Below are 72,089 nucleotides of genomic sequence, written 5' to 3' on the forward strand. Positions count from 1 at the left end.
GAAACGTATATTTACTTACAGTATACTGTGGTACAGTATATAGTATGTCATACAGTAATTGCTGTCAACATTTACATACTGTACTATAATGTCAAAAAAAGGTAATTACCTGTTCTCTTCTCTAAATCTTCGGATTATGGTGGACACAGTGAATCTACTGATGTTTGGTTGTACCCTTTGTCCAGCCTCCCTCATGCTCATACCATGGACAAGAACATGGTCAATCACAGTAGCTCTGATTTCATCAGATATTACTGTTCTTTGTCTTCGCTGACCACCTCGACCACCTCGACCTCCTCTCACACGAACTCTTCCTCTCAGATTTCTATCCATTGTAGGGCCTCACAAACCAGTGCTCTCTGAACTGGCTTACTGTATATGTTCCCTCACATCATTAGCCACAAGTGTGATCAATTTTGAGTTGTTGTGTTCAAGTGGTGACACCTGTGCTCTAATTGTGTTTGACTTTTGTCACCTGTGCTCACCATTATGCAGCACGGGTGCATCACAGTGAAAATGTGTTGGCAAGTTATGTCTAAACAGGTGAAAAGTGCTTATGGTTTTGCCAAAAGAGTGATTGATTCAATCAGTGGGTTCAGGCAACTGAGCATTTGGTTCAGACAATAGGGTTTAGTGTTTTAGCAATTGAGAAAAACTGTAATATGTGTTTCTGTTTTTGTGAATAACAAGCTGCATAATAAAACGTTCATTTCTATGTTAATGTTAATGGTCCATTATTAGAGTTCCATAAAGTTCCTGACAGAATGTACATCATAGTGCTGATTTCTCTTACTGTAACCAGTCTCAGAGAACAAAGCCTTGTCCAATTTAACAGATAGAGACACTGCGAGTGTCAGACAGACAGAGGGAGGGAGGTGAGAGAGAGAGACAGAGAGAGAGAGAGAGAGAGAGAGAGAGAGAGAGAGAGAGAGAGAGAGAGAGAGAGAGAGAGAGAGTAAGAAAGAGAGAGAGAGAGAGAGAGAGAGAGAGAGTAAGAAAGAGAGAGAGAGAGAGAGAGAGAGAGAGAGAGAGAGAGAGAGAGAGAGAGAGAGAGAGAGAGAGAGAGAGAGAGAGACACAGAGAGAGAGAGAGAGTAAGAAAGAGAGAGAGAGAGAGAGAGAGAGAGAGAGAGAGAGAGAGAGAGAGAGAGAGAGAGAGAGAGAGAGAGAGAGAGAGAGAGAGAGAGAGAGAGAGAGAGAGAGGTAGAGGGAGATAATAGAAGTAAACAAAGAAACAGAGGGATGTGAGAGAATAGAAATGCTGTGGGAAGGGATGCGGTTTCCCTCAGTAGCAAAACAAATGTGTTCCTATGCTAGAATGGCACAATTCAGCGGCAGAATATTAAAGATGTTGACAGAGAAAGTCACACATTTGAGACATAACTGCTTGAGAAAGCAGAGTTCCATCTGTCGCCGAGACTGTTACAACAAACATATTTTTGGGGGGCAGGCATCGCATTGGTAAATATTCTAATTTCTACATATTTCTCTTCTCTTGTGGTTCCTGCGTGATTGGCCTATCTAATTATGCAGTTATTATCATTCCTTCTCAGATCTTCCAGACAGAAACAGCGAAGACTTCTTATGAGCACATTGGCTCTTCACTGAGTCTTCATCAGAGCAAGGCCAAATGAATAAGCATGCCTGTTTTGATATGTATGTCTCTTCTCCCCTAGTTTGTCCCTCTCTGTTTTTCTCCAACTCTTCAATTTATTTCTCTTACAATATTTTCTCTATTCCCACATGAAAAATAATATATTATACTATGGTCTAAATACTGTAGTATTACTATATTTATATACTATAATATTCACTGTAGTGTTTTTGCGGACATGACTGTAGTATACTATAGTATTCACTATACAGTTTTTGCGGAATATAAATATATACAGTGTATATACACTGAGTGTACAAAACATTAGGAACACCTTCATAATATTGAGTTAAACCCCCTTTTGCCCTCAGACCAGACTCAATTTGTCGGGCATGGACTCTACAAGGTGTTGAAAGCATTCCACAGGGATGCTGGCCAATGTTGACTCCAATGCTTCCCACAGTTGTGTCAAGTTGGCTGCATGTCTTTTGGGTGGTGGACCATTCTTGATGCACACGGGAAACGGTTGAGTGTGAAAACTCAGCAGTTTTACAGTTCTTGACACACTCAAACCGGTGCGCCTGGCACCTACTACCATATCGATTTCAAAGGCACTTAAATCTTGTGTCTTGCCCATTCACCCTCTGAATGGCATACATACACAATCCATGTCTCAATTGTCTCTAGGCTTAAAAATCCTTCTTTAACCCGTCTCTTCCCCTTCATCTACACATTGAAGTGGATTTAACAAGTGACAATAAGGGATCATAGCTTTCACCTGGATTCACCTGGTAAGTCTATGTCATGGGAAGAGCAGGTGTTCCTAATATTTTGTACACTCTGTGTATATATTTATGTATATAATGGATTAAATAGACAGTATGTACAGTATATTAATAGAAAAGGTGTGTGCAGCAGTAGTTATATAGGATGAGCCTTGACTAGAACACAGTATATACATATGAAGAGTGTAAAACAGTATGTAAACATTATTAAAGTGATCAGTGTTCAATTACTATGTACCTAGGACAGCAGTTTCTAAGGTGCAGGGTTGAGTACCGGGTGGTAGCCGGCTAGTAACAGTGACTAAGTTTCAGGGCAGGGTACTGGATGGAGGCCGGCTAGTGGTGACTATTTAACAATCTGATGGCCTGGAAATTGAAATTGTTTTTCAGTCTCTCGGTCCCAGATTTGATGCACCTGTACTGTCTCCACCTTCTAGATGGTAGCGGGGTGAACAGGCCACTGCTCGGGTGGCTGAGATCCTTGATGATCTTCTTGGCCTTCCTGTGACACCAGGTGCTGTAGATGTCCTGGAGGGCAGGAAATGTGCCCCCGGTGATGCGTTGGACTGACCGCACCACCCTCTGGAGAGCCCTGTGGCTGCGGGCGGTGCAATTGCCATACCAGGCGGTGATACAGCCCGACAGGATGCTCTCAATGGTGCATCTGTAAAAGTTATTGAGGGTCTTAGGGGCCAAGCCAAATTTCTTGACATTGAAGAGGCGCTGTTGCGCCTTCTTCACCACACTGTCCGTGTGAATGGACCATTTCAGGTTGTTATTGATGTGCACACCGAGGAACTTGAAGCTTTCACCTTCTCCATTGCGGCCCCGTCGATGTCCTCTCTGCTGTCTACTGAAGTCTACTATCAGTTCCTTAGTTTTGTTTACGTTGAGGGAGAGGTTATTTTCCTGGCACCACTCCGCCAGGGCCCTCACTTCCTCCCTGTTGGCTGCCTCGTCATCGTTGGTAATCAGGCCTACCACTGTTGTGTCATCAGCAAACTTGATGATTGAGTTGGAGATGTGCGTGGCCATGCAGTCATGGGTGAACAGGGAGTACAGGAGGGGGTTGAGCACGCACCCTTGTGGGGCCCCCGTGTTGAGGATCAGCGTGGCAGAGGTGTTGTTGCCTACCTTCACCACCTGGGGTCGGACCGTCAGGAAGTCCAGGACCCAGTTGCACAGGGAGGGGTTCAGACCCAGGGCCCTGAGCTTTATGATGAGCTTGGAGGGCACTATTGTGTTGAAGGCTGAGCTGTAGTCGATGAACAGCGTTCTTACATAGGTATTTCTCTTGTCCAGATGGGATACGGCAGTGTGATGGCGATTGCGTCTTTCGTGGATCTGATGGGGCGGTATGCAAATTGTAGTGTGTCTAGGGTGTCGGATAAGGTGGAGGTGATATGATCCTTAACTAGCCTCTCAAAGCACTTCATGATGACAGAAGTGAGTGCTATGGGGCAATAGTAATTTAATTCAGTTACCTTCGCTTTCTTGGGTACAGGAAAAATGGTGGACATCTTAAAGCAAGTGGGGACAACAGACTGGGATAGGGAAAGATTTAATATGTCCGTAAACACTCCAGCCAGCTGGTCTGCACATGCTCTGAGGACACAACTTGGGATGCCGTCTGGGCTGGCAGCCTTGGGAGGGTTAACATGCTTAAATGTCTTACGTCGGCCACAGAGAACGAGAGCTCACAGTCCTTGTGGGCTGCGGTGGTGGCTCTGTGTTTTCCACGAAGTGGGGGGAAGGTGTTTAGCTTGTCCGGAAGCAGGGTGTCAGTGTCTGCGTCGTGGCTGGCTTTCCTTTTATAATCTGTGATTACTGTAGTATACACTGTTGTGTTTTTGCGGACTTTCCTGTAGTATTCACTGTAGTGTTTTTGTAGACATGACTGTTGTATACTGTATTATTTACTGTAGTGTTTTTGCGAACATGACTGTAGTATATTGTTATAACTACTGCCGACTAGGGTTAGCTAAAATGGGACAACTACCAGACTACGCCAGTTACTGTTTAATGAGGAGAACACCTCAAACAGAACAAAAGACACAGGTTCATGACAGGCCACCTATTGAATTGGGTCAACCGTGCTGAACAATGCAACAGACCATTTGTATTACAATTATAAATGTTAAACAAGTTCTAGGCCCATTAAAGGCAGTAGAGGCTGATATAAAGAACAACCAAAGTTTATTAAAGATTAGAGAATTAGGTTTGCCTGTTTGACACATAAATAACGCACATTACCAAGAGTACACAAAAATGACTTCTTAAATCTGTTACTTCCACTAGATAGCTTTCTGAAATACAACAGTGCTTTCACAAAGATTCAGCTGACCAAGTTCACAAGATGGCCAAAACATTGACAAACAATACTGTTCTTCTGATGGTAGAAAATAAAGAACTGTCAACCACTTAATTTACATAAACAATAGATATTTTAGAAATACAAATGACTTTAGTTAAAGCCAGTCACCTTTTTGGAGGGCGCTGCCAACAAACTGCCTGGACTTCAAACCAGCAAAGCCTCTCCAAACAAACCAACTGAAAACAAAAGGACATTATTGCAGTGGCTTTACATAATACATATCTTGAATATTGTCACACATTAATAAACTCACTGGTGTGTCTAAAATAAATTACTTGAGGCTTTGATCAAAATAGTGTACACTAGTGGCAGCTGCTGGTCAAAATAATTTAGAACTACCGTAGCGCGTGCGCAGTGTAGCCATTTTGTTCGACGTCACTGATCACGTGCTTCTGATAAAGTGATACAAGCATTGGCACACTGCTTCATAGTAAACTGCTTAACAATTTCAATGCATGCCTCGGAGCTCCGGTATCACTATGAACAACTGCAATCTTTTCCGGAAAACTGACATTTTTATCCTCATGCTAGGTAGCAGAAGCCACACAGCAGCTCCTTTGATGTTCAACGCGACATGCCATTCTATCAGGCTGCTGTTGTTACTGCTTGCTAGCATGAGGACGAAAACGGCAGTTTACTCAAAAACTAGTAGTCGTTCAATCTTCTCGATGTAACAGTTGAGATAATGGGACAATTCAGAGTACAATGCATTTCTCACCCCTGGATTGAGGTACGTTTTCCAAGCCATATCTCCCGTCGGCTCCGTGGTGCTTAATATACAAGGAATTCTGTCCTACCCTAGTGCACCTTTAAGCAAGCAGGTTGATCTGTGGGCTAGTGGAGGCAGAGATGCAGTTCGGTTTAAGGGCTCTATTTTAACAAACCTAACACAATGGTAAATCTAAGCACAGGCGGTAGCGCTATAGGTTCAGGGGTGTGTCAGAAATATTTGTGTTATTTTCACTATCATAATAATCGGCACACTTTCTGGCGTTAGCACTAAATGGCTGGGTTTTGATGAATAAACAAGTTGTGGGTGTGTCAAGGCTTGACCCCTCACTGGTCAATCAGAACATGCTCCATGGCAAAATATGTGGTTGCTTCAAGTTGTGTATTTACGGTCTTTTATGTATTGCCTTGGAATCAACTACAGTTTGTTAAATGGTTTACAGAAACAAAATAACTAAATGTAGACCTATCTTTGCTAAATATTTTAACTTGAACCCATTTGCAGTTCTCATTGTTCTAAGTAATTGCATGGCTTCAATAGCATTCACACTGATATATGGGCTAGGCCTACTGTAAATTGCATTATGGCTGAGCATGTACATGCCAAACATTATCAATAAGCAAGATTAAATGTATTATTGATAAGGCCTAAAAAGAGAACAAATAATTTGAATCAAATTCTAAACAAAACAACAACTTGTTTTAAATAGGCTATGTGTCACGCCCTGGCTCTGGGGACACTGTTATGTTGAGCCAGGGTGTGTAATTCTATGTTTGTATTTCTATGTTGGCCTGAGTGACTCCCAATCAGAGGCAACGAGTGTCAGCTGGTTGTCTCTGATTGGGAGCCATATTTAACTGTCTGTCTTTCACTTTGTGTTTGTGGTTTCTTGTTCTTATTTGGTTTGTGTTCAACCGTAGACATCACGTTTTCGTCTGTTGTTTTTGTGATCATTCTCGAAATAAATATGTTCACCTTCGACGCTGCGCATTGGTCTCTCCCTGACGATCGTGACAGAAGAAACCACCAAAACCGGACCAAGCAGCGTGTCCAGGAGCCATCGCTAGCAGATCTCCGTGGCAACCTCGACTGGGTCAAGCCTAGTGAGGAGCAGAGAGGGTGGACTTGGGAACAGTTGAGGAAGAGCTTCGACTGGGTCAAGCCCATTGAGGAGCTGAATAGCGGGAGTTGGAGACAGAAGAGCGAGAGTTGGGCGAGAACGATAGAGGCCTGGCCCACGGGGAGGAGAGACCCCCAGAAAATGTTTAGGGGGGGGCTCACGACGTCGGGGCAGCAGGAGGCCGCGATAGAGTGGTCCAGCGGGTTGGCAGAGGAGGCCGCCAGGTTACGGGGGCCACTGGTCGAAGAGGGGATGGAAGGTGGAGAGGCACGGCGAGAGGTACTGGGGTGTGTTACCAGTCCGGTCCGGCCCGTTCCAGATCCCGATGTAGGGCCAGTGGTGTGTGTCCCCAGTACGGTCCGGTCTGTTCCTGCTCCCCGCACCAAGGCAGTGGTGCGCTTCGTCAGCCCGGCTCGGCCCGTTCCTGCTCCCCGCACCAAGTCAGTGGTGCGCTTCGTCAGCCCGGCTCGGTCCGTTCCTGCTCCCCGCACCAAGTCAGTGGTGCGCTTCGTCAGCCCGGCTCGGCCCATTCCTGCTCCCCGCACCAAGTCTGTGGTGCGTTTCGTCAGCCCTGTCCGGCCCGTTCCTGCTCTCCGCACCAAGTCTGTGGTGCGCGTCGCCAGCCCAGTCCGGCCCATTCCTGCTCCCCGCACCAAGTCTACGGTGCGTGTCGCCAGCTCGGCCCGGCCTGCTCCCCGCACCAAGTCTGTGGTCCGTTTCGTCAGCCCTGTCCGGCCCGCTCCTGCTCCCCACACCAAGCCAGTGGTGTGCGTCGTCAGTCCAGCACGGCCCGTGCCTGTTCCCCACACCAAGCCAGTGGTGTGCGTCGTTGGTCCGGCATGGCCCGTGCCTGGTCCACTGATGCCTGGTCCGGCACCGGTCAGATGCGTTACGCCGGAGCAAGAGCAATCCGCTCCATCAGTGTGCAGTCCAGCTCCGGCCAGCGGGGCCAGACCGGACCAGGGGTACTTTGGGGGGTTGGAGAGGGAGTGGGGATCAGGCCCGGAGACGGATCCGCCGCCAAGGCGGAGTGCCCACCCGGTCCCTCCCCTGTGGTATTTAGTTGGCGCGGTCGGAGTCCGCGCCTTTAGGGGGGGGTACTATCACGCCCTGGCTCTGGGGACACTGTTATGTTGAGCCAGGGTGTGTAATTCTATGTTTGTATTTCTATGTTGGCCTGAGTGACTCCCAATCAGAGGCAACGAGTGTCAGCTGGTTGTCTCTGATTGGGAGCCATATTTAACTGTCTGTCTTTCACTTTGTGTTTGTGGTTTCTTGTTCTTATTTGGTTTGTGTTCAACCGTAGACATCACGTTTTCGTCTGTTGTTTTTGTGATCATTCTCGAAATAAATATGTTCACCTTCGACGCTGCGCATTGGTCTCTCCCTGACGATCATGACACTATGTCACTGTCAGGGGCTGATGTGGATGCGGTGTTGGAGTCAGGCGCAGGACACAGAAGCTTAGTTGATCCGACTTTAATAGTCACAGGAGCAAAATACAAATCCAACGGGCCTCAAACAAACAGGAGGCGAGCGAATACGCAAAACAGTGCGTAAAGTGCGAAAAGCACTAACAACAAGAAAACAAATAACCTACACCAACGGACAGGCGTACAACAACACACAACTACAAACAAAACCAAAGGAAACTTATAGGTGACATAATCAATATGAGATATGGAACAGGTGCACTAATCAGACAAGACCAAACAAACATAGATAACATCAAACGGTAGCAGCTAGTACTCCGGGGACGACGAACGCCGAAGCCTGCCCGAACAAGGAGGAGGAGCAGTCTCGGCGGAATTCGTGACAGTACCCCCCCCCCTTGACGCGTGGCTCCAGCTGTGCGCAGACCCCGGCCTCGGGGACGGCCAGGAGGACGTGGAGCAGGGCGCGTAGGATGACTACGATGGAACTGAGTCAGGAGGGATGGATCTAAAATGTCCCTCCTAGGCACCCAGCACCGTTCCTCCGGACCGTACCCCTCCCACTCCACGAGATATTGTAGACCCCACATCCGACGTCTCGAATCCACGATGGACCGGACTGAGTACGCCGGAGCCCCCTCTATGTCCAGTGGGGGCGGAGGGGTCTCTCTTATCTCACTCTCCTGGAGTGGACCAGCTACCACCGGCCTGAGGAGAGACACATGGAATGAGGGGTTAATGTGATAGTCATTAGGCAGTTGCAACCTGTAACACACCTCATTCAATCTCCTCAGGACTTTAAATGGCCCCACAAACCGCCGGCCAAGCTTCCGGCAGGGCAGGCGAAGGGGCAGGTTTCGAGTCGAGAGCCAGACTCGATCTCCAGGGGCGTAGACTGGACCCTCACTGCGGTGGAGGTCGGCGCTCGCCTTCTGCCTGCGGATGGCCCGCTGCAGATGTACTTGGGCAGCGTTCCACGTCTCCTCCGAGCGCCGAAACCACTCATCCACCGCAGGAGCCTCGATCTGGCTCTGATGCCATGGTGCCAGAACCGGCTGATAACCTAACACACACTGAAAAGGGGTCAGGTTAGTAGAGGAGTGGCGGAGAGAGTTCTGAGCCATCTCTGCCCAGGGGATATACCCCGACCACTCCTCCGGCCGGCCCTGGCAATAGGATCTCAGAAGCCTACCCACATCCTGGTTCACTCTCTCCACCTGCCCATTACTCTCCGGATGGTAACCCAAGCGTTCCATGAACGCCCTCCAGACTCTAGAGGTGAATTGGGGACCCCGATCAGACACTATATCCTCGGGAACCCCGTAGTGCCGGACGACGTGGGTGAACAAAGCCTCAGCGGTCTGTAGGGCAGTAGGGAGACCCGGCATTGGAATGAGACGACAGGCCTTAGAGAACCGATCCACAACGACCAGAATAGTGGTATTCCCCTGAGAGGGGGGAAGGTCCGTGACAAAGTCCACCGAGAGGTGAGACCACGGCCGTTGTGGAACGGCGCCTTACACTGAGCGCACACCGAGCAGGAGGAGACATAAACCCTCACGTCCCTAGCCAATGTTGGCCACCAGTATTTAACACTAAGGCAGTGCACTGTCAGGCCAATACCTGGATGTCCAGAGGAGGGTGACGTATGAGCCCAATAGATGAGACGATCACGGACCTCGAGCGGCACGTACGTCCGACCCACTGGACACTCTGGGGGAGTAGGGTCGGTGCGTAACGCCCGCTCAATTTCCGCATCGACCTCCCATACCACCGGTGCCACTAGACAAGACTCCGGCAGCATGGGAGTGGGCTCAATGGACCTCTCCTCTGCGTCATACCGCCGGGACAGGGCGTCTGCCTTACCGTTCTGGGACCCTGGGATGTAAGTGATCTTAAAAACGAACCGGGTCAGGAACATGTTCCACCTAGCCTGACGAGGACTCCAGGTTACGATGGTCAGTCAGAATGAGAAAAGGGTGTTGAGCCCCCTCAAGCCAATGCCTCCACACCTTTAGGGCTTGAACCACGGCTAACAGCTCCCTGTCCCCTACGTCATAATTACGCTCCGCCGGGCTGAGCTTTTTAGAATAAAAAGCGCAGGGACGGAGCTTAGGAGGCGTGCCGGAGCGTTGCGACAGTACTGCCCCACTCCCGGCCTCTGACGCGTCCACCTCTACCTGGAACGCTAATGTGGGGTCCGGGTGCGCCAGCACCGGAGCCGAAGTGAACAGGTCCTTCAGTTTACGAAACGCCCTGTCCGCTTCAACCGACCACTGCAAACGCACCAGGCCCCCCTTCAGCAGGGAAGTAATGGGAGCTGCTACCTGTCCAAAACCCCGGATAAACCTCCGGTAGTAATTGGCAAAACCCAAAAACTGCTGCACCTCTTTAACAGTGGTTGGGGTTTGCCAGTTACGCACGGCTGACACCCGGTCAATCTCCATCTTCACCCCTGACGCGGACAACCGATGACCCAAGAAGGAGATGGACTCCTGGAAAAACAGACATTTCTCTGCCTTGACATACAAGTCATGCTCCAACAGCCTACCCAACACTCGGCGCACCAGGGCTACATGCTCGGCTCGTGTAGCAGAGTACACTAGGATGTCGTCAATGTACACTACCACTCCCTGCCCATGCAGGTCCCGGAAGATCTCGTCCACAAATGATTGGAAGACTGAAGGAGCATTCATTAACCCGTATGGCATGACAAGATACTCATAATGACCTGAGGTGGTACTAAATGCCGTCTTCCATTCATCTCCCTCCCTAATGCGCACCAAGTTTTAAGCGCTCCTGAGATCCAGTTTTGTGAAGAAACGCGCTCCGCGTAATGATTCAGTCATACTCGCAATCAGAGGTAGAGGGTAACTGTATTTCACAGTGATCTGATTGAGACTACGATAATCAATACACGGGCGCAAACCTCCATCCTTCTTCTTCACAAAAAAGAAACTCGAGGACGCAGGGGAAGTGGAGGGCCGTATGTATCCTTGTCTCAGGGACTCAGCTATGTATGTTTCCATAGCCGCCGTCTCCTCTTGAGACAGAGGATACACATGGCTCCGCGGAAGTGCCGCACCTGTCTGGAGGTTTATCGCACAATCTCCCTGTCTATGAGGTGGCAATCGCGTCGCCCTCGTCTTGCTGAACACGAGTGCCAAATCCTCATACTCAGGGGGAATGTGCATTGCGGGCACTTGGTTCGGACTCTCCACCGTGGTCGCCCCCACGGAAACACCTAGACATCGCCCAACACACTGGCCAGACCATTCCTTGAGAGCCCTCTGTTGCCACGAAATGGTGGAGTCATGGGTGACTAACCAAGGAAGCCCCAGCACCACGGGATACGCAGGAGAGTCAATTAGGTACAACTGAATAATCTCCTCATGACCCCCCTGCGTCTTCATCTTTAGTGGCGCTGTGACTTCCCTAATCAACCCAGACCCCAACGGGCGGCTATCTAGGGCATGGACAGGAAAGGGTGTATCAACGGGCAGGAGGGGAATCCCTAACCTAGAACAAAATTTCCGATCAATAAAATTCCCAGCTGCGCCTGAATCGACTAGCGCCTTATGCTGGGAATGAGATGCAACCTGAGGAAATACTACAGGTATACAAAAGTGAACAACAGAGAGCTCTGGGTGAGTGGGGCGCCTACTCACCTGAAATGACTCCCCAGTGCGCGACCTGTTGCCTCGATTCCTTGGAGACCCTCCCCAGCACCTAGCCACAGTGTGTCCTCTACGGCCACAGCTGGTGCAGAGGACGGCCCCCCTCGGGTTCTCTCTCCTACTCTCTCTAGCGCCAGCACCCCCGAGCTCCATTGGGCTCGGCTCGGAGGTGCTGGGGGATGGAATGGACGGTCCCATCTCGGGACGTCCGCGGGTGGCCAGCAGGGTATCCAGACGGATGGACATGTCCACTAGCTGGTCGAAGGACAGATTGGTGTCCCTGCAGGCCAGCTCTAGACGAACATCCTCATGCAGGCTACACCAATAGTGATCGATGAGGGCCCTCTCATTCCACCCCGCATCCGCCGCTAGAGTCCGGAAATCCAGGGCGAACTCCTGTGCGCTCCTCTTCCCCTGTCGGAGGTGGAACAGACGCTCCCCCGCCGCTTTACCCTCAGGAGGGTGATCGAAAACTGCCCTGAAGCGGCGGGAGAACTCTGCGTAGCTGATGGTGGCGGCGTCTATTCCCCTCCATTCGGCGTTGGCCCACTCCAATGCCTTGCCGGAGAGACAGGAGATGAGGGCGGACACGCTCTCGTATCCCGAGGGCGCCGGGTGTATGGTGGCCAGGTAGAGTTCCACCTGAAGGAGGAACCCCTGACACCCGGCTGCGGTGCCATCATACTCCCTCGGGAGCGAGAGCCGAATCCCACTGGATTCCGGAGCTGGTCTGGTGGGGCTGGCCGATGGTGGTGGTAATGTAGGAGGAGGTGTGGGCACGCCTCCCCTTTCCCATCGGCGCAGGGTGTTCATTACTACCTGCATGGCGGAGCCGAGTTGCTGGATCATGGCGTCCTGGCAGCTGACCCGATCCTCCTGGCAGCTGACCCGATCCTCCAGCGACTCGGTCGCCGCCGCTGCTCCTGCTGACTCCATTGTATGGTGTGTTGTTCTATCAGGGGCTGATGTGGATGCGGTGTTGGAGTCAGGCGCAGGACACAGAAGCTTAGTTGATCCGACTTTAATAGTCACAGGAGCAAAATCCAAATCCAACGGGCCTCAAACAAACAGGAGGCGAGCGAATACGCAAAACAGTGCGTAAAGTGCGAAAAGCACTAACAACAAGAAAACAAATAACCTACACCAAAGGACAGGCGTACAACAACACACAACTACAAACAAAACCAAAGGAAACTTATAGGTGACATAATCAATATGAGATATGGAACAGGTGCACTAATCAGACAAGACCAAACAAACATAGATAACATCAAACGGTAGCAGCTAGTACTCCGGGGACGACGAACGCCGAAGCCTGCCCGAACAAGGAGGAGGAGCAGTCTCGGCGGAATTCGTGACAGTCACACTTACAGGCACCATCATTTCTCCCTGTGGGCATATAATATTAAAACAATGCAGACTATGGAGGGATTTAAGCACATCCAAACTTTTCACAGTAGCTGGACAAAGATAAAATATAAATAGAAAGGGAAAATGTCCACTCACCGTTATACTGCTCCCAAATAGGCCTATGTTTTATGAACATAATCGGAACCATCTTACAGATCAGATCACATTCATACATCTCCAGAAGTTGCATTGCAAGTGTGTCACGGACATTGTCACCATAAAACCAGGAATGTGAATCATTCTAATAAGTTTAGTTGTAATAAAATGTAATGAAAAACAAGCAGTTTTTTAAAAACAACAATAAATACATGTCAAATGTAATGATATCATAAAATCACAAGGGAAAAAAAAGACACGCATTGCTGTTGAACCAGCCTTCATTATAGTAGGCCCAAGGGAGGGCTTGTTGTTGAACCAGCCTTCATTATAGTAGGCCTAAGGGAGGGCTTGGGTTTTGAACATATGAAACAGAAAACAAGCCATTTTTACAGGTTACAGATAACTTCTAAACACGAGGTTCACCGGTATTCACTGAGGTACTCATCTCTCATTTCATGATGGGCATGGATACGTAGCCTACAACATGGAGGGGGTTTTACGCTAGTCCTAAACAGGACCTGCATGGCAAAAAAGTATGTGGGCCTGCCTACAATGCATAGATAAAAAGGGAACGTCAGCTCACTGTTTGACTCCTCTCAAACTTCTTATTATAATAAAGCTTTGGTGAATAGGTTTTATTTCCAAGCGGTCTCATGAGCCAAACCCTTTATCCCTTTATCGACAGTCTTGTACTTCGGGTTGCATTGGGCAGACAAAAAAAAGCCTTAATTGAGAGGAGGGGAGGCTATGCTTGGGTTTTAATCAAATAAAACGAAATGGGAAAAAATATGAGTTTTTTTATTTCTAAATACGAAGTATACAGGCACAAAAAGCACATTAGGCTACTCTTGTTCCATGTGCATATGGGCAATGTGCATTGCTGCTGGATAGGCTGCGTTTCCGCTGTCAAAATTCATGCCATAACCAACTGTTTTACCCCTAAAACCAGATTTTGGTTGGTCTTAAATATCCCCATCAGTGCTGCCTGAAATTAGCACTTTGGATGTTTTTAAGGACACAACTCAAATACAGTATTTCCACCCTGCCCATCTGAGCGCAAGCGAGCTGATACAGCGCATTCGGAAAGTATTCAGACCCATTTACTTTTTCCACATTTTGTTACGTTACAGCCTTATTCTAAAATTGATTAAAATGTTTTCTTCCCCCTCATCAATTTAAACACAATACCCCATAATGACAAAGCAAAAACTGGTTTTTAGAAATTTTAGTATTCAGACCCTTTGCTATGAGACTCGAAATTGAGTTCAGGTGCGTCCTGTTTCCTTGGATCATCCTTGAGATGTTTTTACAACTTGATTGGAGTCCACCTGTGGTAAATTCAATTGATTGGACATGATTTGGAAAGGCACACACATGTCTATAGAAGGTCCCACAGTTGACTGTGCATTTCAGAGCAAAAACCAAGCCATTAGGTCGAAGGAATTGTACATAGAGCTCTGAGACAGGATTGTGTCGAGGCACAGATCTGGGGAAGGGTACCAAAAAATTTATTCAGCATTGAAGGTCCCCAAGAACACAGTGGCCTCAATCATTCTTAAATGGAAGAAGTTTGGAACCACGAAGACTCTTCCTAAAGCTAACCAAGATTGAACTCTTTGGCCTGAATGCCAAGCGTCACATCTGGAGGAAACATGGCACCATCCCTACAGTGAAGCATGGTGGTGGCAGCATCATGATGTGGGGATGTTTTTCAGCGGCAAGGAGACTAGTCAGGATCGAGGGAAAGATGAACGGAGCAAAGTACAGAGAGATCCTTGATGACAACCTGCTGCAGAGCGCTCAGGACCTGAGACTAGGACGAAGGTTCAGCTTCCAACAGGAAAACAACCGTAAGCACACAGCCAAGACAACGCAGGAGTGGCTTTGGGACAAGTCCTTGAGTGGCCCAGCCAGAGAAGAATGGTAGAAACTCCCCAAATACAGTTGTGCCAAGCTTGTAGTGTCATACCCAAGAAGACTCAAAGCTGTAATCGCTCCAAAGGCGCTTCAACAAAGTACTGAGTAAATGGTCTGAATACTTATGTAAATGTCATATAAAAAATAGTATTGTGTGTAGATTGATGAGGGAAAAAAACAATTAATCAGTTTTAGAATAAAGCTGTAACGTAACAAAATGTGGAAAAAGTCAAGGGGTCTGAATACTTTCTGAATGCACAGTAGGTGTAGGGTTAGTTGGTGGTGCAATTTTTATTTTTGTATCACAAAATGTAACGTGATCGACCACACACTACCGCACAGTAGGTGGCGGCATGCCCAAACACGATACCAAAAGAAGTCGAAGGCGCCTCCTTTCAATCCGGGTCATTCACCCAGACAGAGCAGAGTAGTTTCCATGAAAAACAACCTCAACTAGTAAGCGTAATTAAAATGTGAGTACAAACCTTTCCTCTTATAAAAGAGGATAAGAAGAGGACTCCCTCAACATTGTTTGTTTTGTATAGTTTATATTGGCCGCTAATGGCTGAGAAATGCTAACTGCTCAGTCAAACAGCCATTTTGAGTCTATTGATTTGTTCTCTTTGGTACTTGTAGTGTTAACGGACACATGTTAATAATTGTTGCACTTTTTGTGCATTGCCTTTGTTATGCCAAGTAGGCCTGATTCATGCCTATGCTTGCTACTTTTGTTAGCTTTATATTGCTTGTTTGCTTGCCATGCTATGCTATGTAGCCATTGAGCAATTAGCCTGCTATAGCTTCGGCCTACCATGCTGCATACTATAGTAGCCCCTTTCTGGCCATTCATTATTAACTGCTACTATATTTATGCATAGGTTTACCAATTTATATGCTTGTTACATTGTCATTGATTATTTACATTAACAGACAATTAATTATGTATGTTAATTGCTGTTATTGCCGTTATTATTCGCACCTTTCGGTTTCCCTTTGGATAAACCATACTCCATACAATTCATTTTCTCCTTTCCCCCTTCTGATAACCAGGTGGCGAATCGCATCTCTGCATCTCTGTCTGGCAGACATATCAGTGTGGATGTCGGATCACCACCTCAAGCTGAACCTCAGCAAGATGGAGCTGCTCTTCCTCCCGGGGAACGACTGCCCGCTCCATGATCTCGCCATCACGGTTGACAACTCCATTGTGTCCTCCTCCCAGAGTGCAAAGAACCTTGGCGTGACCCTGGACAACACCCTGTCGTTCTCCGCTAACATCAAAGCGGTGACCCGATCCTGCAGGTTCATGCTCTACAACATTCGCAGAGTACGACCCTACCTTACACAGAAAGCGGCACAGGTCCTAATCCAGGCACTTGTCATCTCCCGTCTGGATTACTGCAACTCGCTGTTGGCTGGGCTCCCTGCCTGTGCCATTAAACCCCTTCAACTTATCCAGAACGCTGCAGCCTGTCGGGTGTTCAACCTTCCCAAGTTCTCTCATGTCACCCCGCTCCTCCGCACACTCCACTGGCTTCCAGTTGAAGCTCGCATCTACTACAAGACCATGGTGCTTGCCTACGGAGCTGTGAGGGGAACGGCACCTCCTTACCTTCAGGCTCTGATCAGACCCTACACCCAAATGAGGGCACTACGTTCATCCACCTCTGGCCTGCTAGCTCCCCTACCTCTACGGAAGCACAATTCCCGCTCAGCCCAGTCAAAGCTATTCGCTGCTCTGGCACCCCAATGGTGGAACAAACTCCCCCATGATGCCAGGACAGCGGAGTCACTGACCACCTTCCGGAGACACTTGAAACCCTACCTCTTTAAGGAATAGTATAAAGTAATCCTTCTTCCCCCACCCCCCATAAAATTTTTTTAAAAAATAGGTGGTTATCCCACTGGCTATCATAAGTTGAATGCACCAATTTGTAAGTCGCTCTGGATTACAGCGTCTGCTAAATGATGTAAATGTAAATGTAGTACAAAGCCAACCAAGTCTCAATTCAAGACAAGAGTCTCATGTCAACAACTGTCAATCATTCTCTGCCATGCATCATCTCCATTACCTGAATCTATAAAGACTCTTAAACTGAACTGCATCTCTGCCTCCACCTGCTTTTTAACTGGAGTCCCACAGTAGATTGCCATCACCATAACCCTCACCTAAACCTCAATCAGTTACAATCTTGTAACGCAATAATATTGTGACAGGCTAGGAAACAAAGTTTTGGTCAGTGTTTCCTTGGGCACCCTTATTAGGGGATGACATGCAGGAAATGTATAAAAGCACCCCTTGGTCATGTTCAGGTGAGAGTTTGGTACTTGGAAGGGGCTTAGTGTGTATAGGCTTTATGGTGTCATTGCTGTTGCTTTATTTCTGTGAACAACCATTTTGTGACCATGCTGTCTTAAATAAATGTTTGCTGTGTGGTCGATTGTTTCTGTTATGGCATGTGTTGTTTGACCATCAGTGAGTTAATGTGTAACAATTTTCAAGATGTTCGTTATGTAAAGCCACTGCAATAATGTCCTTTCAGTTGGTTTGTTTGGAGAGGCTTTGCTGGTTTGAGGTCCAGGCAATTTATTGGCAGCGCTCTCCAATAAGGTGGCTGTCTTTAAGTAAAGTCATTTGTATTTCTAAAATATCTATTGCAGTGGTTAATTGTACTTTCTTTTCTACCATCAGAAGAACAGTATTGTTTGTCACTGTTTTTGGTCATCTTGTGAACTTGGTCAGCTGAGACTTTGAAAGCACTGCTGTAGTTCAGAAAGTTATCTTGTGGAAGTAACAGATCTAAGAAGTCATGTTGGTGTACTTTTGTTAATGTGTGTTATGTGTCAAACAAGCTAATCCTCTGTCACGCCCTGACTCAGGGGACGGTTATTTGTTGAGTCAGGGTGTGTATATTTCGTGTTGTGTTTATATATATGTTTAGTTTCTAGATCGTTTAGATCTATGTTGGCCAGGGTGGTTCCCAATCAGAGGCAGCTGTAGCTCGTTGTCTCTGATTGGGAACCATACTTAGGCAGCCTTTTGGCACCAGTCAGTTGTGGGATCTTGTTCCGTGTGAGGTATGTTATTTTGTCTCCCTTGGACTTCACGTTTCGTTTGTTGTTTTGTCGTGTGTTCAGTACGTAAATAAATATGAATACATATCACGCTGCGCCTTGGTCCTTCTCGTTAATGAGCGATCGTGACATCCTCTAAGCTTTAATAAACTTTACTTGTTCTTTAGATCAGTGAATAGGTCCCGTGTAGCTCAGTTGGTAGAGCATGGCGTTTGCAACGGCAGGGTTGTGGGTTCGATTCCCACTGGGGGCCAGTATGAAAAAATATAAAAATGTATGCACTCACTAACTGTAAGTTGCTCTGGAAAAGAGTGCTAAAATGACTAACATGTAAAAATCTGCCTCTGTACTGGTTCCCTTTAATGGGCTCTGGAACTGGTCTAACGTTTAGACGTTACAATTGTAATACATTAATTTTAATTTTTTGTTAAGGTGTTGTCTGGTCTGATGCATTGCTCAGAACTGTTGACCCAACTCAATAGGTGGCCTGTCATGAACCTGTTTGTCTTATGTTCTGGTTGAGGTGTTCCCCTCATTAAACAGTAACTGGCATAGTCCGGTAGTTGCATATGGGTCCTGTAAATTTCACAAATGTCCAGTAAATAAAAATGCTGCCGGTCAAATGTCCGGAGACACATTTTCCTAATGGAAACCCTGCTACGGTGAATAATATAGTATACTACAGTCATGTCCACAAAAACACCACAGTGAATGCTGTAGCGACCCAGTGGAAAGACATTGCCCCAACCTGGTAAAACCATTCACGTTCATTGTTTATGGGGTTGTCATGGTAAGGGTGGGGGGAGCTGCACATAGGTTTGTGGGGATATACAGTAACTAGTGGAGTGAGCCTCATTTTACATTTACATTTACGCCATTTAGCAGATGCTCTTATCCAGAGCGACTTACAAATGTTCTCTCTCGTGTGTTTGTTTCTTTGGGGAGATACCTCCTGCTGGACTGGGATTGATGGCTAGCTAGTTCAGGCTAGGTTTGTTGTTTTGTACAGCTCCCCTTTACCCCGTACAGTGTAACATTAAAACGGCAGTTGGCATTCACCGTATTTCCCTCTCTGTCCGTTTGTTATTTAAGCTAATAAAGTTTTAAGATCGGGAAAGCTAGCTGCTAGCTTTGTCAATGATGTTTTGATTTGAACATGCTGTCCTTGGGGAGCTCATGCCAGTGATTTCCTCTGAGGTTCTTCCTCGATCGTGTAGTGCTTACTATAGAATTTTGTAGCATACTATACTCCACACTGTAGTATCCGTTGATTGATTTTATTTGACTATTTCAAAACACAATAGAACCACAAATGTGGATACAATGCATTTAGAAATCTGTCGAGAATAACACACAAAAGTTTAAACATCAAACATATGACACATTTAAAGCTAACCCACATGAAAAAATACTATAGTATACTATGGTCTAAATACTGTAGTATTTCTATATTTATATACTATATATGTTTTTGCGGACTTTACTGTAGTATTCACTGTAGTATTTTTGCGGACATGACTGTAGTGTTTACTGTAGTGTTTTTACGGACATGACTGTTGTATACTATAGTATTCAGTGTAGTGTTTTTGCGGACATGACTGTTGTATACTATAGTATTGTGGCGTTACAAATGTTCTCTCTCGTGTGTTTGTTTCTTTGGGGAGATACCTCCTGCTGGACTGGGATTGATGGCTAGCTAGTTCAGGCTAGGTTTGTTGTTTTGTACAGCTCCCCTTTACCCCGTACAGTGTAACATTAAAACGGCAGTTGGCATTCACCGTATTTCCCTCTCTGTCCGTTTGTTATTTAAGCTAATAAAGTTTTAAGATCGGGAAAGCTAGCTGCTAGCTTTGTCAATGATGTTTTGATTTGAACCTATGTGCAGCTCCCCCCACCCTTACCATGACAACCCCATAAAGCTAGCTCACAGTCCATTCGATCCTAAAATTATAAAGTAAGCACTACAGTGCATGATCAAGGGATAGTACAGTGTGTAGTATATAATTCTTCAGTATACTACAAAATTCTGTAGTAAGCACTACACCATCGAGGGATACTACAGTGTGTTATATAGTATTCTACAGTATACCACCAAATTCTAAAGTAAGCACTACACACGATCAAGGGATACTACAGTGTCTAGTATAGGATTCTACGGTTTACTACAGAATTCTATAGAATTCTATAGTAAGTACTACAGTATTCAATAGTAAAATTTTATTTTTTATGGGGGTTTTAATAGCCATCCATCTGTCTTGATGTCTTCTCTTATACCACACTCATCATCTCTCCATGCCAACACCTCTCTTTTTACACTCCTCTCACATTCTATTTATCTCCTTTTAAACTTTCCCATTTAATTTACCTTTTTATGACACCCTTTTCTCTCTCTCTCTTTGTGTATTTCTCGCTCTGTCTCTTCTCAGCATGTTCTCAATGCAAAAATCGAACATTACACAAGCTGCCTCCATAACATCCTCATCTATTGACATCACTGAGTCTGTGTCATCCAGCCAACAGGAAATATTTCCCCCTCGCTAACCACGTTTCCATCCATAGTTTTTAGGCGAGTAAAGTCATACCATATATTTAAAGAAAATCACGACAACTGTGATGGAAACAGGTAGCAGAGCATCTAATCACAAGGTCAGTGCGGACTGAGAGGGGTTCAGGCCATGTGAGCTGTCCAGGTGCCACAGCAGTGTTCTACACCGTTAAGGATCTATTTTCTGGCTTCAGGATCGTAAGGCTGTAGATTTAGGCGAGTAAAGTCATACCATATATTTAAAGAAAATCACGACAACTGTGATGGAAACAGGAAGTTTCGGTACAATTTTATAAATGCAGACAGATCATTTGTTCGTTTGACATGGTGGGATCTTTTAGTGTCTGTAAAATTAATGATGCGAGAAATGGCGGTGGAAACGCATTTTTGTGCAAATATTGATATAATAACCATCTTATCGAAGTAAACTTGGAGTCAAGCGATGATATGGTGTGTGGTCCTCCCACGACTCGGGAAATATGGAGCCAGATAGCTGCCAAAAGGTTGAACGTAGGTATCATTAGGATCGTAAGAAAAGCCATGCTTGAAACATGAAACGTAAATGTGAAATTTAATCTGTGAACATACAAACACAATGTTACGATTACGGACTAACATTTTATTCTTGAACAAATCTTGTGTTGCAATTCTGACGTACAATAATACCTTTCATAGTTTTGGCAGTTTCATCTCACCAACAAAAAATACTTACATCAAACGGCTTGTCAGGAGTGCTACGAGAACAAGCATAACACAGTACAAAAAAATTAGAAGTCAGGGAAACCGGAAAGAGGTGTCCTGCACATTTTCAAGTTAAGTCTCCTCAGTTGAGTTTACTTCACATTTAGGTAGCTATTGTAATGGATTTGTTTGCCAGCGCAGGTCTAGATAGCACTAGCTGTATTATGCCTACAACAGTGAAGTTTCAGTCCGCTAGGTGTATCTCTACAGCATGGGCATATCTCTGGGTGACGTGGACATCCCCATGCATGCACCTTATCAAAATATGACATTCAATATTGCACCATCACATTCTCTGGGCTCTGTCTGCAATCATAACCAGTAGTATATACCAGGAATAATTAAACATAGAATAATAGATGTTTGGTGAATCTATTAATTATCTATGACCACTGGAGTCTTTGCCACTCAAAATATATTTTTTTATTGAATATTTTGAAATGTATTTCGTCATTCAAAATCTTGCCAAAGCATATTATGTAGGAGGGGTTAATATGAATTTTAAATAATTTGACATGATTTATATGAATCGTCTCATGAACATATGGACTTTGAAATTAACAAGGGAGAGGTTAAACGTAGGCTAAATCTGGCATAAGCTTATTCCCACACTTTACAATAACTCTGTTGCAGTGGTCTTAGGTAGTCTCCGTTTAGGCTATTCCCTCCAGTTGAAGAGCTTGTGATCTCCATGCAGCACCACAGCACCATGCGCCTTTGGAAAAGCACCCCTCAGCCTCAGAAGATGCCCTTCTGGAGGCATGCAGCCATAGTCATTATACCCTAATGTAGGCCTATTTGCCTACTAGCCAAATAAAGTGCAGAGCATGCATGATGCGCGCAACTCATCATTCCAACATATTTCAACATTTAATTCATCCTTCATTCAGTTCAGTCAGTCAGTATGTCATCCATTCTGTCATTTGTCTGAGTTGCAATAGGAACTAAATCAAAGAGAATAGTCTTATCTATTTGTTTATTGAAATCCATGTGTGTATTCAAAATGATCTAAATTCTCAACTTCGTTAGCCTATCACTTTAATAATTAAATGTTTAATTTAGGCCTATCCACAAAAAAAATAGGCCTTCAACTTGTAGGCATTGCAATTTAGGCTATCATTTTGGGTACTGGTGTCTTGCGGAATAATTTTAGAACTCTATTTGTGTTTTATAACTGTTTTTATTATAGGCCACCCCTTAAAAAGAGACCCTAGCTCACAGGCCTCTAAATATAGCCTCTAAATACATTTTAAACAAAATAGTTGAAGAAGCACATGCAGTGGCTGATAGGGAAAACAGATCTGGCAATAAGAATAGGTTATAGATAGTCTTGACCATTTGTTTTGTTTCATTTATTGATATGGATATAGCCTCTGCGTGCTGGGGTTGTGCAACGCAAATGGCTATAACATCCTACATACAGAGTGGAATCTGCAAATACAACAGTCAAAATTCCTAATATAAGGCCTACAGTCCGTGCTCCCAAATACTGGAAAAAGTGTGATTCATTAGGTTACATGATCACAACAGTAGCCCCCACACGGCGATAAAAAATAAATTATGCAATTATATGGCCATTAAATAACACACAACAGTATGGTATATTTAGATAGTGGAATAGGCCTAGCCTAAATCATATTTACTTTCTATTTTGCAGCTCAGGCGGTTATTCTAGACAAGGCTCTTCTGTGTCTTTATAGTATAATTCTCACACAAGTCATTTGCTGAATGCCCAAGCCTATACTACGCCATCTACTGGTAAACGTCGTTATCGAATGCCGTTCTAAAACAAGCTCTAGACTTTTATTTTGGAAATGAAACCGGAAGTTGCAAAGCAACTATAAAGTCTGGGCTAGAGTTGCTTGATTGAGTAGCTAACTGTGACTAGCTGCGTTCGGTTCATGTCTTTTGCAGATGCCACATTCCTGACAAAAGTTTGTAAGTATAAAACAGATCTGTAACTGAGTAAAGGGTGACGTAAAGTAAGAATTGAACGTGTAAATGTTCATTCATAGTCGTAACATAGAGTTTGTACGTTTACAGATCTAATTTAACGGTTACGTTTTATGTTTCACGCATGGCTTTTCTTATGATCCTAACAATTTACGTATGGATTTTCTTACGATCCTAACTATACCTATATTCAAACTTTTGGCAGCTATCTGGCTCCATGCAGTTTATTAGGCTACAGATGAAATAAATGATGATGAACTTCACAGGGTGGTGAAAGTGCAATGTGGTCTTGATGCTCCTTTCCAATAAATATTGATGGTCTTATTCCGGTGACATGATGATTAATACTTGACTGTCATTTGACAAATAAACATATTCTTGTTCTTATTCATAATAATCCCATCCTGTAGACTAGCCTACCCGCACAGTCTACCCGCACAGTATCTGCGAGCTGTTGGCTAGAGCGCAAGTGCCAAGACCAGAGTAGGCACATTTGCTTTTTAACGCAACAGCTTTTGTGACAAAACATTGAACTTTAGATTTTTATTCGGTACATGAAAACGTAAGCGAAAAAGTACATTCTGTGTGCACTACGTCAAAACACGCACAGATCTTTATTTGCAAAAAGTCTGTTTGGTGGAAACAGACCACTGGTGGGAAAATGCGCATATTTTCTTTATGCGGATTTTCGAATATTCGCATGAACATCTGTCGGCAATTGGATGGAAACTTAGCTACTGACGTTTCTTCCTCCAGCCGTGATGCAAGGACAGACGGGGGAACTATAATTCAGCAAATTGATGCTATTAGGAAACAAAGTGGTAGAGAGAACGGAATTCTAGTGGTAGCAGCGATGTGATCAAAGTGGCCGTGCAGTAGAGAGTAATTTCCTCTCAGACTGTAAGAGATTTAAATGTGCATCTTATTCTCAGGAGACCTCCGCCTGGGCGGACAGATCAAAGTCATTATTTTGCATGTTCTAACACAGCCATTGTCATCCATTTGGAGTGCTGCTAAAGCCTTGACTCAAAGTGTGGATGATGGCACCCGGTAGAGGCAGATTTTCAAACAGGACACGTCTTTCCTTACCAAAACAAACTCTCTCCCTCACTCTGAATAGGGCTTTGTTTCTGTAAAACCAATATTATGATTTCTGTTATTATGTCATGCTCTTGGCTGGACTCCCTGGTCATTTTTGTAGTTTGTAGACCTCAGAATACAGCATATCAATTTTCACACACTGTGTGTTATTGGAGATATTGCCTCTGCACTAAAAAGCCTTCTCATCTTTATTCAAGACACATTATCCTCACCCCGGTTCCACCTCACTGTTGATTTCCATCAATAAATGTTTTGGGCTACAATTTAGATGCCAGTCAGAATATCTTATATGAATTTAATGTGATAAATCAGAATAGACAAAGGGCCAGGCGGAATCAAGCAAAGATGCACTCATTAAAGCCTACCAGACCGAGGTGTGGACTTAGTCATCTCCAAGCTTTCACAACTGTGTTTAGAAATGGCCCTCGCTCTCCTCCACCACCCCAGTCTGAGCCTCAGAGCTGAATCAGAGCATTACTGGAGTGCAGGGGCGTCTGGACACATTTTTCCTTCTCCACTGAGCGGAATGCCAGACCATCACAAGGCCCATTACCCAATCTGTGTGAGTGTCACTAAGGTCTGGAGAGAGAGGCAGCTGCCTCTGCTATGATTACAGGCTACTAAACCCACTATCTTTCAATTCTAGGTAGCAGAGCATCTAATCACAAGGTCAGTGCGGACTGAGAGGGGTTCAGGCCATGTGAGCTGTCCAGGTGCCACAGCAGTGTTCTACACCGTTAAGGATCTATTTTCTGGCTTTAGGATCGTAAGGCTGTAGGGTTAATTCCAGGGGTTCAGAGGTACCTCCAGGGTTCCTCACGGATGGTCTGGTGCACATTGATTTGAAATAAGTGTTTCGTAAACCTTTCATCTTATTGAAGGGATACATACAAGGTCTTATCAGATGTTGTTTGAAGTACGAACACGGAGTGGAATTCTTTCTTTACAGTAGATGTCTTAAAGGGGCAGTGCAGTTAAAAAAGTGATTTTCCATTTATTAATTTTTTTCCACACTGAGGTCGAAATAACACTCTACACTGAAATTTATAAAATTATGATAAGAGCTGTCAGAAGGAATGTCAGCCTGTTCAGGTGGGAAGGATTTTTTGGCCCAGATCATGATATCACAATCTGACCTGTTTATTCTGAACAATGACCAGCTGTCTTTTGCATAATGTATCCTCCTACTTTAAAGAGGTAAGCGGGGTAGGCTCTAGAGTCTAGATGATCTTATCCGCCAATCAGGGCTGTGTATGTAAACATATAAACATTTGTATCGACACACCAACACGATTAGACTGAGCATCTCCCCCCCAAGATGGCATAGCAGTGCGGTCGTGTTTTTTTCTGTGTCCTTGTGTAAATAGGCAGGTTTTTTAGTTTTTTGTCTATTTTGTATATATTTCTCAATTTTATTTTTCATTCTTTAACTAAATATACTTTCCTGCAACCCGCCTCACCCAACGTGGAAAGGATTATATTATTTCTTTATAACTTTTATCAAGAACCTTAAGCTGAAACTAGTCGAGCTGCAACCGAATGGCTACTTGCTATTAGCCACCGTTAGCATCTTCACCATTGTCCGTGGCCTGCACTACCCACCAGCCAGCTCTAGCTCTAGCCTGTACAATTTGTCGGCCAGTCTGCACAGCGTGCTATCGACCCAGAGCATATCGGATTTTCTGCCGGAATCACTGGACCCTAGCGCCGGATCATCGCAACCAGCTAGCTGCAACCAAATGGCTGTTGTCATTGGCTAATTACCATTGCCCATTAGCAAGCACCAGTTAGTCTTGAGCTAGCCTCGAGCCAAGCCCATCTCCCGGCTATCTACCTCTCTGTCAACCGGCTTCCCATTACGACATCGACCACGAAGATCCATCTGCTAGCCCCGGCCCGCTAGCACACGCAAGCAGGCCTCTTGCTCGCCAGTGCTGTAGCAGCCCCTGAACTACCTATTGCTGTTCACCGGACCTTATGATATCTCAGCTATACAGCTGATGCCTGCTGGACTGTTCCTTTATACGGTACCGCATCCTGTTTATGTTTAGCCTCAGCCCAAACTTTGTCGCCATTACCAGCTGTTGTCTTAGCTCTCTCGAATAACACCTGTGATTGCTTTATGCCTCTCTCCCATGTCAATATGCCTTGCTATTGCTGTTTTTGGTTATTTCTTATTGTACTATTTCACTGTAGAGCCCCCAGCCCAGCTCAACCTGCCTTAGACAGCTCCTTTGTCCCACCCCCCATACACGCGGAGACCGACTCAATTGGTGCCTCCAGTGATGCTATCTCTTTCATTGTTACCCAACGCTTAGGTTTACCTCCACTGTACTCATATCCTTCCATATCCTTGTCTGTACATAATGCCATGAATCTATTCTACAACGCCCGGAAATCTGCCCCTTTTTTTCTCTGTACCCAACACACTAGAAGACCAGTTCTTAACCCCTTTAGCCGTATCTTTATTCTACTCCTCCTCTGTTCCTCTGGTGATGTAGAGATTAACCCAGGCCCTGTAGCCCCCAGTATCACTCCTACTCCCCAGGCGTTATCTTTTGTTGACTTTTGTAACGTAAAAGCCTAGGTTTCTTGCACGTTAACATCCGAAGCCTCCTTCCTAAGTTTGAGTTATTCACTGCGTTAGCACACTCCACCAATCCTGATGTCCTAGCAGTGTCTGAATCCTGGCTTAGGACGGCCACCAAAAATTCTGAAATTTCCATCCCCAACTACAAAATTTTCTGTCTCAATAGAACTTCCAAAGGGGGTGGGGTTGCAATCTACTGTAGAGATAGCCTGCAGAGCTCTATCATACTATCCAGGTCTGTGCCCAAAATGTTTGAGCTTCTACTTCTAAATATCCACCTTTCCAGAAATAAGTCTCTCACTGTTGCCGCTTGCTACAGACCCCCCACAGCCCGAGCTGTTCCCTGGACACCATATGTGAACTGATTGCCCCCCATCTATCCTCAGAGTTCGTACTGCTTGGTGACCTAAACTGGGATATGCTTAACACCCCGGCCAACCTACATTCTAAACTAGATGCCCTCAATCTCACACAAATTATCAATGAACCTACCAGGTACAACCCAAAATCTGTAAACATGGGCACCCTCATAGATATCATCCTGACAAATTTACCCTCTAAATACACCTGTTTTCAACCAGGATCTCAGCGATCACTGCCTTATTGCCTGCGTCCGTAATGGGTCCGCGGTCAAACGACCAACCCTCATCACTGTCAAACGCTCCCTAAAACACTTTAGCAAGCAGGCCTTTCTAATTGACCTGGCCCGGGTATCTTGGATGGATATTGACCTCATTCCGTCAGTAGAGGATGCCTGGATGTTCTTTAAAAGCGCTTTCCTCTCAATCTTAAATAAGCATGCCCCATTCAAAAAATTCAGAACTAAGAACAGATATAGCCCCTGGTTCTCCTCAGACGACTGCCCTTGACAAGCACAAAAACATCCTGTGGCGTACTGCATTAGCATCGAACAGCCCCCGCGATATGCAACTTTTCAGGGAAGTCAGGAACCAAAATACACAATCAGTTAGGAAAGCAAAGGCTAGCTTTTTCAAACAGAAATGTGCATCCTGTAGCACTAACTCCAAAAAGTTTTGGGACACTGTAAAGTCCATGGAGAATAAGAGCACCTCCTCCCAACTGTCCACTGCACTGAGGCTAGGAAAGACTGTCACCACTGATAAATCTACAATAATCGAGAATTTCAACAAGCATTTTGCTACGGCTGGCCATGCTTTCCACCTGGCTACCACTACCCTGGCCACTAGCTCTGCACCCTCCGCTGCAACTTGCCCATGCCCCCCCCGCTTCTCCTTTACACAAATTCAGAGAGCTGATGTTCTGAAAGAGCTGAAAAATCTGGACCCCTACAAATCAGCTGGGCTAGACAATCTGGACACTTTCTTTCTGAAATTAGCAGCCGAAATTGTCGCAACCCCTATTACTAGCCTGTTCAACCTCTCTTTCGTAACGTCTGAGATCCCCAGAGATTGGAAAGCTGCCGCGGTCATCCCCCTCTTCAGAAGGGGTTACACTCTAGAACCAAACTGTTACAGACCTATGTCCATCCTGCCCTGCCTTTCGAAAGTTTTTGAAAGCCAAGTTAACAAACAGATCACCGACCATTTCTAATCCCACCGTTCCTTCTCCGCTATGCAATCCGGTTTTTCGAGCTGGTCATGGGTGCACCTCAGCCACGCTCAAGGTCCTAAACGATATTATAACCGCGATCGATAAAAGACAGTACTGCGCAGCCGTCTTCATCGACCTGGCCAAGGCTTTCGACTCTGTCAACCACCGCATTATAATTGGCAGACTAAATAGCCTTGGTTTCTCAAACGCCTGGTTCACCAACTACTTCTCAGATAGAGTTCAATGTATCAAATCGGAGGGCCTGTTGTCTGGACCTCTGGCCGTCTCTATGGGGGTGCCACAGGGTTCAATTCTCGGGCCGACTCTATTCTCTGTGTATATCAATGATGTTGTTCTTGCTGCTGGTGAAGCTTGGATCCACCTCTCTGCGGACGACACCATTTTGTATACATCTGGCCCTTCATTGGACACTGTGTTAACAAACCTCCAAATGAGCATCAACGCCATACAACACTCCTTCCGTAGCCTCCAACTGCTCTTAAACACTAGTAAAACTAAATGCATGCTCTTCAACCGAACGCTGCTTGCACCCGCCAGCCCAACTAGAATCACTACTCTCGGCGGGTCTGACCTAGAGTATGTGGACAACTACATATACCTAGGTGTCACGCCCTGACTCTAGGGACTTGTATTTGTTGAGTCAGGGTGTGTATTTTCTGTGTTGGGTTTGTCCATGTTAGTTTCTAGATCGTTTAGATCTATGTTGGCCAGGGTGGTTCCCAATCAGAGGCAGCTGTAGCTTGTTGTCTCTGATTGGGGACCATACTTAGGTAGCCTGTTGGCACTAGTGGGGTGTGGGATCTTGTTCCGTGAAAGGTATGTTATTTGTCTACCTTGGACTTCACGTTTCGTTTGTTGTTTTTGTCGTGTGTTTATTCGTTAATAAATATGAATGCATATCACGCTGCGCCTTGGTCCTTCTCGTTCATGAACGATTGTGACAGAAGACCCCACCAATCCTGGATCAAGCAGCGTGACGAGGAGAGAGGATGGACTTGGGAGGAGATGAGCGAGAGTCTGGCAAGAGGGATGGAGGCCATGATCACGGGGGAGAGACAAGCCCCAAACATTTTTTTGGGGGGGCTCACGCCGTGGACGACAAGGCAGCAGGAGGCCACGATAGAGCGGTTCAGCCGTTTTGCAGAGGAGGCCGCCAGATTAAGGGGGTCATTGGTTCAGAGGGAACAGAAGGAAAGTGTAGAGGCACGGCGAGAGGAGCTGGTTAGGCAGCAGAAGGAGCGGGGGTTAATGAAGGAACCCAGTCCCGCTCCTCGCACCAATCAAGTGGTGCGTGTCGCCAGTCCGGTCCGGCCCGTTCCTGATTCCCGCACTAAGCCAGTGGTGGGTGTTCCCAGTATGGTTCGGCCCGTTCCTGCTCCTCGCATCAAGCCAGTGGTGCGCATCGCTAGCCCGGTCCGGCCTGTTCCTGTCCCTCGCACCAAGTCAGTGGTGCGCGTCGCCAGCCCGGCCCGGCCTGTTCCTGCCCCGTGCACCAAGCCAGTGGTGCGCGTCGCCAGCCCGGTCCGACCTGTTCCTTTCCCTCGCACCAAGCCAGTGGTGCGCGTCGCCAGCCCGGCCCGGCCTGCTCCCCACACCAGGCCAGTGGTGCGCGTCGCCAGTCCAGTACGGCCCGTTCCTGCTCCCCGCACCAAGCCAGTGGTGCGCGTCGTCAGCCCAGTCCGGCCCGTTCCTGCTCCCCGCACCAGGCCAGTGGTGCGCGTCGCCAGTCCGGTACGGCCCGTTCCTGCTCCCCACACCAAGGCAGTGGTGCGCGTCGTCAGCCCAGTCCGGCCCGTTCCTGCTCCCCGCACCAAGCCAGGGGTGCGCGTCGTCAGCCCAGTCCGGCCCGTTCTTGCTCCCCGCACCAAGCCAGTGGTGCGTGTGTCCAGTCCGACACGGCCCGTGCCTGTTCCACCGGTGCCTGGTCCGGCACCGGTCAGCTGCTCCACTCCGGAGCCAGAGCAATCCACTCCACCGGGGTCCAGTCCAGCTCCGGTCAGCGGTTCCACTCCGGAGCCAGAGCAGTCCGCTCCACCGGTGCCTGATCCAGTTCCGGTCAGCGGCTCCACCCCAGACGTCAGCCCCTCTCCAGGTTCGGGGTCTCCCACACCAGGGTCCAGACAGGGCGTGGTACTTCGTGGGAGGAAGGAGAGAGGAAGCAACGTGCCAAGGTCCAGACCAGACCAGGGGCGCAACGGGGAGGTGGAGAGTAAGTGGTGGTCACACCCTGAGCCGGATCCGCCTCCGAGGCGGAATGCCCACCCGGCCCCTACCCTGTTAGGTTTATGTGGCGCCAGGTCATCTATAAATCACTGCTAGGCAAATCCCCCTTATCTTAGCTCACTGGTCACCATAGCAACACCCACCCGTAGTCTGCGCTCCAGCAGGTATATCTCACTGGTCATCCCCAAAGCCAACACCACCTTTGGCCGCCATTCCTTCCAATTCTCTGCTGCCAATGACACCTGTAATTAGCCCATCCAACTACCTCATCCCCATATTGTTATTTATTTTGCTAATTTGCACCCCAGTATCTCTATTTGCACATCATCTTTTGCACATCTATCATTCCAATGTTAATACGAAATTGTAACTATTTTGCACTATGGCCTATTTATTGCCTTACCTCCATAATTTACTACATTCACACACACTGTATATATATTTTCTGTTGTATTTTTGACTTTATGTTTTGTTTACCCCATATGTAACTCTGTGTTGTTGTTTTTATTGCACTGCTTTGTAAATAAAAAGTTGTAAATGAGAACTTGTTCTCAACTGGCTTACCTGGTTAAATTAAGGTTAAATAAAAAATAAAAATAATAATTTCAATGGCAAAAGGAGGATCAAGGAAATAAATGATAGAACATTTGGAGTTATTTTCATGTAATAAACACACACAGTGATTTATTAGACATACAGTGATGATTTGAAGAATATAATTAAAATGGCTGCATGGGGGCTTTAAACCTACACTTCGTAACTGTGTGTACAGGTGTTTTTGGAGACCCTTCTGGCAAGAATGCAGTATTTCTTCTAGATTTGAACACGATATCCCAGAAACCCTAGCTCTCATTGGTAGTCGCCGCTGGGATGACGTTGCATCAACATCCGACTTTGTGGCTGTGTTATCTAGTGGAAACTAGTGACAACCCAACAGAGTCGAGAAATTAGTTTTAGAATGTTGTGTTGTACAACAGCTGACTAAAGACGGGGCATTCAGATCAAGAACACAAGATGTGCAGTTGACAACGTTTCCACTGTAACGGTGCCGCTTTACAATTCCGTGATGAAACTTTGAAATAAGTAAACGAGTTTCATGAAATATATGCACCAGAAACAAGGTACTGTTTTTGACTTGTCAGAAATGTCATCAAGCCAGGCTAGCTATATACAGCAAAATAGCTAGCTAGCTCTCTGCTTGGCTAGCTAGCTAGCTGCTTAGCTGAACACAGAATGTTCATACTGTTCTTTGAATGGCTAAATGGATCCGTCTTGTTGGAAGACTTTGGCTAAAGTTGACATGCCAGTACACTTGTGTTAACTGAAGTAGCTAGCTAGCCAATATCAGCATGGTTTTCAGACCACATACAACAGAAATGAAACACAAGGTCAAGTAATATTATACACATTTGTTAGTTACGACTAACTAGTGAAGCAACATTTTATATTAAAATGAAACAAACCAATGTCGCATTATGCTAACAAGCTACTAGCTAATGTTAGCTAGCTAGCTAGCTAACAAGAACTATTGGAGGCTTGGATTGAAAACAATAAAAACAAGTAATCCTAAATATTACTTTCATACATATTTACATCTAAATAGCAACATTTAACTTTATATCTACCAAGATATATTATCTAGCTAGCTATGTCTTACCTTGTCAGCAGAAAAAAATGCAAATTCTGGGTCGGTTTTGAATCACTTCAACTCCCTTAGTTCACTCCACTGTGTGAATGCAAATCCAAGGTTTACTCTCGTCTTGGCCCGGGCTCTATCGCTTTCCCTGTTTGCTCTCCAAATTTCTCTGTTTCTTTGGCTTAGATGGAGCTGTAGTTGCTGCTGGGTCAGGTAATTTGCCCCTCGCGTCTGCTATGTCTGCAAGCTAGCTATCTGCGCTAGCCATTAGCCAATTGTTGGCCATGGGCTCAGCTAGCTAGTTATCACACCGCCTCCTCACTGACGGAAAACATGTCACTCATTGTGCGCACCACAAAATCTGGCGGAAAGATCCGACCCGACTGGGAAAAGGAATACCAGCGGTTCTCAGGCAGGCTAGGGGCACACTATTATGACTGTTGCATCACACTGGATGACCACAAGCGACTTATTGGAGCTTTGGAACATAAAAAAAAATACAAAAAGTTACATACTATAGCTTTAAGTGAGTTATCTGTAGAACATGAGTTATTGTTAAAAAGTGTAAAGCCTAGCTTATAAATGCCTGTCTACCTACTCATAATGAGTGGCTCTGCTCCAGGCTGCAACCAGTGTCATGTACTGTCCACAGTCCAAGAACAGTAGTTGTTGGCCAAAGTTCCTGTACGTACAGTGCAATCAGAAAGTATTCAGACCCCTTGACTTTTTACACATTTTGTTACGGTACAGCCTTATTCCCTCATCAATCTACACACAATACCACATAATGACAAAGCGAAAACAGGTTTTTAGAAATGTTTGCAAATTTATGTTTCCACAACTTCATTGGAGTCCACCTGTGGTAAATTCAATTGATTGGACATGATTTGGAAAGGTACACACCTGTCTATATAAGGTCCCACAGTTGACACTGCACGTCAGAGCAAAAACCAAGCCATGAGGTCGAAGGAATTGTCTGTAGAGCTCCGTGTGGAGGCACAGATCTGAGGAAAGGTACCAAAAAATGTCTGCAGCATTGAAGGTCCCCAAGAACACAGTGGCCTCCATCATACTTAAATGGAAGAAGTTTGGAACCACCAAGACTCTTCCTAGAGCTGGCTGCCCGGCCAAACTGAGCAATCGGGTGAGAAGGGCCTTGGTCAGGGAGGTTCACCAAGAACCCGATGGTCACTCTGACAGCACTCCACCAATCAGGCCTTTATGGTAGAGTGGCCAGACGGAAGCCACTCCTCATTAAAAGGCAAATGACTGCCCGCTTGGAGTTTGCCAAAAGGCACTTAAAGGACTCTCAGACCATGAGAAACAAGATAATCTGGTCTGATGAAACTAAGATTGAACTCTTTGGCCTGAATGCCAAGCGTCACATCTGGAGGAAACCTGGCACCATCCCTACGGTGAAGCATGCTGGTGGCAGCATCATGCTGTGGCAATGTTTTTCAGCAGCAGGGACTGGGAGAATAGTCAGGATCGAGGGAAAGATGAACAGAGAAAAGTACAGCGAGATCCTTGATGACAACCTGCTCCAGAGCACTCAGGACCTCAGACTGGGGCAACGTTTTACCTTCCAACAGGACAACAACCTTAAGCACACAGCCAAAACAACGCAGGAGTGGCTTCGGGACAAGTCTCTGAATGTCCTTGAGTGGCCCAGCCAGAGCCCGGACTTGAACCTGATCGAACATCTCTGGAGAGACCTGAAAATAGCTGTGCAGTGACGCTCCCCATTCAACCTGACAGAGATTGAGAGGATCTGCAGGGAAGAATGGGAGAAACTCCTCAAATACAGGTGTGCCAAGCTTGTAGCGTTATACCCAAGAAGACTTGAGGATGTAATGGCTGCCAGAGGTGCTTCAACAAAGTACTGAGTAAAGGGTCTGAATACTAATGTAAATGTGATATTTCCGTTTATTTTATTTTATATACATTTTCAAAAATTTCTAAAACCTGTTTTTGCTTTGTCATTATGGGGTATTGTGTGTAGATTGATGAGGGAAAAAACAATTTAATCAATTTTAGAGTAAGGTTGTAATGTAAGAACATTTTGAAAAAGTCAAGAGGTCTGAATACTTTCCGAATGCACTGTATGCCCATTAGATGTCTCCTCTGATAAACTGGCTCACCAATCAATAACATCCCCTAGCAACGCTTGAGTCTGCTAGTTGGGCAATTAACTTGTAAAGGTAAAGCCACGTAGCCTTGATGTCGCCATCAAAACGCAGTAGGATCTTAGCGCTTATACAGTTGGTAATTTATGTCACATCCTTAGTCTTTGAGTATAATCTCTTTCAGTGTAATGAACAGATGATATTATCTTTGCCAACTGTCAAAAAAGTGGAATCGGAATGCGTATTTAAGTTAAAACGGTTATAGATACTCAGATATCTGCTGGTTTCTATTTGATAATGTAATGTTTGTATAATGAGTAATGCACCATGCAGAGGTGGATGTTGGCTCTTCTACTGTGTTAAGTCTGTGAAGCTCAGTTGGTAGAGCATAGCGCTTGCAATGCCAGGGTTGTAGGTTCAATTCCCATGGGGGACCAGTATAAAAAATGTATGCACTTACTACTTAAGTTGCTCTGGATGAGAGTGTCCACTAAATTACTTAAATGTTAAGTCCTACAAGACCAGTGGGGAACTATGTTTGGTTATTGATTGTCAATAGGATTTACTGTGGACTGAACTTTTCTACATCATGACAGTTGAGTTAGTGACATTCATTGTTCATATAAAAACAGACTAGTCCTGTGACTTACTTTAATGTATGACTGTTTTTTTGTGTGTGTTTTTTTTCATTTTTTCATTTTTTGGGGGGTAGATCAGCTTAATATTGCAGATAGATTGTAACTTCCATCAATGTAATTGTCTGCATCACTTCCAATCCCCCATGTTTTTTTTATATATACTCCCCTTTATTACTTTTCAACCCCGCCATCCTTTCCCTACTTGGGGTAAATTAGTGAACAACAGTGCCCAGGCCTCTACTTCCAGCCTATACTTACTATCTACACCTTATGGACACATTCAATTTTACAATAATTCTATTTTATTTGTTTTTGCTCCTGAACTTCTTCTACTCTCAACCTCTCCGATCATTTTCATGATGTCCATCCGGTTTGCTTCTATATGCCATATCTTTCTAACTGTGCTCTTTCCCAAAAGCTCCCAACATACAACCTATATACTTATTATGGACACAGAATGCTTACATTATTAGTTATCTTGTTATTATTTATTGTTATTTGTTATTAGTCCCATCCTTCAACTCCATTCAATACCTCCCATCTATATTTTAACACCATCCATATAGGATTTCTATTTGCCATATATATTTCAACCGTACTGTGATGTTTTACAAAAGTTCTGAACCTTTCTATTCTCATTGCTTCTACAGATTGTGAATTAAAAATAAACATTTTTGTTAAAAGTATTATTATATTATTGATCGATTGACTATGACTTTTCAGATCACCCAGCAATGCTATCTGCAAGGTTAGCTCCAGGTAAATATTACAATCCTTTAGCCATTCCTGGACCTGTGTCCAAAAACAAGCTACAAATGGACAGAACCAAAACAAATGATCTAATGATTCTGTCTCTTCACAGCAAAATCTGCAGAGCTGGGAAGATTGTATCCCCCATATAAATAACATTCTATTGGTAGCAAGAATTTTATATAATAATTTCAATTGAAAGATTCTAATTTTTGAATCCGGTGTCGTTTTGCGTGTCAGTTCATAAACACTATGCCATGGGATCGGTACGTCAAAAATCTCTTCCCAACTATTTTGCAGTTTATATGGGACTGCTGTCAATCTTTTGGTCCTTAAGTGAAACTGATATACTTTTTTATTTATCACAGTTTTCCTTAACCAATTATGTTCTTTAATGCAAGGCCGACAGACAAGTTCCTTACTTTCTCCCCCTTCCACTTTCCTCTTCCACTTTTGTGGTAAGGCTGCAATTATTTGGTTGTAATTTTGGGTAGAGCAGACATTTCCATATGTTTTTGTTAGCTGCATGTGTGACATAACTTCACCAGTCCTACCGATGATATCATTTACGAAGATTATACCTTTTTTAAACATTCTGTCAAAAGAGTAAGTTTTTTTGTCAATTAGTATATTTGAATTTAACCACAATATTTGTTGCATTATTTGTTCTGTAGTTTCTGGAGGATTAAATTGAAATTGCAACCAACTTTCTATGGCTTGTTTTAGAAATAGTGATATTTGGGAAATGATTTCCTTTTCAAATAACTGAAAATGAGAGGTTGTAATCTGAATAAAGGGAAAAAGGCCATTCTTGAACATTGGGTGAGACATTCTTACTAATTTGCTTGAGAACCAGTTCGGATTTAAGTATAACTTTTGTATGACTGAAGCTTTTAGTGATAGGTCTAATGCTTTAATATTTAATCCTTTCTGTCCTCCGAATTCATATTCATTATATAAATAGGCCCTTTTAATTTTGTCTGGCTTGCCGTTCCAAATAAAATTGAATATTATTTTCTCATATAATTTAAGATCATTTATTTCCATTGGGATATGTATTCCGAGTATATCCACATCACCATCAGACCATTTTATTGGTAAACTACACGGTAATGTAAAAATTGTATTTTTTAGTGATCCAATACGTAATAGAGTACATTTGTCATAATTTGTACATAATAATGTATGACTGTTATTTATCAAATCAACTAACTATGTTTAATTCTCACTCAATTAAATTAATAATGGACAAATTTACTCATTAGGAATTTGGAGCACCACGGAAGAAGTTGTTTAACGAGTTACCATCTACGAATTAAACTCTTAGAAGAGATATATGTTATATATCGATAACAGTCACTTATTAAATAATGACCTCTTATCAGTCTCATTCTGAACATCGCATAATCCTTGACCCTGCAAGAACCCTAACCTTATTGATGAATCAGCAATACACAAATTAGCTTAATTATTTATTTACTAACTAACTAAATAATAACACAATACAAACACACACACACACACACACACATACACATAGGTTATTGATTACTAACGTAATACAATGAAAACAGGTCCCTAGTGGACTGCACTAACAATAGCATGAATGCTTGGGTAGAAGGAGGGTCAGAGTGGAAGGGAGAAACAGAGATTCAAACTATCGTGGTTACTTTGGAAACTACGCTCACGGAAATACAAATGCTTAAAACCCCACTAACCGCTCATTCGGATTAGAAATGCAACATGTATTTACGTGTAGCTGTCCTCGATAGTTGAGTTGATGATGTAGGACTCTGGTTTGCCCACCAGAGATCCCAATGTCCTTGGTAGAGTTTCTGGTCATAGTGGTGGTTAGAATGGATACTTCAGCATACCCTGTAGTTCGTAGAGTTGATCTGTTAGAATAGTTACTTCAGATGTACCAGCGGTTGTCGGAGAGGGATTGTCCTTCCCAACTTGTGTCTTTAGTGAAAGTTCTCTAGATGGCTATACATGCCAGCTGCAGACTGAGATGATAAGGTCTAGCGCATTGTCTTCTACTTCACCTCATGTAGAGGTTGAGAGTTTCAGAGTTTCACCATTTTGCCATATTCAGCTCGCACTGCATGTCGGCTGGTCTGTAGAGTGTCAACCATTTTATAACGTTTAGCTCACGCTTCACGTCTGCTGGTCTGTAGAGTGTCAACCATTTTAAGCCGTGGGGATTGCTGGTCTGGTAGAAATTCAACTATTTGCAACATCCGGTTTACTTCGTAATCTGCTTGGTCAAACCATTTTAAGCCGTGTAGCTTCAGCTTCACGCTTCCTGGTCTGGTAGAAATTCAACCATTTGCAACATCTGGCTTATACCGTAATCTGCTTGGTCTTCCTTTGGTAATGGAGTTGTAGTTTTAAACCTTTTTGTAACGTTTAGCTCACGCTTCACATCTGCTGGTCTGAGGTGAATTTCGTCACGAGGGGTTTTATACTTGAGTAGAAAAGGGGGCGTTTCATCATGTTTGTGCTCATCTGGGCGTGGCCACTGACTGAGAATAAATCAATATGGAAAACAATAATCTAGAATGCTAAAATCACATTGTTATCTTCACAAAAGTATTATTATACTTAATCATTCGTTTTATACAACAATTAGATGCAAACCTCATAACTGGGAAGTGTACACCCCCAGAAATACAGTTATGTTGTTCCACCGTCTTTAATGACATCACAACATAGTAATGAATTTGACATGATTGTTCTTTATGTCGCCACCGACCATTTCCCACATTATTTTAAGTAGGAATATTGTTTCATTAGCCACTTTTTGATGTTGGAGTCTTGGCGGGAAGACTTCCTTTGTCTCACAGGGAAATTCCCTTTCCCAATACTGCATGGCACGGAAAAGAAAGTTTCTGCAAGGAATTTACGACCGGTCATAAAACTGGCCCCCAGGAAAGGGGGTGTTCAAACCTTTGCCTAGCCGGCATCTTTGATCCTCAGCCCATGAGGCCAAATCATGACACTAGACTAGTCCTCAAATAAATTCCTTCCTATTATTTCTTGGGAGTGGATTACTATGCTGTCCTATGTTATTTACAATCTCAGCACAGCTGCTCATAGCTGAACAGTAGAGACTTGGCCTTGGCCTGCTCTCTATCAGAGGGCCATAAAATGTACTCTCCCCACAATGTTGGCAGTCCAGTGTATCAGCCAAGGGCGTAAATCTCCCTGGTGCAAGATTCTCATCAGTGTATAAAACACACACACAATCAAACACATACAGGCACACAGATGTACACACACACACGTACACACACACACATGTACACACACACACACACATTTGTGCACACACATGCATGCATGCACACACATTGTTCCTTGGCAAGGGTCAGCTGTTGTTTTTAGGAATGTTGAAGTTAACTGGAAGTTCAATAAGAAATGTCCCTCTGAGGAAAATGTAACCACATGACTCACTATAATAATTTTTCTCAACTTTGACTCAATTGCAAGCTTCATAAAGACAGAAGAAACAACTAGCACGGAACCCTCACTTCTTGTGATTTCTAATTGTCTATCAGAGGCAGCTGAACATAATGGTGATTGTAGCTGAACACACCACACCTCTCCATTCAGACTGCCCATGATTTCCCCAACGTAAAATGGCAGGAGTGATTATGTGTAATCTTAATTAAGTCTGGGTTAACAGATGAATCTAATGAAAGCAGTTTGACATTAACCATGGACACCGAAGTGTATAATTTCCCCTATTATGTCCAATACAATAGCTAATCAATTCAATGCTGAGATATTACCTGAAAACACTAATTACAGATTGTCTGACATCAACACAGCTGAGTTGTCAAACACATACATGCAATGGAGGCAGCAGTTGTGATTGTCAGTCCATTGTGTCTCCATTGTCTTGGGAATGGGACACACATCACAGTGGGGTGATAGGACTACTAATTGGAAATGTTTGATCTTTGTACCACTGTTAATTTCTGCCTCCTGTGTGGGAGGGAGGGAAGCAGGCAATGTCCTTCTAATAGTGTTTTATTGTTATTTTGATTAGCCTGGTGGTCCAGTTCTGTGTTCCAGGGCCTCTGAAGACCAGTTAGTTCTAGGAATGGAGGTTGTGTTGGGGATGTGGGGATGTGGAGCTCCCACATCATCTTGGTTAAAGATGTAAAGTAGATTTGGGTCTCTGGGTTAGTCTTTTGTTGTTTTGCGTCTCACGTTGCTGCGTGGGCGTGGGTTTATTGAGGAGGTCTCATCAGTTAAAGAATTCCCCAGTTCACCTTTCTCTTTATTTGTCCCACCTCTCCAACAAACATACAATATAATCACTTAAAGAGCCCCTGTCTCAGTGGCAGAAAATTACCATGGACCATTTGGTTCCTGGAGAGGCCTCAACCTGTGGTATCTCGCTGGGGGAGTTTGGGGCTGATTGCTGTCTCTCCCATTAAAATCTCCTAGATTAACACACTGGCAAACACCTTCTGCTACGCTATCAGGGAGTCAGAGCCCATATGTTTTTCCCCATGTTCCTCCACATTCCTCCCTCTCTCTTCCTCTCCTTATGTCTCCATTTTATGTTGCTCTAATAATGTCTTCCCCACTTCCACTTTCTTTTCTATCACACATCCTCTCTTCCTGTGTCTTCTGTTCTCTTCCTCTGTGTTTCAGTAGTCTGTGCAGCCCAGTGATCGATAGTGTCTACCTGAAGCTGAACTCTCTTTGGTCTCCCATAACAATTCACACTCTAAATGTACCCATAGGCCTATAAGTAATTGGATTCTGTGAATTTATTGCAGTAATTACCAAGTTAAATGAGAATCAAAGTCTTTGTTTGATTCCCTTGTGTATTGCACAGTGATGATTAATCTGGGTTGGGGCCATGTGAATGGGAGTTAAATGGTTTTGCAGTCTTAGCAGAGTAGAGGGGCCAGAGGTTTGGACAGACAGGGCTCTGAACCTGCTCCCCAGACATCCTGCTGGCACGGACCTTCCATTATGTGGCCTTGATAATTACAACTGGTATCATGTTTTAAACAATGATTATAGGAGAAGGACAATGTGGTGTCATTTCACTCATGGCTGTCACTCTTCTATCTGGCACAACAAGCAATGTCTCTTTGAATTATTAAACTTTCATACACACTGATACACACTCATACACACACACTGTACACACACTGTACACACACACACATTTCCCTGGTGGGTCGTTCATTTCAGCAAGCCATGACACCCACCATCACAGATTGTTCTGAAATTGTTTCTGTAGTTAGAAACAGATAAGATTAGCATTCCTGCTAAATTATTGTTTTGCAAAATGATTTGATCTCTGAGAAATTAAGCTAATTGATTGCACCCAAATTGGCCATTTTAATTTATTAATATAATAGTCAATAAATATAGTACCTAACATCCGCTTTGAACAACAACAAAAAATCTAACAATGAGTAAGACCTGAGGAATCCGAAGAAATTTTAAAAAGCCACACACGGACCCCCACACCCCACGCCAATCTCAACCCAACCACAAGTATACTGTATCAGTTCTCTATGTGTGACAAGTAGTATGGAGCTGCGGCTCCGAGTATTGTTTCTTCATCATGTGTAATGTATTCCCAGTGTATTTGGTGATGGTCCCCCTGTTCTGTGAAATTTGTCATTGAAGTTGTTAGGTTTATGTCCCATTCTACATCCTGATATTACTAGGTTCTGACCACTATTTTTTTTATCTATGCATAGTCACTTTAACTCTACCCACATGTACATATTACCTCAATTACCTCGACTAACCGGTGCCCCCGCACATTGACTCTGTACCGGTACCCCCTGTATATAGCCTCCCTACTGTTATTTTATTTTACTGCTGCTCTTTAATTATTTGTTATTTGTTATTTTTTACTTATCAATTTTTTACTTAACACTTATTTTTCGTAAAACTGCATTGTTGGTTAAGGGCTTGTAAGTAAGCATTTCACTGTAAGGTTGTATTCGGCGCATGTGGCATTTATTTTTTGTTGTTGTTGATTTGTGCCAAAAATTCTAAAAAGTTAGCATTTGAAACAGTGGCCAACAAAACCAAAGCATGGGTTGCTGTCATACCTTGTCAATAGACTGCCTACAGGGTAAGGAAACCAATTTAATTGAACTATCCCTTTGGGGAGTGGGATCTTCAAACTTGTTTCCCCTAATAGCAGGAACACCACCATCTAGTGGTCAGAATCTGGTAATATCAGGATGTAGGATGGGACATAATCCTAACAACTTCAATGACACATTTATCTGAACGGGGGAAAAAACCATCACCAAATACACTGGGAATACATTGCATAGTATGAAGAAAAAACACTCTGAGCCGCAGCTCTATACTACTTGTTAGACACAGAGAACTTATATTATATACTTGCTGTTGGGGTGGGATTGGCGTGGGGTGTGGGGGGTCCGTGCATGGCTTTTGACCATTCCTTTGGATTCCTCATGTCTAACTCATTGTTAGAAAATAGTTGGGTCCAAATCAGATGTTAGGTACTATATTTATTGAATATTATCGGAGTCATATAAATTAAAATGGCCACTTTGGATGCAATCAATTAGCTTAATTTCTCAGAGATCAAATTATATTTCAACACAATGTTGCAGGAATTTTAATCTTATCTTTTTCTAACAACATAAATTATTTCAGAACAATCTGAGATGGTGGGTGTCGAAATCCTCTTTCTTGTGCTTTTTGAGGTGGAACGACCCTTGTCCTCCCCAGCAGATGTTGCTGAATCCTTCAGTGGATGAGGGAGAGGGGGAGTGGGTTACATTTAGATACCCGAGAGACACAGGGCATTCAGGGATAGCTCTGTGAGGCAAATGTTTATTCAAAAGCTCTGCTTCCTAGATTTCAAAGTAGTTAGGCAGCCTGCTGAGCTTTTTCAAATCTCCTCTATTCTATACTGAACAAAGCTATAAACGCAACATGCAACAATTTAAAAGTTTTGTAGAGAAATTAACATTAAATTATCTGGCAACAGCTCTGGTGGACATTCCTGCAGTCAGCATGCCAATTGCACGCTCCCTCAAAACTTGAGACATTTGTGGCATTGTGTTGTGTGACAAAACTGCACATTTTAAAGTGGCCTTTTATTGTCCCCAGCACAAGGTGCACCTGTGTAATGATCATGCTTCTTGATATGCCACACCTGTCAGGTGGATGGATTATCTTGGCAAAGGAGAAATGCCCACTAACAGGGTTGTAAACAAATTACAGAGAAATAAGCTTTTTGTGCGTATGGAACATTTCTGGGATTTTTTATTTCAGCTCATGAAATATGGGACCCACACTTTACATGTTGCGTTTATATTTTTGTTCAATGTAAATAGAGAAAAACACAGTCAGCATTTTAACTCTACTGAACGAGACCTGCAGGGTGGAGAGGGTGGCTGGTTTGATGCCTGATGGATGTCAGTTCAGATAAAGTTACTGTATGTGTTTGAGCAGTATCAATGATCCCAAACTGTGTCTCTTAAAGCTATTCCCTCCATGTCTGCGGTAGAAACAGAAGCCTTAGCTGACTATCATGCCCAATGCCAGTGTTGTTGGGTTTGAATGACAGGTGAGTATAGGTTAAGGAGCACTGACATTTATTCATAAGCATCTAGGCTTGTGACAGTTGGCCCATGGCTCCTCACAGGAAGTGACAGGTGTCTGACAGGAAGCAGGTCCTTGACGGGGCCTCAGGGCTGGTAGAGGAGGGAAACTTCATCAGGGTTGCTAGCCCATGTTGTCTTGTTGTCTTGGCCTTGAGGCACATTGGGTGTTGTTGTGTTTTTGTTTCTCTTCTTCCATAAGATACTAGACCCATTTTCAGTGTTTTCAATATGCGCTTTTTCCCCTTTATTAACTAGGCTTCTTTTCATTGAAAACTTCCAATTCACTAGTTAGAAAAGTCTGTTTCGCTTTCTCCCACTAGAATGAGCTCTACTGAACAATAACAACATCATACCATGCGTGAGGGCCCCCAACCAACCTAGAGGAATGGGTGATCTCACCCTCCGAGGCCGACTTGAGTAAGGTCTTTAATCATGTCAACACTTGCAAGGTCATGGGGCCGGACGGTATTCCAGGGCGCGTTCTCAGAGTATGTGCAGTTCAGCTGGCAGGTAATTTTCAACCTCTCCTTGTCCCAGTCTATAATCCCCACGTCTTAGATGACTACCATCATTCCTGTTCCCAAGAAACTCTAAGGCTTCATGCCACAATGACTACCACCCTGTAGCACTCACATCTGTAATCATGAAGTGCTTTGAAAGACTGGTTATGGCACAAATCAACTCCATCATCCCAGACATGCTAGACTCACTCCAATTTGCATACCGCCCCAACACATCCATAGATGACACAATCTCAATTGCACTCCACACTGCCCTCACCCACCTAGATAAGAGGAATACCTAGGTAAGAATCACAGGAGGTTGCTGGCACCTTAATTGGGGTGGACGGGCTCGTGGTAATGGCTAGAACGGAATATGTGGAATGTTACCAAATACATCAAACACATGGTTTCAATGTGTTTGATGCCATTCCATTTACTCCGTTCCAGCCATTATTATGAGCCATCTTCCACTCAGCAGCGTCCTGTGGTTGAGAATGCTGTTCATTGACTACAGCTCAGCATTCAACACCATTGTCCCCTCCTCGTCACCAAGCTTAGGACCCTGGGACTGAACACCTCCCTCTGCAACTGGATCCTGGACAGACGGGCTGAACCCAGGTAGTGAGGGTAGGCAACATCACCTCCGCCATGCTGACCCTCAACACGGGGGCCACACAAGGGTGTGTGCTTAGTCCCCTCCTGTACTCCCTGTTCACCCACGCACGACTCCAACACCATAATCAAGTTTGCTGACGACACAACGGTGGTAGGCCTGATCACCGGTGACAATGACACAGCCTGCAGAAAGCAGGTCAGTGACCTGGCAGTGTGGTGACGGGACAACAACCTCTCCCGCAATGATCAGGCCAAGGTACTGATCGTGGACTACAGGAAATGGGTGGGAGGGGGGACTGAGGACTTAAAACATGGTCCACTCATACGCACACAGTCGTGAAGAAGGCACGACAGCACCTCGTCCCCCTCAGGAGGTTGAAAAGGTTTGGCATGGGCACTCAAATCCTCAAAAAGTTATACAGCTGCACCATTGAGAGCATATTGACTGGCTGCCTCATTGCTTGGTATGCCAACAACACTGCCCTCGATCGCATGGTGCTACAGAGGGTGGTGGGGACAGCCCATTACATTACTGGGCCGAGCTCACTGCCATCCAGGACCTCTATATTGGGCGGTGTCTAAAGAAGGCCTGAATAATTGCCAAGGATTTTAACCATCCCAGCCATGGATTGTTCTCTCTGCTGCAATCTGGCAAACGGTACCGGAGCATCATGTCTCGGACCAACAGGCTTCAGGACAGCTTCTATCTCAAAGCAATAAGACTGCTGAATAGCTTGTCATGAATACTGACTCTTATCTGTACTACTATGTATAGTCATAGGTCTCTATCCACACACTCACACACACACTTACACTGTCACTCTCGCACACACACACACAAACACACACACATACACACACACTCACTCACTCACTCACTCACTCACTCACTCACTCACTCACTCACTCACTCACTCACTCACTCACACACACACACACACACACACACACACTCTGATGCCACACACACTCACATACAGTGCATTCGGAAAGTATTCAGACCCCTTTACTTTTTTCTTATGGTACAGCCTTATTCAAAAATTTATCAAATTGTTTTTTCCCCTCATCAATCTACACACAATACCCCATAATGACAAAGCAAAAACAGGTTTTTAGAAATGTTAGCAAATTTATAAAAAATTAAAAAATGGAAATATCACATTTACATAAGTATTCAGGCCCTTTACTCAGTACTTTGTTGAAGCACCATTGGAAGCGATTACAGCCTCGAGTCTTCTTGGCTATGACACTACAAGCTTGGCACACCTGTATTTGGGGAGTTTCTCCCATTCTTCTCTGCAGATCTTCTCAAACTCTGTCAGGTTGGATTGGGGAGCATCGCTAAACAGCTATTTTCAGGTCTCTCCAGAGATGTTAGATCGGGTTCAAGTCCGGACTCTGGCTGGGCCACTCAAGGACATTCAGAGACTTGTCCTGAAGCCACTCCTGCGTTGTCTTGGCTGTGTGCTTAGGGTCATTGTCCTGTTGGAAAGTGAACCTTCACCCCAGAGGTCCTGAGCGCTCTGGAGCAGGTTGTCATCAAGGATCTCTCTGTACTTTGCTCTGTTCATCTTTCCCTTGATCCTGACTAGTCTCTCAGTCCCTGTTGCTGAAAAAAATCCCCACAGCATGATGCTTCCACCAGCATGTTCACCGTAGGGATGGTGCCAGGTTTCCTCCAGATTTGATGCTTGGCATTCAGGTCAAAGAGTTCAATCTTGGTTCCATCAGCCCAGAGAATCTTGTTTCTCATGATGTGAGAGTCCTTTAGGTGCTTTTTGGCAAACTCCAAGCGGGCTGTCATGTGCCTTTTCCTGAAGAGTGGCTTCCGTCTGGCCACTACCATAAAGGCCTGATTAGTGGAGTGCTGCAGAGATGAGATTCTCCCATCTCCACAGAAGAACTCTGGAGCTCTGTCAGAGTGACCATCAGGTTCTTGGTCACCTCCCTGACCAAGGCCCTTCTCCCCCGATTGCTCAGTTTGGCCGGGCAGCCAGCTTGGTGGTTCCAAACTTCTTCCATTTAAGAATGATGGAGGCCACTGTGTTCTTGGGGACCTTCAATGCTGCAGAAACTTTTTGGTACCCTTCCCCAGATCTGTGCCTCGACACAATCCTGTCTCGGAGCTCTACGGACAATTCCTTCGACCTCATGGCTTGGTTTATGCTCTGACATGCACTGTCAACTGTGAGACCTTATATAAACAGGTGTGTGCCTTTCCAAATCATGTCCATTCAATTGAATTTACCACAGGTGGACTGCAATCAAGTTGTAGAAACATCTCAAGAATGATCAATGGAAACATGATGCACCTGAGCTCAATTTCAAGTCTCATAGCAAAGGGTCTGAATACTTATGTAAATAAGGTATTTCTGTTTTTTATTGTTAATACATTTGCAAAAATGTCTTAAGACCTGTTTTTGCTTCGTCATTATGGGGTATTGTGTGTAGATTGATGAGGAAAAAAAATATTTTAATCAATTTTAGAATAAGGCTGTAATGTATCAAAATGTGGGAAAAGGGTCTGTACAGTGCATACTTTCCGAATGCACTGTACATCCACACACTATCACACATGCACATACACTTTCACCATATACGATGCTGCTACAATGTATTATAGATGGGTTGGTTGTTGAGTGGAACTATGGGGAAAAACAGACTGGGTTGGCTTAGATTGTTGACAACATGTAAACTATATTTCATCTCCAATGTTTATGGAAAACATAAATACATTTGCACAATGAGCACAATGAGAATGTAAGTTAAAAAATATATATCATATTCTGGATTTTCTATTTCATAGCGCTGATATTAAACTCTGCATTGTTGAGGAAGAACTTGTAAGTAAGAATTTCACTGTATGGTTTTCACCTTTTGTATTCTGTTATGTGACAAATAAAGCTTGATTTAATTTTAATTTTGACACCGATGGGTAGAAGTAGATTACTGTACAAGCACAGACTAAAGCACTTCATAAAGATTACAATAGGAGGAACATGACACAGAATGTTTTTATATGACAATTTGAAAAACACATTTTTACAATGTGCTCTGCTAGCAAAGAGCCCCTGCAACAAATGTAGGCATATTCCTATAGTGAGCTTTTATGAGCAGTATCTCACAGCTTGTTTGGTTCGGTTTGAACTCACTGATCCATGCTCTGGAAGTGGCTGGATTTTTTAACAGATTTCTAATTTATTCCTTGGAAATGGAATAGAGGCATGTGGCTGGAGAGGCTTTCTGGCATGCCTCCCAATGCCAGCCAGGAAGCGAGCGAGGGAGAGGGGGAGGCAGTGAAAGAGTGAGTGAGAGCACGGGGATGAGAGAGAGATTAATACTGGGGAGGTGGTGAATGTAATCATATGGTTTTCCTAATGGCCCTGTGATTAAGAGCGCTTTCAGAAGTTTCTGGCATGAGCGTGGTGAAAATTGAGCTTTCTCTCTCGCGCACTCTGTTTGACACACAAACATGCATGGACGCACATTACCTACTGTACATGCATGCACACACACCCTCACCGACACGACACACACACACCATAGTTAGTCGATGACATCTGTGTCAGGGCAGTCTTGCTGTAATTGTGTGTGTGTAGATTCTATTGCAGCAGAGTCAGCAGAGCTCATCATCCCTCTCTAGTTTCCTGCACGACTCACACTGGGGGGAGCTATAAAATCAGTATTTGCGTGTACCATGTTACACCATAGCAGCTCCCAGACTGTGTTAAATGCAAGAGCTATTTCTTTCCCTCCTAATTGAATCACTCAGACTTGGTGAAATGGAAGCTGGCTTCTTTGTTTGCTGGAATGTTGCTCACCTTAGTGCAGTCTAGTCATCACCACTTCCTCCATATATAACACAACCAACAAATAAAAACTCAATCTAATACACGCCTGCATCTGACACATAGTCTGATAACACCTTAGCTGGAGGAGGCCAACAGTGGAAATATGCCTCTCTCATTCATACTTCTGTCCTCTCTGCTTCCAACTTCTTTGTTTGTGCTGAAAACATTTGATTGAGGGCCAGTTGGGAAGTATCCTGTGAATGTTTATTATACAATATATTGAACATAATAATAAAGATTGTGTTGCTCAGTTTAAGACAGTTTCTATTAGTTTTTAAATCAATCTACAATTGTGTACCCCAATACATGTCAGATATGCTTTTAAGTTATGTACCCAGTAGGTCCCTCAGGCACTGGCCTTACCTACATTTTACATAATTTATCAGACGCTCTTATCCAGAGCGACTTACAGTAGTGAGTGCATATATTTGTATACATTTATTTTATTTTAATACTGGTCCCCCGTGGGAATCAAACCCACAACCTTGGCATTGTAAGCACCATGCTCTACCAACTGAGCCACACAGGACCCACAGGCCCATTAAATAAGCAAACTATCCCAAAGCCTAGGACCAGTTAATTGTTCAGATTGCGTCGTTCGTTTTTGTTTTTTATCTTATGTTTTGTATTTTCATTGTTTTTTCATTGTTTTTTTTCCTGTAAAGCACATTGTGTTGCATTCCATGTTTGAAATGTGCTGTATAAATAAAGCTTGATATGATTTGATTTAAGTGGGTGTCTGAATGTACAGCTCATAAATGAGAATACAAAAGGAGTAGAGTAGTAGCGAGAGAAGTGGGCTGATGGAAGTGAATATGAATGTGAACACAGCATGAGTACGTCTACAGCCTGATATGTGTGTATTTGTAGCTGTGCATATTTGTGTGTTGGGGAGGGTGTACATTATGTGTGCCCCTGATGAAGATAGCTTGTCTGTCGAAACGTTGGTTATTCGGTTATTAAATTATTGCATCTGAGCTCTCCTTTTCTTTTTCAAGTGTACATTATGTGTGTCTATTAATGTCAGTTGGTGAGTTTATGTGCATCGCACCAGAGTGCATGTGATTTATGTGTTTACTCCAGGTTACCTTTTTGGGCTGCTGCCATGTGGCCTTTCACTCTCCATTATCCTCCCGCTGTACACAACCTCTCTCTCACTCACTACTGTCATGGCTACCACCACAGTCTAGCTGTACTGACTATCTGCACTACTATGCATACTCGTAGGTCTCTATCCACACACACACTCACACACACAGTACACAACCTCTCAGACGCACACAGCAGTTGTACACAAACTTTCAGACACACACACACAGCATGGAGAGACCAAACACAGAGGACCCTCTCCAGAGCCTAATAATAAAGACGTAATTTAAACTGTAAAAAAGAATTACCTTTTATTATGGCATGAACACAACCAGTCATGATATTTTCATCTGATTGTCAAACAAATCACTTCAAAAAGTAGGCATGTTCGACCAAATAATTCCAACATCCAAACTGCATGTATACTCGCGCCATTTGATTAATGGAAATAGACATCTGTTACAAAACGGCAAAAAGTGTACCTAATGACATTCAGCGATTGCCATTGATTAGGCCTACATTAATTGATGTGTCTTGCTGACAAACTTTTTTGTAGCCTGAAAAGTCGGGACACCTGAAATGGGGCTGAAACTGTCCCGGGAAAAACGGGATGGTCACCCTAACACAAGGTCAACTTACTAGACTAGGCTACAATGTGTATTACCATGAATTTCAAATAGGCCTACCGGTAGCCAGCAATGTAGTGTTTCAAAAAATAGGTGGGTAAACTCTGATTGTCGGTCGCGGTGAAAAAAGTAACGCTCCCAATGCTTTCAATGCATTTTGAAAAAGGTGGGTAAATTATAATTACGGTGTTTACTTACGTTTACCCTCCACTAGGCCTACACACTACCGGTAGCCTACCCTCTCAGACAAGGCTATTTTAAACACATGGACACACGCAGAATAGGTAGCCTACATTCAATATAATACATGAGTTGAATTAAAACATGTTTCACACCCTAGTTCATGAGTTGTCCATAATTCATGAGTTAATATTTGGAAACTTCACAGATCATGTGAAATAAAACGCTACCTTTCTTTCCTTACATTAAGGACCTTTATGACAGTGTTATTTGTCATTATTAAGCATTTAACAATTGAATTAGAACATTGAACTTAAACCTTGTACGAATCATGGATCTTGGAGATCTCGAAAAATGCACAGTAACTGTAACTATGCCTACGTTACATTTTATTATGTTTAAGTTTCGCCGTGAAAACAGTTCTCATGGGCACACAAATCCAAAATAATCTAGGCCTATGTCATTGCAAAATCGAATGCTTCTAACCGAAATAGTCAAGTATAGGCCTACTGTAATTAATGTACAGTATACTTGTTGGATGGAAACTAGAGCATTGGTGTCTAGCTGTAGGCTAGTTGTCTAGTGATATTGTTGACCATCATCAGCTGATCCAGTAAAGAATACAAAAATAACAAAGGTAAATAAATGGTCTACTACTTTTGGCAAAGATGGCACGGAGAACACCAGTACCCGCGCGCACCTGAAAAACAACGCAATGAGCGCTCTAGTCAGCTGGCTGACAAAAGCAAACTCTAATGCATTAGAATAAAGTCAATCTTTATCAAAGGACGCATAGCAAACAAATGGTGAATATGAGGAAGTACAATGGAAAAGCTATGCATAAAGTAGCTCAGCTGAGGCCGAAATTCAGCTTTAGGCCTACTGGATGGACAGCGCAGCCACATAGAAATTAATGGTTTAAACCATAACAGAGAGGTTTCATTGGAAGATTTTATTTTCATATTTACCACTGTAAAATATATTTACCACTGCATTTTAAACAAATAGGAGAATGGTTAAATGAGCATTATTTAGAGACTGAGCTGAGCCCCCTTTGGCTCCCCCGTCATTCGCACCATGACCCTCTCTGCTCTGTTCCCCATGGTAAACATCAAGGGCACTGACTGCTTCACCTCTAACAGAGCCATCTTGACCAGCTGCATGACCCTGCCCCTCTCTCTTACCTCCTGGGCCTCCTCTCCTCCACTCCTTCCCTAATCTCCTACTCTCCTCTCCTCCGGCAGCCGATGGGAAAACACACACAAGCCTTCTGATGTCATCACTGAACAGTCAACTTCCTCCAGGATTGTGTGTAGTGTTCTTGTTGTCAAGGTCACATCGAGGCTGAAGGTCACCTAGTCCATTCATCTAGAATGAATTCTTAAAATCAAAACATATGTTCAAAGGTGCTCATAGCCAAGTGTAAGACATATATCAGTGGGGATTCTAGACTGCTCTTGTGGAATTCAATATTGAGAAGATTGCAGAAATGTAAGTAACAGTTTTAAACTTACAGCAGTAAAGTCAGTAGCAGCTTCATAGCAGCACCTCTATGTGTATTTCTGGTTGTTTAGCCCTGCAGGCAGTACCACCTCTTTAAATAGTTCAGCACCATGGAGAGCTGCTGCTCTGTTTGCTCTAACTCTCTAAAAGAGATCAGGGAAAAACTGTGAAACATGAAAATACAAGGGAAAGAATTTCGTTTTGGCAAACTGACATGATTGGCTCAAAGACACATTCTCCTTCATCTTGTATTGAATTACTTTATTTTTCTTCACTCCAAAAAAGATGGCATTTAGATCTGTAATGAGTGATATAAAGTTATCACAGTACAGTTAGCATGTCTAGTGTAATTATTTCTTCCTTAGCACACTTGAATCCATTCCTAATATCCTGAGCTGAGAGGCAGCCAGATCGATGGCTGCCTTGAGGAGATGCAGCACGCCAGATGTCTCTGCTCTGATGGTGTGTGTGTGTGTGTGTGTGTGTGTGTGTGTTTGTTGTGTGTGTGCGTCCGTGCTCTGACAGCAGTCCATGCATATTACCCATGCAGTGAACTTATCACCACCGTGGGAGAGCATGATGATTTGTACCCCGGGACGTGCATGACTGGCCTGTACATGAATAGTTAAGAAACACTGTTCTTCTGTGGGAATTTCAGGTCTTCAGCATAACGTTTCCTACAGGTTTCCTCATGGTTCTATTTAAAGTCATGTTCTCAAATAGTTCAGAGAACGTTAAGAAACAACGTTTCTTCTGTGGGAATTTCAGTACTTCAGCATAACTTTTCCTACAGGTTTCCTCGTGGTTCTATTTCAAGTCATGTTCTCAAATGTGACGACCACTTCGATTCGGTCTAATGTAGCAACATATTATTAACATAATCACCCCCAGACACACCTGGCTAACTTGATGGGCTATGTAATCATCTGACGAAGTGGAGTCTTTTGTTTAGACATGTCGCTAGCTAAACAATGAATCATAATCCCAACCCATACTACTAGTAATGCAAACTGATTGTCATACCTAGCCACCATACATGAAATGCTGTAGTATGAATTTGCAGGTATCTAAAGCTAACCAACTATGTTCAATGTTAGCTAGCTAGCTAACATTAGGCTATAACTAGCAAAGCAAATGGCTTTCTGAGATACAAATAATATTACTACACAGATCATACACATAACATTAGCTAGTGAGCCAGCAAGCTAACATCGCTAGCTAGCTTACAGTACGATTTAACTTGAGATGAAAACGACTTTCTGACAAAATTTGAAATGTATAATATCTGAAAATGTAGATGGATGATCGCTTCACGGCAGACTGGAACCTCTTTAACTCCATTTTGTTTGAACAGCTTGTTTGGCCCGCGTTGTGTCAAGTCACAACTTTTTCCCACTGATCTTTGTCGATAGTGCCTGCTAAAATCAGGGCAGCAATGTTGTTGAGAACAGTAGCAACACTTTTGCAGTTCTCCATGGCTAACATTATATCTTTCAAAAAAGCCGTGGTAGCAAGGATTATCTACACATACTGTGCAGCTCACGTTATAGACAGAAACATTCTACATGGCAGACCAATCCGAACTCATCTCTCGGCATGTCCAGCCAATCATGGCTAGCGGGAAGGTTCCTGTCTTTTTCCGTGGATAAACCAATTAGGCTCGTAATTTAACAATTGTATTCGTATTTACAGATGGCATACCATTTCGTTGTTAAGGCACAAGAAAGTTCACATCTTCCAGAAGGCATTTCTGCCAAAAAACGCATTTTGATTTGAAAAAATATATAAACGTTCAAATGCTTCTCCTGTGAAGTAGTGACGTGCAACATATGCCTAGCTTCCTGAAACGGGTCACAAATTGTTCCGAGAACATTAAGAAAAACTTTCCATAAAAACCTAAAGAACACTTTAGTAACGTTCTGAGAACATTCTAAGAATATTATTTAAAAACATACCGTTCTCAGAACGTTAAGAAAACGTTCCATAAAAACCACAAGAAAACTTTTGGAATGTTCAGAAAACATTCTAAGAATGTTATTTAAAAATATATATTCAGTTCTCAGCATCAACAAAACTCTATCCTCTATCTTGTTAAGTGTGTACAGGTGTGTTGGCCGCACCCACTAATATGAGATATATTGGTTTAATAGATTCATCCATATCACCTTTACCTTTTATGTTGTGCAACCTGCGTATAATGTCGCTCCTTTGTCACAGAACCACACACAAATCCAACTTTACCATGTCCAACCACAAGTCCTTAATAAATATAAATAACCAATATATCTCAAATAAGGAAAATAAGAAAATTGCATGACATCTTAATATTATGACTTAACTAAAATATACATGGGAAAATAGGAAACAAACTTACTCTGAACTTGGACTCACACAACTGGAAAGGAACTGAGGAATGGCTTGACAATACAAACTAAAGGTGTGAATGAGGCTATCAGGGTAGTCCTGATAATTAGTGACAAGTGTGTGGCATTGAGTGAGAGCCAACAGGTGAAATCAAGTTGGTTGATCAAGTTCCATCTCACTGTTCTTTCTTACCTGGTTAAATAAAGGTTACATAAAAAAAAAGTAGTATGCTGCTCCAATCTGAGTGCTTTTGTACAGCCACCAACCAGATGCATGGGGCTGTATTGGACGTGATTCACATGGCCATATCTCCATAAGTAATTAGTACATACAGCCCATTGATGGCTTCAAATGTTTGAGGGGGTCTGAAAAACACAATAAAATGGCCCAAAGATGCCATATATACACTACCGTTCAAAAGTTTGGGGTCACTTAGATATTTCCTTGTTTTCAAAAGAAAAGCAATTTTTTTGTCCATTAAAATAACATCAAATTGTTCAGAAATACAGTGTAGACATTGTTAATGTTGTAAATGGCTATTGTAGCTGGAAACGGCTGATTTTTAATGGAATATCTACATAGGCGTACAGAGGCCAATTATCAGCAACCATCAGTCCTGTGTTCCAATGGCACGTTGTGTTTGCTAATCCAAGTTGATCATTTTAAAAGGCTAATTGATCATTAGAAAACCCTTTTGCAATTATGTTAGCACAGCTGATTAAAGAAGCAATAAAACTGGCCTTATTGAGACTAGTTGAGTATCTGGAGCATCAGCAATTGTGGGTTCGATTACAGGCTCAAAATGGCCAGAAACAAATAACTTTTTTCTGAAACTCATCAGTCTATTCTTGTTCTAAGAAATGAAGGCTATTCCATGCGAGAAATTGCCAAGAAACTGAAGATCTCGTACAACGCTGTGTACTACTCCCTTCACAGAACAGCGCAAACTGGCTCTAACCAGAATAGAAAGAGGAGTGGGAGGCCCCGGTGCACAACTGAGCAAGAGGACAAATACATTAGAGTGTCTAGTTTGAGAAACAGACGCCTCACAGGTCCTCAACTGGCAGCTGCATTAAATATTACCTGCAAAACACCAGTCTCAACGTCAACAGTGAAGAGGCAACTCCGGGATGCTGACCTTCTAGGCAGAGTTGCAAAGAAAAAGCCATATCTCAGACTAGCCAATAAAAATAAAATATTAAGATGGGCAAAAAAACACAGACACTGGACAGAGGAAGATTGGAAAAAAGTGTTATGGACAGACGAATCGAAGTTTGAGGTGTTCGAATCACAAAGAAGAACATTTGTGAGACGCAGACCAAATTAAAAGATGCTGGAGGAGTGCTTGATGCCATCTGTCAAGCATGGTGGAGGCAATGTGATGGTCTGGGGGTGCTTTGGTGGTGGTAAAGTGGGAGATATGTACAGGGGGAAAAGGATCTTGAAGAAGGAAGGCTAGCACTCCATTTTGCAACGCCATGCCATACCCTCTGGACGGCGCTTGATTGGAGCCAATTTCCTCCTACAACAGGACAATGACCCAAAGCACAGCTCCAAACTATGCAAGCACTATATAGGGAAGAAGCAGTCAGCTGGTATTCTGTCTATAATGTAGTCGCCAGCACAATCACCGGATCTCAACCCTATTGAGCTGTTGTGGGAGCAGCTTGACCATATGGTACGTAAGAAGTGCCCATCAAGCCAATCCAACTTGTGGGAGGTGCTTCAGGAAGCATAGGGTGAAATCTCTTCAGATTACCTCAACAAATTGACAACTAGAATGCCAAAGGTCTGCGAGGCTGTAATTGCTGCAAATGGAGGATTCTTTGACGAAAGCAAAGTTTGAAGGACACAATTATTATTTATATAAAAAATTATTATTTCTAACCTTGTCAATGACTACATTTCCTATGCATTTTGCTATATTTCCTATTCAAACTCATTTCATGTATGTTTTCATGGGAAAAAAATGAAATTTCTAAGTGACCCCAAACTTTTGAACGGTAGTGTACGTATCCTTTAAAATGTTAGTAGAAAAGTGGTGAAAACGTTTGCAAACTTTTTTGTTGTTGTAAATGTTTTCATGGCTAGTTCCAATAGTTTACATGTAAACACAAAAAAATATATGTGGGTGTTCGCTGAAGTCTACTGATTGTAATGACATATAATATGATATTCTGTTTTGTGTCAATTTTAAGAAATGTGACAGGAAACCTGCCCTATACTCATCACTTTAGGTAAAATCCCATAGGAATGCATTATGTCCGAAAGAGAGAGAGGTAACCCATTATGATGAGACCTTTCAGTCTTTACACAAAGTGAGTAAACTACTACATAAAGATGTTTTGCTATAGAGCCATTGCAGATTGAATAACCTATTATAATTGAAAATACCAGTTTTCCAAAATGACCGTCAACCAGCTACTTTGGTTCTAATTGGACAGGATCTCTATAAATAATTGGTACATACAGCCCAATGAGGCAGAACATGTTTGAGGTGGTGTGGAGAACACAATAAAGTCACCCAGGTACGCCTTATGCATGTGTCCTTTAAACTTTATGCAGAAATGTGATGGAAATGTCCCCTAAAATTACTGTTCTGTCATTTGAATTGGCCATAACTTCAATTGTAAGTTAATGAACCTAATGATGGCTGAAAAGGTTCAAGTTAGTGTGGAAAATACAACCAAATGGATCGTGTATGTTTTTTACTTTAGGGAACACCCATTTGACAGTTTTAAGTGTTTCAATTTAAAATACTGAAAATAAGGATTAAAGTATGTTCAAGAATCAGTAACTTTGGTAGATTATTTGGCACTTTTTCACCACCTTTCTACAAAATATTTTAAGGATACATATGGAATACTTGGGCCATTTTATTGTGTTCTTCAGACCCCCTCAAACATTTTAAGCTATCATTGGGCTGTATATACCAATTATTTATGGAGATATGGCCATGTGAATCCTGTCTAACATGGAGCTGGTTGGTGGTCATTTTGGAAAATGTCTTGCAAGATCACCTAATGAATGATTAATTAGTATTCTGCATAACAGCCTGAATATAATAGCATACTATAATGTTACTGTAAGCCCAAAAACACCACATAATTTCTTATGAGATTTAAGGATGAATGTGCTGAATGGTCATGTTTCTTTCTCATGATGCGGCAAAAACTAAACAGCGCGCGCCGTCGGATAAATGGGCTCGGATGGAAACAATACAGGTAGGCTAGTCTATGGCTTGTTAATATCATCTGCCATGAAATCCGCTCAAAGAGTATTCACTCACATCACTCAAGAAGATCTACATTTATATTCTCAAGAAACTGAGTTAGATCAAATGGCTGTGGTTGGCATTCAGATGCAGCTTGGACATTTGATGATGACAGTGATGATGGCCTATTTTTAAATGTTACAAAGATTTATTCAAGTCAATGTGTGTAGGCGTAGGCAGACGTTGCATTTGGATGATGTGTTTTATGCATATAAAATGATATTATTCAATATGCTAATTGTGATATGCACTACACCACATTTTATGTTACATTTACATTTGAGTAATTTAGCAGACGCTATTATCCAGAAAAACGCATTGTCAAAAATGTTAGAAATGTATTTGCATTTTAATGAGGGAAATTAGTATTTGACCCCTCTGCAAAACATTACTTAGTACTTGGTGGCAAAACCCTTGTTGGCAATCACAGAGGTCAGACGTTTCTTGTAGTTGGCCACCAGGTTTGCACACATCTCAGGAGGGATTTTGTCCCACTCCTCTTTGCAGATCTTCTCCAAGTCATTAAGGTTTCGAGGCTGACGTTTGGCAACTCGAACCTTCAGCTCCCTCCACAGATTTTCTATGGGATTAAGGTCTGGAGACTGGCTAGGCCACTCCAGGACCTTAATGTGCTTCTTCTTGAGCCACTCCTTTGTTGCCTTGGCCATGTGTTTTGGGTCATTGTCATGCTGGAATACCCATCCACGACCCATTTTCAATGCCCTGGCTGAAGGAAAGAGGTTCTCACCCAAGATTTGACGGTACATGGCCCCGTCCATCGTCCCTTTGATGCGGTGAAGTTGTCCTGTCCCCTTAGCAGAAAAACACCCCCAAAGCATAATGTTTCCACCTCCATGTTTGACGGTGGGGATGGTGTTCTTGGGGTCATAGGCAGCATTCCTCCTCCTCCAAACACGGCGAGTTGAGTTGATGCCAAAGAGCTCGATTTTGGTCTCATCTGACCACAAGACTTTCACCCAGTTCTCCTCTGAATCATTCAGATGTTCATTGGCAAACTTCAGATGGGCCTGTATATGTGCTTTCTTGAGCAGGGGGACCTTGCGGGCGCTGCAGGATTTCAGTCCTTCACGGCGTAGTGTGTTACCAATTGTTTTCTTGGTGACTATGGTCCCAGCTGCCTTGAGATCATTGACAAGAGCCTCCTGTGTAGTTCTGGGCTGATTCCTCACCGTTCTCATGATCATTGCAACTCCATGAGGTGAGATCTTGCATGGAGCCCCAGGCCGAGGGAGACTGACAGTTATTTTGTGTTTCTTCCATTTGCGAATAATCGCACCAACTGTTGTCACCTACTCACCAAGCTGCTTGGCGATGGTCTTGTAGCCCATTCCAGCCCTGTGTAGGTCTACAATCTTGTCCCTGACATCCTTGGAGAGCTCTTTGGTCTTGGCCATGGTGGAGAGTTTGGAATCTGATTGATTGATTGCTTCTGTGGACAGGTGTCTTTTATACAGGTAACAAGCTGAGATTAGGAGCACTCCCTTTAAGAGTGTGCTCCTAATCTCAGCTCGTTACCTGTATAAAAGACACCTGGGAGACAGAAATCTTTCTGATTGAGAGGGGGTCAAATACTTATTTCACTCATTAAAATGCAAATCAATTTATAACATTTTTGACATGCGTTTTTCTGGATTTTTTTGTTGTTTTTCTGTCTCTCACTGTTCAAATAAACCTACCATTAAAATTATAGACTGATCATTTCTTTGTCAGTGGGAAAACGTACAAAATCAGCAGGGGATCAAATACTATTTTCCCTCACTGTATATCATTGCAATCAGTAGACTTCAGGGAACACCCATATTACTTTTTAGAGTGTTTACATTTTAAACTATTGGAACTAGCCTTGTAAACATTTTCTTTTTCACAAATGTTCTACTAACATTTTAAAGGATATGTATATATGGCAGTTTTGGGACATTTTATTATGTTTTCCAGACCCCCTCAAACATTTTAAACCATCATTGGGCTGTATGTACCAATCATTTATGGAGATAAGGCCAAGTGAATCTAGTCCAATATGGCCCCATGCCAGGCGGTAATGTACAAAATCTGTAATGTCATTATAGCCTAAAATACATGTCCCAGCTGTGTGTGAAACTTGGTAGCTCTATCACAAAGTCCAACATTTCTTCCTGCTGGACTATGGTCAAAATTACCTCAACTGACATGCGTCCCAGACTGCCTCCAATCTTTAAAATGTTCATTAAGGTATCTAGTATTATTGTACCAAGTTTGATACTTGTATCATAAAGTGGCACAATCTCGGGTATTTGGTTCTTATCCACTGGACTGAATGAGTGCGTGTTTCCTTTGAAATAGGGTCTGTTTGAATAAACTAATATGAACAGCTTTGTATGAGTTTAAAAAAAAACATGGCATGCTAGCTCCATCCTGATGGCACATTGGATAGAGAACAGAAGATCATAGGTTTGAATCTCACTGACGCCGTGCCACAATAAAAAAGAAATGTGTCTGCATGGTTAATGCCTAAGCAAATTAATTTCCATGTGTCCTATCTGTGTGTCACAATCGTTGAGGAACGGGTCAGACCAAGGTGCAGCGTGGTATGCGTACATGTTTATTCAACAGGATAAACACTAGACAAAATAACAAAATCAACGAAACCGTGTAGTCCTATGGGCTATACAGGAAACAAGCCAAACAGGAACACAAACAAGATCCCACAACCCAGGCAGGAAAACTGGCTGCCTAAGTATGATCCCCAATCAGAGACAACGAGCGACAGCTGCCTCTGATTGGGAACCACACCCGGCCAAACATAGAAATACAATACATAGAGTTTCACACCCTGACCAAACTACCTAGAGAATAACAGTCTCTCCAGGTCAGGGCATGACACTGTGTTTGGAGTTTAAAACAGTTAACCCAAACTAAGCTAGCAGTGTTTTTAAAAGTCTTATTGAAGCATGTTCTTATTATGTTATTTAATTACCTTCAAATAACCTATAATTTCCGTTCTCATAATGTTAATAAAACCTCCTAGGAAAACATAATAAAATGTTCTCAGAATCTCCCAGAACAGGCTACATTTTCACTTCTGTTCTCAGAACATCTTATTTACCGGTCAGGAAACGTATGGCTACATTCCCTGAACCAATGGGAAACCAAAAACGTACTTTCCCCAACTTCCAAGGAACCACATGTGCTAGCTGGGAGCTGTCTTTCTAGTGGTTTATGGTGAAGTGCAATTAGAGGAGGAGGAGAGATGGAGGGATATTGCACTGTAAGAGTGATTTGATGTTAGCCCATAACAGAGAAAGAGAATGCGCAGCAATGAGTCAATCGACTTTTTGAGATATTTGATGATTATCTGTGTGTTACAACATAGAAGGGTTTTGAGGGTAATGTCCTGTGTGGGCCGTTAGTGGATGTGGTTGTCAGAGTTACAGGACTGTACAAATCCAGTAGTTACTGGAGGGGCAATTATCCTATTCCACCCCTGCTCATATGTGGAGAGGCTCCGAGTGTGTGGTATGTATATGCTTAATTACCCTATAAAAGTCCATTACAGAGGTGTGTGTGTGTTATCTGCTTATAACTCCAGATTAAATGGAGGCCCTCTAAGGACAATGAGAGCTGAGAGCTTTGTGTGTTGCTTTTCTCTGGATCTGATTGCTCACTGGCTTAATTGATCTCATTATTGAACTGGGCCTGAGGTTTTCTATTTATCCAGTTCACTAAACCATTTGAGATAAGGATAGTCTCTTATCCTTATCTAGTTTTTCTCAAGCTATTTAGCCAGGAACCATTACAAATGTCAAAACATCTATTAATTAGGTTAATTGTGCAATTAAGAGGAGATGTACGGTGGAAGCCAGCTGTGTTGTTGCCCTTAAGGTAGTGAGGCAACTGTACACCACAAACAAAGTAATTCATAAAAAGAAAAGCCTCTTCAGGTGTTTGAAATAATGAGGGTCAATAAAATGATGGTTGCAATGAAAAAGAAGCATACAGTAGACACGGGCTCCACATGACCTCAAGTTCAAATGACATCACTGGCTTTCTCCTTCGTGGGAGGGTGGAGAGAGAGAGAGAGATAGGGTGAGGGCAGAGAGAGAGAGAGAGAGAGAGAGATAGGGTGAGGGCAGAGAGAGAGAGAGAGAGAGATAGGGTGAGGGCAGAGAGAGAGAGAGGGCAGTGATTGATCCCAGCCTGCCACAGGCACCTGTGTGGTCAGGCACTGACTTGGGGGCAGCAGCAGTAAGTGGCACATAAGAAACTTTCCTTTAGGAGCTAGATAGCCCTTTTCGATTGCTGTGTAAATCTCTGCTCTCTAAAAGTGAAGGCCACCACTTACGCTCATTTACCTCTATAAATGATGGTGTGAAACTGTCTTTATTGGTGAGCAATTGTTCCTAATGAATTAGAAGCAAGTAAACACACACACATACCTTCCTTGATCGTCCATCATAGTTTGAGGATGACCATGACACGATTCATTGGAATGCGTCTGGGGTACGGTGAGTGCGCAGATGGCTGAAGAGGCCAATCTGAGCCCGGAACACTCTGGCACACTGGACATGATATGTTGGTAGCAGTCTCCTGAGGGACGGGTCTGTTGATACGGGTCTTGCGTTGTTGTCTCTTCACTATAGCATTTTTGGTCCTGCTGGTTTCAGAGGTGGTAGCACCGTACCGGATGAGATTCCGCCAAGCGAGCAGAAGGTGGAAGCCCACCTTCTGCTCGCTTCCCATTCTTCAGCTCTCCAAAGAAGATCTCATTAGGGAGGTGAATAGCAGGCATCGTGGTCCCATGGCCGGACCATCTGAGCTGTGCTTTCATAAGCAGTGTGGGAATGCTTATCATGTCGGCACGGCTGAGGACTTCAGTGTCACGCATGCACACACGACAGAGTTCAAATATCTGTTGATCCTTAAAGAAATGTAATGGAAATCTATACGGTTTTTGTTCTCGGCTGCATTATGTCATCATTATTAAGTTATTGGGTGGCATCACATTCAAAGTTAAGTTCACAGTATATCAGCTTAGTTTACTGGATCGTGCTGGTTGTATCGTGATTGAGTTATTCACCATTCTTCTCCCAGTAAAGTCCTACACAGACATTGACACTGGGCTGCCTCTTTAACCATACATATTTTTAACCCCATAGATGAACCACATATCACTGTATGTCTGTAACTCCCACATACAATATGGTGCCTCAAGCTCAGCAGCATTGCAATATTATATCTCCTGCCTATCCTCCTGCCTTAGTCCTGCTGCCATTCATGATCTTGCTGCAGGGATGTGACCAGGCCAGGACTAGAGAGGACTGCAGAGGTTCAGCACTATGGCCCACTCACTCACTATATCCCCTAATGGAAGTGCTTATGTCCTCCATCTCACTGCCCACACACTAACCTGCCCCATAGGATCCCCAGGCTATACAGCAGCAGCAACTGGCAGGTTACAGGCAACACATTTCACTCAGTGAATGAAGGATCTCTGTAGACAGGTTGTTGATGTGACTGATGCAAACCTATATTGGATAATGTCATTATCTATATGTAAAAATTAATGAATATATTGTAAATATTGTCAGTAATTCAGAACACTAATTCCAACATTGTGCTAATCTGTCTTATTTTTGTCAATCTTGCCTGTTGCAATGTTCTATATTTGGCATGTCGTATGGTAAAAATGAACTAGATATGCTGATTTGATTTATAGCCTATACTTTTCATGCATAAGTTTTGAATAAACAATTATATAATGTGCCGTTTCTTATCTCCCTCCCTGAAGTGCTGTCTGACCCCTGTCATCATCCAATGACTTTAATATCAATCAATAGCAATTGATTGTCTTGGCATTATTTCACAGGCACCAGTTTGTAGAGTGCTCTGGAGAAGTCATTTATTTGAGTGCAAGGCCCCATTCATCATCATTTACGTGTTAACTAGTAATCTCATAACTTCACAGAAAAAAAACAATACATTCAAGGACTTTGATTTTCCGTTCATATCATGTCAGTGCATAGAGACCCTGCTAATTTTGGATTTGAAAATGGAGGCAGGGCTGATAGTTACCAAATAAAATAAACAAAAACACTGGAGAAAGTAATTCAGTTAACACAGCAGCAGAGGTCCTTGGGTTTTTATGCCTCAGCATCACTGTATATGATTCCCTCACCACTGCATTAGATTTATCAGTATTCAATAGGCATTATTTGATATTTTGAAATGGCCCATTCCTCAGGGATATCATAGGTCAACACTGTATTATGAGGGAGGTTACAATATCCCTTTACACAAATCACTGAGGAATGGTTGGTTTTATGGCATGTAAATGCAGCTATCACTATCACCCTAACTATCCCAGTCTCAATTCTCTGTGGTGCCTAATGTCAGCCCCTCTGCAATATTACCACTGTAGCTATCAGAAGCATGCCTAATGATGTTAAAATATCTACATTACAAGAGAGATAAAGAGCGTCCTTTCATCATCGATGGCAGTGAAAGCCATTGTTTTATTAATTTAGAATCATTAATGGAAAAGCGTTTTTCCATCCCAGTGCCTAATTATTGACTTTATGCTGTTGAGGGGCTGCTGAGCTGCAGCTAACAGAATGCAATTCTACACCTTAATGGGCCATTATGCTACATACTAAATAATTTGCTGTCTTTTCTCCTCCTCACTTTTCTCACTCAATTAGAGCAGGGGTTCCCAAACGTTTTCACTCAGGCCCCCCTTCCAGCATTGGGGATCATCCCGCGCCCCTCCTGCGCGCGCACACGCACCACGTCTATTTCAATGGGCACAAGCACTGTTCATGACACAAACTGTTCACAACCCTCTTGTTGGTGGAGAGAACATTTTGCAGGTTTAAAGCTTGGGCTATTTCCTGCAGTTCTACACATTTGTCATGGGGTGCAGAGAAACTGTTACAGTTTTTAAAAAAAATTCTTGCAATTCTGTACATTTTGCCATGTCTAAAGTGTATTCATGTGATATGTGAGTGACTCTATGGGCTAGAAAACCGCTGAAAAACATTAGCTGACATGGGCTAGTTGATCTGGACATTTCTGACAAGTTATAGCTCAGTTGGTAGAGCTTTGCGTTTGCAACGCCAGGGTTGTGGATTTGTTTCCCACGGGGGGCCAGTATTTAAAAAAATAATGTATGCACTCACTAACTGTAAGTCGCTCTGGATAAGAGCGTCTGCTAAATGACTAAAATGTAAATGTAAAATGTTATAAATAGCTCTCTAAGGTATGCAATGACTGACATGACAAGAGGAAAACTTGATGATGCACTACCCAATTTCAAAATGTTCAAATGTTATACTATTACAACTTTCAAGAATAAATTGAAAGCCGGACTGAGTTCCTTGAAAACGTTAAGGAATCCCCACCACCGACTCCACCCCCCCACAGTTTGGGAACCACTGAATTAGAGGGGAGAGGAATCCTGTCCTGTGAGCAGCCAATCAACCCCCCCAGGTCTAGCTCCAGCCCTGATCCAGCCAGAGAAAGAGAGAGAGAGTGTCTGTCTGTTGGCATTATGGACCATTAGCTCACTGAGATGGCTAAGTACTCAGCCCTCATTGGACCTCCATCATTAAATATGTTTTTGGCAAGGTTATAGTGACCTGTATCCTCCATCACAAACCCGAGTGTCCTTCCTTTCTGGTCCTATGGCGTGGTGATTTGAGGGAAGCACGGTCACTGTCTGTGTTCCTCTGGTTTTGTCTGGTTTTTACCTGATCACTTTTATTATGGCAATTCCATTTCTGTCACCAGTTCATTTAGCTGATTGTGTAGGAATAAACAGCACCAAATCAATAGGCTACACAGAGAGAATGCTCTCCCCAGACCTGTTAAACAGTAATCACAAGACTAGATTACTGAGATGCACATCTCACTGGGGTTCCTGGTGCTGGAGTTAATTCATTATTTCCCTGTGCTCTGTGTGGTGTGGCTGGAATGCACAGTGTGTTCCAATCATCCCTGAGAGCTTTCTCTCTCTCTCGCTCTCTCTCTCTCTCGCTCTCTCTCTCTTTCTTTCTTTCTCTCTCTCGTGCTTCCTCTTTTTCTCTTGTGCTCTCTCTCTCTCTCTCTCTCTCTCTCTCTCTCTCTCTCTCTCTCTCTCTCTCTCTCTCTCTCTCTCTCTCTCTCTCACAAATGTTCTTTTCAAAGTAAGATTTTCTTTGTCCCCAACAAATTAGATTTAGCTTTAGATGTATTTTTTCAACGTTAAAATTCCCACTGGGTGAAAATTGGTAGTAATTACACCATTTTACACTCTTGGGAATTGCTTATCATAAACCAGGTGTTCTGAAGTGATGATTGTATCTCTGTAGTTTGCTATTGTTTCACTGACAATAACATAGTAGGAGAGACTGACCCCCATGCCAGGATCAATCACACCAATCAACGCTAGCTAGCTGTGTAACTTCACATCACAACTTAACATGCTGATTACTGAAGCAGCTGATTATTGAATGTCATGAGGAGCGGGGTGGCGAAAGACAATTCTACATTTCAATTCACATTACATCCTTGTCTTACCTTTCGTTGTGGCTGGCAACGCGACATTCTTGGTCCGCAGCTCAAATTGACCATAAATATCACAGTAGCCACTACTAGCCAGTAAACGCAAACTATTCAACAATGACAGAAACTTTTCTTCTAAAACATATTACACTATTGAATAATGCAGCAAAACCATATTACACTATTAAATAATGCAACAATTCACAAGCATGTATGTGCAGACAAACAAAGGGTATATTTTATTGTCTGTATGCTACACTGATTACATTTTAGCTTCAAGACAAAAGCACAGAGTTGCTATAACAGCATGTCTTCAACTGGTCAAACTAAACAAGCATTGAAACTTCGCATTGCAGAACATAAGGCTGCTATTCGAAATAAAAACATGGACTATGCTATTAGCCGCCACTGCATCGAAGCCAACCATGGCTCACCTTCCTCCCTGCACTTTGTAGCCATAGAACAGGTCAAAATTTCACCAAGAGGAGGTGATGTCATAAGTAAACTAAAACAAAGAGAGGCATTCTGGCAGTACTCCTTAGACACTGTGGATCCAAAGAGGTTAAAGGATGATTTTCCACTGTCCTCGTTTCTATAATGTTGTTGCCTTGATTTTTGGGGTCTCTGTGTCTCCGGATTCACAGAAACCCAAATATCACCTACAGTTGAAGTCGGAAGTTTACATACACCTTAGCCAAATACATTTAAACTCAGTTTTTCACAATTCCTGACATTTAATCCTAGTAAGAATTCCCTGTTTTAGGTCAGTTAGAATCACCACTTTATTTTTAGAATGTGAAATGTCAGAATAATAGTAGAGAGAATTATTTATTTCAGCTTTTGTTTCTTTCATCACATTCCCAGTGGGTCAGAAGTTTACATACACTCAATTAGCATTTGGTAGCATTGCCTTTAAATTGTTTAACTTGGGTCAAACGTTTCGGGTAGCCTTCCACAAGCTTCCCACAATAAATTGGGTGAATTTTGGCCCATTCCTCCTGACAGAGCTGGTGTAACTGAATCAGGTTTGTAGGCCTCCTTGCTCGCACACACATTTTCAGTTCTGCCCACAAATGTTCTATAGGATTGAGGTCAGGGCTTTGTGATGGCCACTCCAATACCTTGACTTTGTTGTCCTTAAGCCATTTTGGAAGTATGCTTGGGGTCATTGTCCATTTGGAAGACCCATTTGCGACCAAGCTTTAACTTCATGACTGATGTCTTGAGATGTTGTTTCAATATATCCACATAATTTTCCTTCCTCATGATGCCATCTATTTTGTGAAGTGCACCAGTCCCTCCTGCAGCAAAACACCCCCACAGCATGATGCTGCCACCCCCGTGCTTCACGGTTGGGATGGTGTTCTTTGGCTTGCAAGCAACCCACTTTTTCCTCCAAAGATAACGATGGTCATTATGGCTAAACAGTTCTATTTTTGTTTCATCAGACCAGAGGACATTTCTCCAAAAAGTACAATCTTTGTCCCCATGTGCAGTTGCAAACCGTAGTCTGACTTTTTTATGGCGGTTTTGGAGCAGTGGCTTCTTCCTTGCTGAGCGGCCTATCAGGTTATGTCGATATAGGACTCGTTTTACTGTGAATATAGATACTTTCGTACCTGTTTCCTCCAGCATCTTCACAAAGTCCTTTGCTGTTGTTCTGGGATTGATTTGCACTTTTCGCACCAAAGTATGTTCATCTCTAGGAGACAGAACGCATCTCCTTCCTGAGCGGTATGACAGCTACGTGGTCCCATGGTGTTTATACTTGCATAGTATTGTTTGTACAGATGAACGTGATACCTTCAGGCGTTTGAAAATTGCTCCCAAGGATGAACCAGACTTGTGGAGGTCTACAATTTATTTTCTGAGGTCTTGGCTGATTTCTATTGATTTTCCTATGATGTCAAGCAAAGAGGCACTGAGATTGAAGGTAGGCCTTGAAATACATCCACAGGTATACTTACAATTGACTCAAATGATGTCAATTAGCCTATCAGAAGCTTCTAAAGCCATTACTTCATTTTCTGGAATTTTCCAAGCTGTTTAAAGGCACAGTCAACTTAGTGTATGTAAACTTCTGACCCACTGGAATTGTGATACAGTGAATTATAAGTGAAATAATCTGTCTGTAAACAATTGTTGGAAAAATTACTTGTGTCATTCACAAAGTAGATGTCCTAACCGACTTGCCAAAACTATAGTTTGTTAACAAGAAATTTGTGGAGTGGTTGAAAAACGAGTTTTAATGACTCCAATCTAAGTGTATGTAGAGGTTGAGGGTAGAGGAAGTTCATGAGTAAAAACAAACAAAATATAATTATTGTAAAATTGACTGTGTCCATAAAATATATATAGTATGTATAAGCTGGAAGTAGAGGCCTAAGCATTGTTGTTCACTAGTTTACTCGAATTAGGGAAAGGGTGGTGGGGTTGGAAAGTAATAAAGGGAAATATATTTTTAAAAAGGATATGTATATATATGTATGTATATGTATTTATATGTATGTGTATATGTATATGTATGTGTATGTATGTATATGTATATACACTGCTCAAAAAAATTAAGGGAACACTTAAACAACACAATGTAACTCCAAGTCAATCACACTTCTGTGAAATCAAACTGTCCACTTAGGAAGCAACACTGATTGACAATAAATGTCACATGCTGTTGTGCAAATGGAATAGACAACAGGTGGAAATTATAGGCAATTAGCAAGACACCCCCAATAAAGGACTGGTTTTGCAGGTGGTGACCACAGACCACTTCTCAGTTCCTATGCTTCCTGGCTGATGTTTTGAGTGAGACGGAGTGAGACGGAGTCTACAACCCACACAAGTGGCTCGGGTAGTGCAGCTCATCCAGGATGGCACATCAATGCGAGCTGTGGCAAGAAGGTTTGCTGTGTCTGTCAGCGTAGTGTCCAGAGCATGGAGGCGCTACCAGGAGACAGGCCAGTACATCAGGAGACGTGGAGGAGGCCGTAGGAGGGCAACAACCCAGCAGCAGGACTGCTACCGCCGCCTTTGTGCAAGGAGGAGCAGGAGGAGCACTGCCAGAGCCCTGCAAAATGACCTCCAGCAGGCCACAAATGTGCATGTGTCTGCTCAAACGGTGAGAAACAGACTCCATGAGGGTGGTATGAGGGCCCGACGTCCACAGGTGGGGGTTGTGCTTACAGCCCAACTCCGTGCAGGACGTTTGGCATTTGCCAGAGAACACCAAGATTGGCAAATTCGCCACTGGCGCCCTGTGCTCTTCACAGATGAAAGCAGGTTCACACTGAGCACGTGACAGACGTGACAGAGTCTGGAGACGCCGTGGAGAATGTTCTGCTGCCTGCAACATCCTCCAGCATGACCGGTTTGGCGGTGGGTCAGTCATGGTGTGGGGTGGCATTTCTTTGGGGGGCCGCACAGCCCTCCATGTGCTCGCCAGAGGTAGCCTGACTGCCATTAGGTACCGAGATGAGATCCTCAGACCCCTTGTGAGACCATATGCTGGTGCGGTTGGCCCTGGGTTCCTCCTAATGCAAGACAATGATAGACCTCATGTGGCTGGAGTGTGTCAGCAGTTCCTGCAAGAGGAAGGCATTGATGCTTTGGACTGGCGCGCCCGTTCCCCAGACCTGAATCCAATTGAGCACATCTGGGACATCATGTCTCGCTCCATCCACCAACGCCACGTTGCACCACAGACTGTCCAGGAGTTGGCGGATGCTTTAGTCCAGGTCTGGGAGGAGATCCCTCAGGAGACCATCCGCCATCTCATCAGGAGCATGCCCAGGCGTTGTAGGGAGGTCATACAGGCACGTGGAGGCCACACACACTTCTCATTTTGACTTGTTTTAAGGACATTACATCAAAGTTGGATCAGCCTGTAGTGTGGTTTTCCACTTTAATTTTGAGGGTGACTCCAAATCCAGACCTCCATGGGTTGATACATTTGATTTCCAATGATAATCTTTGTGTGATTTTGTTGTCAACACATTCAACTATGTAAAGAAAAAAGTATTTAATAAGATTATTTCATTCATTCAGATCTAGGATGTGTTATTTTAGTGTTCCCTTAATTTGAGCAGTGTATATATATATATATATATATATATATATATATATATATATATATATATATATATATATATATATATATATATATATATTTGCAAGAAAAAACCCATATGGGGGATTGGAAGTGATGCAGACAATTACATTAATGGAAGTTACAATCTATCTGCAATATTAAAGCTGATCTACCCCCGACAAATAAATAACAATTCCGACTTCAACTGTATGTATATTTTGATATGGCCTATTGATTAACGAGACACACTATTTCTCTTTTTATTTTGTGTTATAATTTGCCATTTACCTTGAAACATATTAGCATTAGAATTGTTTTATATTGTTGTGTCTCAATGAGCCACTAGGCTATAAATAGGAGCTAAGTGCAATGGTCAGGTCACTTTGAGGAAGACGTCAGCTTGAAGTCGAAACGTCAGTCACCTGTCTGCTTCCTGTACAATGGATTAAAGTGAGCAAGAATAAATCAATCTCAGCCTTTTTTTGTTGAGTGCTCCAACTCCTTTTTACCTCGAATTAGTTCTTTTGGAAGTTTTTCTTGGTACAGTGCATTCAGAAAGTATTCAGACCCCTTCACTTTTTCCAAATTTTGTTACATTACAGTCTTATCTAAAATTGATTTAAATATTTTTTCCCCTCATCAATCTACACACAATACCCCATAATGACAAAGCAAAAACAGGTTTCTAGAAAGTTTTGCAAATGTATTAACAATAAAAAATGGAAATATACATTTACATAAGTATTCAGACACTTTACTCAGTATTTTGTTGAAGCACCTTTGGCAGCGATTACAGCCTAGAGTCTTCTTGGATGTGACGCTACAAGCTTGGCACACCTGTATTTGGGAAGTTTCTCACATTCTTCTCTGCAGATCCTCTCAAGCTCTGTCAGGTTGGATGGGGAGCATTGCTGCCCAGCTATTTTCAGGTCTCTCCAGAGATGTTCGATCAGGTTCAAGTCCGGGCTCTGGCTGGGCCACTCAAGGACATTCAGAGACTTGACCCCGAAGCCACTCCTGCGTTGTATTGGCTGTGTGCTTAGTGTCATTGTCCTGTTGGTAGGTGAACCTTCGCCCCAGTCTGAGGTCCTGAGAACTCTGGATCTCAAGGATCTCTCTGTACTTTCCTTCGTTCATCTTTCCCTCGATCCTGACTAGTCTCCCAGTCCTTGCCGCTTAAAAACATCCCCACAGCATGATGCTGCCACCACCATGCTTCACCATAGGGATGGTATTGGCCAGGTGATGAGTGGTGCCTGGTTTCCTCCAGACGTGACGCTTGGCATTCAGGCTTTGAGAGTCCTTTAGGTGCCTTTTGGCAAACTCCAAGCGGGCTGTCATGTGCCTTTTACTGAGGAGTGGCTTCCGTCTGGCCACGACCATAAAGGCCTGATTGGTGGAGTGCTGCAGCAATGGTTGTCCTCCCATCTCCACAGAGGAACTCTGGAGCTCTGTCAGAGTGATCATCAGGTTTTTGGTCACCTCCCTGATCAAGGCCCTTCTCCCCCGATTGCTCAGTTTGGCCGGGCGGTCAGGTTTAGGAAGAGTCTTGGTGGTTCTAAACTTCTTCCATTTAAGAATGATGGAGGCCACTGTGTTCCTGGGGACCTTCAATGCTGCAGAAACTTTTTGGTACCCTTCCCCAGATCTGTGCCTCGACACAATCCTGTCTCGGAGCTCTACGGACAATTCCTTCGACCTCATGGCTTGGTTTTTGCT

Source organism: Coregonus lavaretus, assembly GCF_964263955.1.
Source record: "Coregonus lavaretus genome assembly, chromosome: 9".
Classification (NCBI taxonomy): domain Eukaryota; kingdom Metazoa; phylum Chordata; class Actinopteri; order Salmoniformes; family Salmonidae; genus Coregonus; species Coregonus lavaretus.